The sequence below is a fragment of the Phoca vitulina genome, unplaced genomic scaffold (genome assembly GCF_004348235.1).
Source record: "Phoca vitulina isolate PV1807 unplaced genomic scaffold, GSC_HSeal_1.0 scaffold33, whole genome shotgun sequence".
NCBI classification, from domain to species: Eukaryota; Metazoa; Chordata; class Mammalia; order Carnivora; family Phocidae; genus Phoca; species Phoca vitulina.
In genome coordinates this window covers 19,554,758-19,626,846 of record NW_022589736.1, presented here as the reverse complement: position 1 = coordinate 19,626,846, position 72,089 = coordinate 19,554,758, and the positions used below count along the sequence as shown (strand labels likewise).

Genomic DNA, 72,089 nt, shown 5'->3' with positions numbered 1-72,089 from the left:
TGTGGGATAATAGGTTTATTAACTAGATGGGGAGGATCCTTTCACAACATGTATGTATATCAAATCACCACAATGTACACTTTAAACATCTTGCAACTTTGTGTGTTTATTATACCTCAGTAAAGCTGACATTTTTTTCTAGAAAACAGCCTGATTCATGGACCCATTCCCATTGAGATTTAGCAACCTCCTCAGTGATCATCTGCTTACTCTTCCACACCAATGACTGTGGCTTATAATGGTACCTCTTTTGTTGAGGATATCGAAAGTCATCTCAAAACAAAATAACAAAACTATCTCATTTTCTCCAAAATGAATGACTATTAAACAAGTTCATTTTGCTACGGAGAGTACTTTTGTTTGTTTGTTCAGACCCTACTGTAGAATAATGTGCATATGCCTCCTATACTCTCCTTTTTCTCCAGAAGGCTTATTAACAATGGGGAAAAATCTTTTGCTTAACTTTGGAGAATCACATCATTTTCCTTCAGAAAAGAAAAAAAGTGAGCACCCAACAAACCACAAAACCTTCCGATTGAATTATTTTACTAAAATGAGAAGTGAGTCTAAAAGAGAAACACGGGGCGCCTGGGTGGCTCAGTCGTTAAGCGTCTGCCTTCGGCTCAGGTCATGATCCCAGGGTCCTGGGATCGAGCCCCGCATCGGGCTCCCTGCTCTGCGGGAAGCCTGCTTCTCCCTCTCCCACTCCCCCGCTTGTGTTCCTGCTCTCGCTATTCTCTCTCTCTGTCAAATAAATAAATAAAATCTTTAAAAAATAAATAAATAAATAAATAAATAAATAAAAAATAAAAGAGAAACACGTACAGCCATGTACTCTGTGCTAATGAAGACTCCTAAGTTCAAGATCCCCCCCCAAAATTTCTTACTTCATAGTACTGGGACAGATAGATGTAGAAGGAGAAGCTGACACCAAGCTGAGGAAGGATTCTGCAGAGGAAATATAAAGGATGAGAAGGCTACGAGAAAACTGCTATTTACACCCCTAGAACAAAGCTATTTCTAAGTCCAGTGAAGCTAAGAACACACACAAAAATGAAATACCACCAATGCCCAGAATTTAGTCAAGTATATTTTATCGAGTTCTACTATTCAGTGTGAAATGAACTCACAGAGGAATTACAATCCAAGCTCAGATGCTTTAGATCACCAATTTCTCCAGTGCTGGGAAAAGACATATTCTTCATAATGTTTTACATTAGAGGATTTTACAAATGTGCAGTTTCCTAGGAAGCTTGGGCTTTCACATTTCTTCACTATTAACATACACATATGTCAAAAAGAGAAAAAATCATTAATAAGAAGCAGCATCTATCATTGAAAACACAAAACAAGTTGTTTCTGGATTTTGTACTGTCTAGAGAGATAAACATGTTATGTCAGTTAGAAGTGATGGATGGTCTTGGTTCCTTAGTACTCACTTGGTTGTAGCCTAGTTGTTCATCAGTCTTGTGCCTTAGCCATGGCAGAGGAGTGTGCACACGCACGCACACACACACACACACACACGTGCAACTTTGTATATCCAACATCCCATGCTAAATTTCAGAGCATTCTAGGACATCAAAAACAAGACCATCTTTGGGAAATTATTCAATTCAGATTTAGAAGGTTAATATAAACACAAATGGTTTGCTGTCAGGGAAGCCATCCTATTAAAGTATTATTTGCAAGGCCCACAGGTTTTTATTATCACTTCATTAAGGAGATGCTTGTAAGGGGCCAAGGCAGTGATAGATAGGCGCTGTGGCTGGAATGCTTTTCTCTAAGTATTAGTCATATTTGTATGTCTTATAGCCCCTTACAAAGTGAACATCATAGGTATTCAATACTTTTTAAATTTCAGGGAATAAAATCAATAATGACATAAATCATTTACAGATCATGATGTTCGTTTGCGAAAAGGCAAATAGGCCTGAGGAATCAAGGATCAAATTCAAAACCAAGCAATTTGTGAATATTTAATAATGTAAATGCTCATACCGTCTTTTGATCACAAAGTCCTATCTTCATGAGAAGATGGCTGAGATCCAGACTTTGAGAACTTGGCTATCATGGCCACGGACAGCATTGGAGACAGCTTTCACGTGGATGGAGGTGTAGAAAGCTTAGCTTCAGCCAAAATCAGTGTTTCTAGTGATCTCTATACTCCCAAGGGTTATCCACACTTGGGCAGACTTCTCACCCCTGCCACTGGGAGCCTGCAAGCAAGCAATTTAGATGAGATCTTTGTGACTGATTAGATTTGTGCATCTGAGCCCTTGTTGAGTCTCTTAGGTCAGGTTTTCATCATTTCTGTCTGGAGTATCAGAGCGGCCTCTCACCCACACCCCTGCCACTTGCCCTTCAGTCTCCCTACACACTGCACCAAGCTTATTTTTCACACATGCACACCTGGATTCATCATACTCCTCCTAGAGACTGCCAACCTCCTCATTGCCAACAGAGTAAAATCCAAATGTGTTAAAATACCAGACATTTTTGTACTAACCTAACATTTTAGCTTAATATCCCCCTTCTTAAATATATATACACACACATCCACCTCCAGATGCCTCCAAGTCCTCAGTTGTTACCCAAATGTCTTAATACTCCCACTGCCAAGCCTTTGTTTGTGCTAATTTTCTTCCTAGAATGCCCCTTAACACCTGGAAAATGCCTATTCATTCTTCAGTGCCCAGGTCTAACATTGCCCTCATTGTGAAATCTCGGGTTCCAGGCAGAACAAGTCGATCTTTTCTTTGTCTCTTTAACAATTGATATCTGTGCCTTGTAGTGAGATGTTACAGTTGTCTGTCTTCCTAGCTTGATTTAAGATCCTTGGGAATGGAGAATTCATTTACTCAAAAAATTACTATTATTATCATTGTCATTAATGTTGTATTTGCATATTTATGCTTATTATAATTATTATTCAGTATCTACCAAATGCCAGGTACCGCCTCTGGAGCCAAGGATACAGCAGTGAACACAACAAACAAGATCCCTCTCCTGTTGGAACTTACATTCTATTAGGAGAGAGACAATAAACAAAATAAATATATAGTAGAATACAAAGTGATAAGAACTATGAAAAAAAATTAGTCAGGGAAGCAGGATAAGGAGTACTGAGGTTGATGGTTGCCATTTCAATTTGGGTCAGCAGGAATGGACTCGCTGAGAAAGCAATATTTGAGCCAAGATACAAAGACGGTAAGGCAGAAAGCGATGCAGCTAGCTAGGAAGAAACATACAGCACACAGAAGAAACAGCAAGTGGAAAGGCCCTGAGATGGGGGCATGCCTGGTACATTCAAGGACCATCAAAGAAGTCAGTGTGGCTGGAGAGGAGCAAACAAGGGGAAGAGTAGTAGGAAATAAAGTGAAAAAGGTAATGGTAGCCAGTTCATGGAAGATCCCTTATCCATGGTACAGATTTAGCTTTTTCTTCTTTCTCCTCCTCCTCTTCTCCTTCTCCTTCTTCTTCTTCACCTCCTCCCCCTCCTCCTCCTCTTCCCCCTTCTTTTTCTCCTCCTCTCCCTTCTCTTCCTCCTCCTCCTCCTTCTTCTTCTCCTCCTCTTCCTCCTCCTCCTCCCTCTCCTCCTCCTCCTTCTTTTCTTCTTCTCCTCCTCCCCCTCCTCCTCCTCCTCCTCCCTCTCCTCCTCCCCCCTCTCCTCCTCCCCCTTCTTCTTCTTTTTCTTCTTCTCCTCTTCCCCCTCCTTCTCCTTCTTCTTCTTCTCCTCCTCTTCCTCCTCCTCCCCCTCCTCCTCCTCCTCCTTCTTCTTCTTCTTCTTTGAGTGAGAAGTTAGGCCATTGGAAAGTTTTGAGCAATAAAGCAATCTGATGCTTACATTTAATAGGATGGCCATGACAGCTAGGTGTTCACCAAATAATCTTATTCCCTCCCTCTATACACAGTGCAATGCAATTTCCTAGCTTCTCTTGAAGATGGCACCATGTGACTGATGTCCCAATGGGGAGCAATCAGAAGTGATGTACGCTGCATCCAGTCCTGGCCTGTAAGAAAACACACTGCCCACATTCTCTGCCACATGCAGAGAATCCAGTAGAGAACTCCACATTGTAGGGAAATAAGGATCCATTAGATAGAAGAATCCTGGGTCCCTAAATGACCGTGATCAGAGACCCTTCATTCACTTACTCTCATGTGAGCAAAGAACCAACATTTGTTGCACTAAGCCACTGAGGTTTTAGAGTTGTGTTATAGCAGTTGGTGTAACACAGGAAGCTTTGCAGTAATCCAAGTAAAACCTGACATGTGGCTTGGATCAGAGTGGTCACAATGGTAGAAGCAGTCAGAATCTTGACATAGCTTGAATATGAACCAACAGAATTTACTCATAGATTATATTTGGGATGAGAGATTCAGAGAGGAGTCAAAGGTAAGGGAAAGAGAGGAGTCCAATATATCTGACCTGAGCAACTGGAAGGATGGCATTGCATTCATCTGAGCCCGGAAGACTCTGAGAGAATCAGGTTCTGGGGAAAATCAGGAACTCAGTTTAAGAAATGTAAAGTTTGAGGGGTGCCTAGGTGGCTCAGTCATTAAGTGTCTGCCTTTGGCTCAGGTCATGATCCCAGGGTCCTGGGATCGAGCCCCGCATCGGGCTCCCTGCTCAGCGGGAAGCCTGCTTCTACCTCTCCCACTCCCCCTGCTTGTGTTCCCTCTCTCACTGTCTCTCTCTCTGTCAAATAAATAAAATCTTAAAAAAAAAAAAAAGAAATGTAAAGTTTGAGATCCAAATACTAATGCCATGGAGGCCATTAGACACATAAGACTGTAGTTTAGGGGCAAGGTCTGGGCTGCAAATATAAATTTTGTAGTTTTCAGCATAATATTTCAACCCCAAGACTGTATGAGATCTCCAAGGGAGATGTAGAGGAAAAGGACCAAGGACTGAGTTCAGGGACATTCTAATTCTTAATGGTCAAGGAGATAAGCAATACCAGGTAGGTACGTTGGAAAGGAAAGCCAGTGAGGGTGGAGCAAACCAAGACAGAACAGAAACCAAGTAAAGTGCTTCAAAGATGGAGGAGTAATTGACTTTACCAAGAGCTGATGACAAATCACTTAAGAATGTTATTACCACTCTCTTTTACTCTTAGCATGGTACCTGATGCACAATAAAAATAAATAAATACTAACTGCACAGCTCTTTGATGCTCCGACTTAGTTCACAGAAGAGAATGGGCTGCTTCAAACAATCCTCCATAGAAATCACTTATCTCAATGGGGCTTGGAAAAGTGCTAAAATAATACTAAAATACTAAAAAAAATAAGTTCCTGCTAACTGATTCTTTGCATGCTGCCTTCAGTTGAACGTCTGTCCTAACTCTCCTATCTATGATGGCCCTAGCTGGGCATCAGAAGCAGAGGTTTTCAAAATACAAAATACAAAAACAGAAGCAGCCATTCATTTAAAATTTTCTCCAGCAAAAGAGTGATAGAGGGCCTCCTCTCAGCAAAGGTGGTTCCTTTTCTCATTGTTCCTTTTCTCCTTTTTTTTTAGAGCTTTAAGCATAAGCTGCAGGCTCCTTTAGTCCTTGTCCCCCAAATAGACTTTGGATGACCCAAAATTAGAAAAGTTAATTTTTTGAGTTGCTATGTAACAGTGATCACACATATTCTACTTAATTGATACACATAACCCTGTTTGATGGGCAATATTCAACTCATTTTATTTATTTTTTATTGATATTCAACTCATTTTAGATTTGAGTGATTTAAAATTTATAGAAATACAATTTCTTCTGCTGCTGCTGCTACATATCAGTTAAACAGTAGAACTAGACTTAAACTTCCAAATCTATGTTCATTCTACAATTTCCAATATTGCTCTCTGTCTTCCTTATTACCTTCTGTTCAGAGATTTAAAGTATGCTTATCCAAACAACACAGGCTTTTTCAAAACTGGAGCCTGATGTAAGCCCATGCTCCTCTCTAATTTTCCGTTCAGAAATTTAAAGTAAGGCTTATTAAAACAATACCTTTTTTCAGAAATAGAGCTGGATATAAAATTACCATGCATCTAAAATATGAATGCACAACTAACAAACTTCGAAGTGCATTGCAAGACGTGACAATTTAGAAATGTTTTATTCAAAAAAAAGTAGAAATCTCATCCAGAATGGCCCATACTAAGATATAAATTCAAAATCTCCTTATTTATTAACAAACACTGAACAACAAATATATTTAGGACATTGATGGCAGTACCAAAAATAACAGACACATAAATTAGTTCATTATAAATGTTTATATAAATCTTTTGGAGCTAAGAGTAAACTGCTTATTTCATTGATGTATGTGTTTGTGTGTGTATAATCAATTTTATAAGCTAAGAGTACAGTTATTTACATGAGAGATGTGGAAAACAGCCAAAATTGGCATATATAAGCAGAAGATAGGACACTGGCCAATGCACATTAGGAAGGCTAGGGCTCAAACTTGGTCAACACCACCACATTATCTGAAATTCACAAAGGTTTCATAAAATAAAGTAAAATGATTATGAAGTCAAACTAGGTATCAAATTCCAAAATATTGAGAATAACTTGTCTATTGAATACGCTTAAAATTGGCATGAGTTGAATAATGATCAAGTTAAAAACTTTCTATCTGTAAGATCTGTCATTTCTGAAATATTATTTCACCAACCTAGAGAAAAGAAATGAATTGTTCCTTTTTCTTCTAATATCACAAGTGTCTCAAAAGATTTTCGTCACAGTTACCAAATTTTCTTCCCGTAATTTGAGATCATTCTGAAATAAAGATACGATTTCTAATGTGAACTGTTTTTTTTTGTTTGTTTGTTTGGTTTTTTTTTAGATTTTATTTATTTATTTGAGAGACAGAGAATGAGAGACAGAGAGCATGAGAGGGAGGAGGGTCAGAGGGAGAAGCAGACTCCCTGCTGAGCAGGGACCCCGATGCGGGACTCAATCCAGGGACTCCAGGATCATGACCTGAGCCAAAGGCAGTCGCTTAACCAACTGAGCCACCCAGGCGCCCCTCTAATGTGAACTGTTAAGAAATCGCGTACTCTTCGCAATATAATCTGCTGTTCAATGTAAAAGTCTTTGGCTTTGTTGCAATCTCGTTGCAACTAGACCTGAGATTATTTGATACCACCAAAACAAATTCTCTCCAGGATTTCCTAACATGTTTTGTGTTTATAAACTCTTTTTCAGCTCCCAAAAACAGAACCTGAGCTATGTAGTGGTTAAGGGATAATCGTTAAAGAAATAATTTAAATTGTAATAGATACATCATAATGCAATTATTTAAATGAGGTCATCTGTACCATGCAGTTCCATTTTCTGAAAGTACAGACTGGGTTCCATAACTGATCCTCCAGTGAAAAACAAATTAAAATGCTAAGTCAGATATATTTGTAAATCTTTTCAAATGCCTATATCCAGCAAGAAAGTAATACTCAGATGCCAAAATTTAAGTGAGGGCAGAAACCCAGCAAGGTAAACAGAGAATTTAAAATAGGTTATTCCTCGGAGAAAGCCAACTTCTGAGCTTAGGAATTTGAAGCTTTGACTTTCACGGCTTTAAAGGTGCAGGAGCAGAAAACAATGCCCAAGGCATGCACAAGTAAGAGTTTAATAGAAGGAGAGGGGAAAGAGAATGAATTATGGGAAATATTTGAATAAACAATGACTTAAAGTTTCTAAAACTTACAGAAGACCCCTCCCCATAGATTCAGAAAGTTTCACAAATATCAAGTAGAATAAAGAGAAATCCGTATCGCAATGAAACCATCAAAACCAAAGGAAAAGAAAAAGTCTAAATAGAACCAGAGGAAAAAAAAAGACGATTACTATAAAGGAATAATAATTACATTAACAGATGATTATCATTTTAACAGTGGAAACGGAAGATGGTGGAATTATATGCATGCTGAGAAAAATTAGCTACCCTCATACTAAGCCCAATTAAAAGTATGTAATACAAATTTATTGGTTTATAATACATTGAAAATGAACTGCAAGCATTTAATGTGTACAATTTCCTCAAACCCTTCTGCAGTGTATCCCATCCCTTACCACTGGCACCAGACAACCACAGATATATATTTTTGCCAGTATAGCATTTTTTATTCTTTTTTGCATGAATGGCATTATACAAAATGTATTTTTTGTGTGGATCCTTTCACTTAGCATAACGATTTTGAGGATGATTCATGTTGTATTATGAATCAGTATTTTATTGTTTTTTATTTCTGAATAACATTCAGTTGAATAGATATGGCACATTTTTAAAAATTCACTGACATTTAGGTGGTTTCCACTTTTTGGCTATTGTTAAACCTGTTACAATCATTCACTTTAGTGTGGATATTTTTATTTTTTTATTTTTTTATTTTTCATTTCATACCTAGAGTGAAATGCCTGGATCATAAGGTAGGTATTCATTTACTTATTAAAGTAAGTGTCAATTTTCCAAAGTACTTGTAAGCGTATGAGAGTTCCGGTTGCTTCACATTCTCATGAAAATGTGTATTCTTGGCAATTTTAATGTCAGTGTTCTTTTTTTTTTTTTTAAGATTTTTTTATTTATTTATATGACAGAGAGAGACACAGCGAGAGAGGGAACACAAGCAGGGGAAGTGGGAGAGGGAGAAGCAGTCTTCCCACGGAGCAGGGAGCCCGATGCGGGGCTCGATCCCAGGACTCTGGGATCATGACCTGAGCCGAAGGCAGACACTTAACAACTGAGTCACCCAGGCGCCCCCAGTGTTCTTTTTTTTTAAGATTTTATTTATTTGACAGAGAGAGAGAGAGCACAAGCAGGGAGAGTGGCAGGCAGAGGCAGAGGGGAAAGCAGGCTCCCCGCTTTTCAAGCAGGGAACCTGATGCAGGGGTTCCTGATGCAGGGCTTCATCCCAGGACCACGACCCGAGCCAAAGGCAGATGCCTAACCGACTGAGCCACCCAGGCACCTAATGTCAGTGTTCTACTGATAAGTAGTGACATCTCATGGTCTCAACTTGCATTCTCTTAATGATGTTGAACATCATTTTATGTCGTATTGACCACTTTTCTAAAGTATCTTTTGAAATTTTTTGCTCATTTTTAAATTGGGCAGTTCATGTTCTTATTTTTTAATTAAGAAAGTCTTGGCATGGCTGGGTGGCTCAGATGGTTGGGTGTCTGCCTTCGGCTTAACTCATGATCTCTAGGTCCTGGGATCAAGCCCCAAGTCAGGCTCCCAGCTCAGTGGGGAGTCTGCTTCTCCCTCTCCCTCTCCCTCTGCTTGTGCTCTCTCTGTCTCTCTCCCAAACAAATAAAATCTTAAAAAAAAGAAAGTCTTCTGCATGGAGCACTGGGTGTTACACGCAAACAATGAATCATGGAACACTACATCAAAAACTAATGATGTAATGTACAGTGATTAACATAACATAATAATAAAAATTAAATTAAATTAAATTAAAAAATAGCAAAAATAGTAAAAAAAAAGAAAGTCTTTATATATATTCTAGATATAAGTCTTTTGTCAGAAATATGTATTGCAAATAATTTATTCAATTCTGTGGCTTATCTTACATTTTCTTAGCAGTATCTTTTGAAGAGCAAAATCTGTCATCTTGATGAGGTCCAATATTTTTCTTTTGTAGTTTGTGCTTTTTGTGTGGTATCTAAGAAAAAGTTTCTACTCAAAGTTGCAAAAAATATTTCATCCTAGGTTTTCTTCTAGAAGTTTTTTACTTTTAACTTTTCCATTTAAGTCTATAATCCACTTCAAGTTAATTTTTGTATATAAGGTAAGGTAAGGATTGAGGTTTATTTTTTTATATGGATATCCATTTGTTCTAGCACTATTTGTTGAAAAGACTTTCCTTTAATAAGTTGCTTCATCACCATTGTTGAAAACAAGTTACATACATAGGTATGAGTCGATTTCTGGATTCCCAATTTTGTCCCATTGATCTACACATCTATCCTTTCACTAAAACCATTCTGTGGGTAAGATACCCTGAAATCACAAAATAAAATAAGAGAGATTATTCCAAATATGTTAATGATTTAAAATTATATGGACCAAATGTTTCAATTTAAGAAAAAGAAAATTATAAAATATTTCATTCAGCTATATCTTATTTATAGGAAATATATCAAAAACATAAAGATATAGAAAGTACAAAAGCATAAAAAATAGAAATTTATATGCTAAGCAAATACTAACCAAAGGAAAGCCTGCATAATTCCATTAATAAACACAACTCATTCATAAACTAAGAGCATTATTAGAAATAGGTCAATTCAGGGGCACCTGGGTGGCTCAGTCAGTTAAGTGTCTCCTTTCAGCTCAGGTTATGATCTCAGGGTCCTGGGATTGAGCCCCCTGCTCAGCGGGGAGCCTGCTTCTCCCTCTCCCCACTGCTCATACTCTCTCGCACTCTGTCTCTCAAATAAATAAATAAAATCTTTTTTAAAAAGTCTTAAAAAAAAGAAATAGGTCAATTCATAATGATACAATTTTCACAAAAAGGTTTCAATACACATGGAAGAATATCAGTTCTAAAATTATATGCAACTAATAAGTTCAATGAATACAAAGCAAAAAAATTATATAAACACAATGAGAAATAGAAATCTACCAACATAGTAGAATGTTTTTAATATATCCTCCCCATTAGTAAGTCAAATCAGGTACCATATAACAATATAGCCCAAATGAAAATGCAAAAAGTGTTCTTAAAACCCATAGGTCAAAAGAAACCCCCTCAAAACATTCCCACCAAAAATGCCATATCCAAAAATATCTGAAGCCCTCCACCCTCATGGACTCTCATTTTCCTCTTATCAAAAATTCCAAGCTTTTAATATGCCTGAATAGGCAAAGAAATATGATTGTTTTTGTTTGGATTAGGAGAAGCAACACAGAGTTCTACAACAAAGAAACCTAATAAATTCCAGTTCCTTTAACAAAATAAAAGTTTATTTTTTATTCCAATTACCCACCAGTTGAAGGTTTCCTTCCATATGGTGATTCAGGGACCCAGGTAGCTTCCACTTTGTGGTTCCATTTAAGTCCACAGCAACTTAAATCTATTGGTGGATCTTCTGCATCCACCCAGAATTTGTGGGAAAAGAAAGAATTGAGAGTTTTAAGTTTTTATGGGCAAAGCTTGGAAGCGGCATGAAAACGTCTACAGGATTTAGTCATATGGCCAGACATAATTGCAAGGGAGGCTGGAAATTATCATCTGAGAGTATGTCCAGGAGATAGATAAAATGGTTTTAAGAAACACATAGCAGTGTCTGTCACAATACCCCACCATCCTACTTAACCAGAGAGCAAACAGTTCTATCTCACTTTTTATAAATGTTTTCTATCTATAATATCATTTGTATGATATGATTATATAATTCCTTTCTTAACCTCTTGTACTCTTTTCCACTCTATGTCCTTGATGCTTTCAGAACTCCTTCACAGAGGAAGTGAGATGCAGTAAGGGAACAACTAAATAAAAACAATTACCTTTTTTTTTAATTAAGGCATGATCTCCATATAGTAAAACTCCATTTTAGTGAACAGCTCTATGAGTTTTCACTAGTACATAGAGCTGTTCAATCTGCACCACAATCAAGATATAGACTAATTTTATTAACCCTCCTCCCCCCAAAAAATTCCCCTTTGCCTTTGTAGTCAATTTTTACCCCTACCCCACCCCTGGTAACTACTGATATATTTTCTGTTAAAAACTAGCATACAAATTTATTTAGCAGCTTTATTCATAATTGCCAAAAACTAGAAATAACCCAAATGTCCTTCCACTGAGGAACAAACAAAACTATTATTTTTCAATGTTAAATTAGGTCATTTATGAGCATAGAACAAGGGTTCTAAAGTTTGTTATATGAGCAAGTTATCTCATATTAAACTGTAATCTTAGTTCTATACTATTATTTTAGAACTAACGTTTGCTATTTTGTTTTCAAAGACTATCAGTTCTCTTCAAGGAGACAATGGAAAGAGAAGAGAGCTGATGTCTGTTTGGCAAATGTGTAAGATTGAAATATCTATTAGGCCAAAAAAAGATTGTGAGATTACTCCAGATGAGACAGTCAGCCGTTGGCGCTAAGCAATTTCAGCTGTGTCCTAGATTCCAAAAGCAAAGTCAATACTGAGCATAGTGCTTCTTCAAAAGCTCACGAAGGTCTTATTGACGACTGGGCTCTCACAATGAATATCCATTTCCCCATCATTAGGCAAAAGTTGCATCCAATACATTCTTAGTAAAATAGGCCAGTTTTAAAGACAAAATTATGTGTGAACCATTCAGACTTTCAAGATGCCTAGGCATAAACCTAAAACTACTTGGTTTTAAAGAAGTGCTTGTTACAGTTATCTTTATCACCCTTATGTTTATTCTATTTTTTCATTAAGATATAATTGACATACATTATATTAGTTTCAGGTGTATAACATAATGATTCCATGTTTGTATATATTATAAAATGATCACCATAATAAGACTAGTTAACATCTGTCACCACACACAAGTACAATTTTTTTCTTGTGTAAGAACTTTTTAGGATTTACTCTCTTAACAATTTTCAAGTACACAACACAGTATTACTAACTATAGTCACTGTGCTGTATATCTCCAGGACTTAACTTATAACTGGAAGTTTATATGCCACCCTTAAATTTAAATGTTATATTTTGGTCTTTTTCCTAATCCTTAATTGTTTCATGTTTAATTCTTTCACAATTAACTTTTAATTTTTCTCTAATTGTTATAGAACGTTCCCAATTTAATTCTCCACAACATGTAGAAATCTACAACTTGTTACCCACGCGTTGTAAAAGCTTTGACAAGACCTATGTCTAATCTGTTGACAGAATCCCAGGGAGGTGACTGCCCAGAAATATAAGGGGGAAAAAAAGCACCAAAATCCAGAGAAGTGGGGCTGATGAACGTTGGCGGTTTCTCAACCATATTTGAGAACTGTCAGAATGGTTCAAAGACACGTGCTGGTGTGGGGCATCAGCTTTACATCCTAAAAGGAGTGTCCATAGCAGAAGGAGAGCGCGAAAAAGATAAAGGTCATCATCACCCACTGCAGGAGACTGAAGCCTCAGGCATCTACCCAGAGATATCTTGCCCAGGTATCAGCAGCTGGGTTATGCAGAAAGGCTTTGCCTGGCATCAGAGCGGAAGGATTCTTAAGGGGTCCTCTAGGCAAGCACTTCAGAAGTGTGATGACCCAGATATCAAGTGGAACAAAGAAGATACATGGCAAGTGTCACATCTCAAGGATCACCTATCCCACCCCCACACAGAGGAAGAGCTTTACAGAGGCTGAGTTCCAGGGACCCCTGGAGGAGGGTGAACTGAACTGCTGAGTTCCAGCATCAGCCATATTGGATTCTTAGTCTCAAAACCTTGTGGCCAGAGAAACGTGTTAGCACAGTAACATTTTATCGCTATTTAGAACTCAGCAAAAAGCAGACAGTTCGTGCATGTGTTTACTTTGACTAAACACATGGTAAAGAGCTCTCAGAAAATGTCTCCCAAAGCCACTCTGGGCTTTTCCTCACGACTAAAAGAAGTCCAAATTTTAGATGGGATAGCATCCAGTGTTAATTTTCCCCTGTCCACTTCTTATATTCTTATTTTCACTTCTATAATACACTGGAGACTAATGGCATTTTAATAGTAAAGAAATTGAGTCACAGGTAATCAGTTCTGTTTTGTCAGTTTGAAAACATATTTGTTGAGTGCACACGATGGACAGTAAAGGTTAACACACTATTTTGAACTCTTTTTGAAATCAACTGCAATGACTCAGGGTTTCTCCACAGATAAAACAGCAGATGTTTTTCTACCAAGGTTAACTTTCTTTTAGAATTTACTGGGTAAAATCACACAAGTAAATATAAGCAGAATTTTCTAGATGGACCAGTATTTCTGAGATAAAAATGCAATGTCTCATAGCATCAGAAGAATTTAAATTCACTCTAAATTGCAACCATGTTCTAAAAAGTAGTATTTGGAAATATGAATCAACTGAATGACTCCATTTTTTTATTGGCTAAAAGCTTCAGAAAAACAACATTTTGAGGAGGTAATACACCACAGTAGTTGATGACAGTCCTTTAAGGTCAGTAAATCTGAGTTGAAATCCCACCTCCAAATCCCACCTCAAACTAGGTATGTCTTCTTTAACAATCAGCTTCTTTTCTGTTTCACTTCCCGTCTATCAAGAAGACAACACCAATACCTCCCTCACACCTGAGCAGGTCCACTAATTTTTGTGGACTGCAGCTACTCTAGCTGTGAAAGTGAGCTGTTGATCCTGGTCTCACAGCCTTATTGTAAGAACAGACGAAACCTGCTAAAACTCATTAAGTGTGAGGAACTATATAAATATCCTGATTAAGTTGCTTTATATTACTCGTGGACCATGGTGGTGTATAAATTAGTAAGTAATTAAATACATATAATCATTAACATAATTTGTCAGTGGAATTATCTAGTCAATTGTCAAACAGAGTCTCGGGCTCTTAGGCAAATCAGAAAATCACATTTGGAAATGGCCTGATTTACACTCTCCTTGCCTTTGTGTCACTGAGCGGGTTCGTTATGGAGATAAATGGCCACCAGGCATGACCAGACAAACCCATTTTACCTCATGACCTGGTCAAATCTGAATGCAGGCGGGCATGTGAGATAAAAATGCAGCTGAACCTTGGCACCATTCTTACTTCATCAGTTTTCAGCTCGGGTTTCTTCCACAAGAGAGCTTATTTTTTATTGCTTCATCTCAGTCTCTCAAACCCTAGAGTATAACATTTCTAGAGATTTCTGCGCAGCGATGAGGATTTTTTTCCACACAAAAACAATGTCTCAGACTTTTGCTGTTGTTCTGACATATTCCTTATATCTTTTTCTCCTTCAGACCCCAATGCTAAACTCAAAGGTGACTTATTTAAACTTCTTTTTATATCACATAGTCATACAGGAAACTCTAATAGTGTTGTAATATCCCTGAAATCTCCTTTTTTTAATGTCCCCATGTGATAGCATTCACTATTATCACTTTTTTTTATAGTTGTTAAGGATGGGAAGTCATTCTTCCTTTTAAGATTTTATTTATTTATTTGAGAGAAGAAGAGAGAGAGCATGAGCAGGGGTAGGGAGGGGGAAGGGTAGCAGGCAGAGGTAGAAGCAGACTCCCTGCAAAGCAGGGAGCCTGACATGGGGCTTGATTCCAGGACCCTGGGGAGCATGACCTGAGCTGAAGGCAGATGCTTAATTGACTGAGCCACCCAGGCGCCCTGGGAAGTTATTCTTAAACAGAACTTTAAGGTAATAACCAGTCTTCTTACTATAGACCTCAGAATTCACTGCACTCAGGAGCTGGTTGCTTCCTGATATTTAAATATATCTAAGTGTCTCTGCCTGAGCATATTGTCAACTTTGGAATTTGTATAAGGCAGGTGTAATAACATATATAAAGACGGAATACTTTTAAATTTTTTTTTTCAAAAAGTTGATTTTATTAAAGCACAGGGATAGCCAGGAGTGCCTGAAGAATGTCACACATATCACATGGGGGGCGGGGCGGTGCAGGGTGCCAGCTTCTGAAACATTTAATACATACAAATAGTAGTATGCGGACTGGCTTCTTACACTTGGTGATACGAAATTAAGTTCCCTCCAAGTCCTTTCATGACATGATAGCTCATTTCTTCTTAGCACTGAACCATACTCCATTGTCTGGATTTACCAGTTTATTTATCCATTCACTTACTGAAGGGCATCTTGGTTCCTTCCAAGTTTTGGCAATTATGAAAAAAGCTTCTGTATACATTCATGCACAGGGATTTGTGTGGATATAAGTTTCTAACTCATTTAGGTAACTGCCAAAGAGCACAATTACTGGATCGTAGGGTAAGAGTATGTTTAGTTTTCCACCACCATTTGGTCTTGTTAGTGTTCTGGATTTGGGCCATTCTAGCAGGTGTATAGTGGTATCTTGTTGTTTTCATCTGTAATTCCCCAGTGATGTATGATGTTCAGCATCTTTTCATACGCTTAGTTATCTTCTGTACATCTTTTATTCTGGGGGTTGGGACAAATAGAGATGTACCATGGTTCAGTTTTGGCCTAAGTGGATAATAAGCTGTGGTATAGGAGCAGAGAGGCAAGAATGGAAGTAGGTATACCACCTAGGAAGAGTGTACAATAGTTCATGCAAGATGTTATGACGACCTGGACCAGGAAGTAGAAAAGATGGTGAAGCTGCCAGATTCAATACAAATTTTAAAGGTAGGGCTCATAAGATTTGCCGAAAGATTGTATCTGGAGAAAGAGCAATGAAAAAGTTAAGGAAGTCTCCTCCTCCCCATCATCATTATCATCATCATCACTATTATTATATTTATTATAGTTTTTATATATTTTAGTTATATATCTATATTTTTAGTTAGTTATATATTACAGTTATTATACAGTTACTATAGTTATATATTATAGCATATATAATATTATATATTATATTATATATATCAGCAGTATGCTAAGTTTTGTCCTTTACATGCATTTTCCCCTCCTGTTCCTCACAATAAACCCTTGAAATATTATTATGATATCTGTTTTACAGGTGAGGAAACAGGCTCAAAGAAGCTAAGTAGCCCAGCTAATTAGGAGAAAAGTCAAGGTTTAAATTCAATCCTGCCATTAAAACCCAAGTTCTTCCCACTGTGACCCTAATTCTCATCCTGTTACCATGTCTATTGTGTCATGTGCTTACCCCTCACTTGAGCAGTATGCGCTCAGCCTTCCCCGTTATGCTGAGTAATCACAAGAAATCACTGTGTTTCTTATTTCAGTTTTTAATAAGTCTTTATGCAAGAGTCTTGTGATATAGTTTAGCATCACAGTTTTCATTGCAACTTTTTTTTTCTCTATTTTTTTTTTTTGATGTAGTGTTCCATGATTCATTGTTTGCGTATAACACCTAGTGCTCTATTCAATACGTGCCCTCTTTAATACTCATCACCAGGCTAACCCATCCCCCCAGCCCCCTCCCCTCTAGAACCCTCAGTTCGTTTCTCAGAGTCCATAGTCTCTCATGGTTCGTCTCCCCCTCTGATTCCCCCCCCTTCATTTTTCCCTTCCTACTATCATCTTTTTTTTCTTTTTTAACATATAATGTATTATTTGTTTCAGAGGTACAGGTCTGTGATTCATCAGTCTTACACAATTCACAGCGATCACCATAGCACATACCCTCCCCAATGGTGGCTGGGTGATAGTCATTGCACCTTCTTATTTACCCATTTATCCTGCTTAGGAAGAGGTTTTATTCACACTTATTAGGTGCCAGCCTATTTGGAAAAGCTCCCTATGTTGCATTGGCCAAAACACCTAGTTTTAAATTGGTAAGGATAGCAATATGAACTGGTGTTGTATTTCAGTTTGTCCTCTTTTTTTTTTAATGATGCTGAGAAAGAGAAAAACAGTCCCTGGCATCTAGGAGTTGGCCTGGCCCGCCCAGGTAGGACTTGGTGTACTCCTGCTGAACATAAATAATTTTACAGAACATCAGCATCAGATAAGGATGTTCTATGGCCACGATGGATCAAGATAAAAACAACGAACATAGGCAAAACATGAACAGTGGCAAAGCCACATTAATGACCAAACATCCCTATCCTAGCTAGTATGAGTAAATGCCTTACCCTAGTCTGCACTTCTGGATAAGATTATTTAAGACATCTCTTATCAGCTGAACTGTGGCCCTTCAAGATTCATACGTTGAAGCCCTAAACCCCAGTACATCAGAAGTGACTATTTTTGGAGGTAAGATCTCTGAAGAGATAAGTTAAAACGAGGTCCCCAGAGAGGGTCCTAACTCAATATGATTAAGTCAATTAAGTTGTTATAAAAAGAGATTTAAATGCAGAGACAGAGGGAAGACCATATGAAGACAGAGAGAGAAGATGACCATCTACAAGGCAAGGAGAGAGGCCTCAGATGAAACCAACCCTAACAACCCCTTGCTCTTAGACTTCTAGCTTCTAGAATTGTGAAGATATAAATTCTGTTTTTTTAAGCCACCCAGTCTGTGGTCATTTGTTATAGCAGCCTGTGGTATAATAGGAAATATATTTGGTCTTCATCCTGGTTTCTGACACAGAACTAAAACTCTAGTGATTTCCTAAGTGGCAGGGGTGTCTTGCTATTCATAGCAATCCCTTTGGGTCACACCTGAGTTTATGCTAATGGGGTGACTTAGGGTGGGGTCCCTACATAGCCTTAGGATGGAGCTGGTCACTAGAAAGACCAAGTGATTACAGAGTTGGAATTTCAGCCCCAGCCACCAACCTCTATGAAGGGTAGGAGAGTGCTGGGCTGGAGATTAAAGCTAAAACTCTCCAAAACTCTTGAACAACAAGATTTGACGAGCTTCTGGGCTGGTGAATGAATGTCACATGCTTGGAGGGTGGTGCACCCCACTCCCATGGAGACAGAAGCTCCTGCTCTTGAGATCCTTCCAGAACTCTGTATACCTCTTCACCTGATGTTCATCTGTATTCTTTATGATAAGCTGATAATCAATGTAAGTAAATGTTCTCCTGAGCATTGTGAGCTATGATAGCAAATTAGCAAACTGTAGGAGGAAGTTGAGGGAAACCGATTTATAGCCAGTCAGAAATAGAGGTGACAACTTGAATCGGGATCTGAAGTGGAGGCAGCCTTGTGGGACTGAGCCCTTAACCTGAGGGATCTGATGCTGTTTTCACATAGACAGTGTGAGAATTAAGTTAAATTTGTAGGACATCCAGCTGGTGTCCACTTAGCATTGGAGAATTGCTTGGTGGTGTTGGCAAATGTTCCAGACAGCCCTAGCAGACTAATACAATACCTAGTCATAGATTTATCTACCTCTCTCCACCACCACCCCCTTCCTGACAGCAGCCAATCTAGAGGAAAGCTCTGCTTTCTTAAACCATCCCCCAAATCCCCAGCACAGGCCCAAATGCTGTAAGTCCTTCCTTACTACGTCTTACTGGAACGCTTCACTGTCCCCAAAGTGTGCATCCCTGGCTCCGTCTACAGGTGTGTTCTTGATGGGCTTTGGCTGAATGGCATTGACAGTGTCTTGAGCTCACTGAGAGGTTTCCTTTGTTACATACTCTTGAATATTTATAATCATCAGTTTTACTGAAGTATGAGATATTTTCCCTCCCAAGCGGTTCCAGTGCAAATCAAGGCAACTCACAGTTTAAAGGACCACCCCACTCTCTTACACCCCATCCCAGAAAAGACAGCCCCAGGGGGCTTGTGTCATGAAAAGACCCTCAACACTCTTGGGCCAGGACCCCTGCAATATTGAGCAAGATGCCAGGTGCTTTATAACTGGTTTCATTTAATAAATGCTTTCAGCCACCCTGTGAACAGATATTGGCTTCCTCAATCTTAAGTAAAGGCTACACCCACGAAATAAATGCTAAGGCAGAATTTCAGCTCAGTTCTAACTACATCTAACTCCAGGGATTTCTGTGAGACTCTGGTAACTTAAAACATCCATTCCAAAGGACACTTCCAAATCTCGGGAAGTCACCCACTTTTGGGGGATTGTTTCCATTCTCAAGTCGCTACAGACTGCACTGAAGAAATAGCAGGGAAATGGACAAGGGAATGGAAAAGACACTGTGCGTACCAACAAAAAGGCAGCAGTTCCTTTCCCCCTTGTTTGCCTGTGCATGGTTGTGTATACTTACTTACAAAGGCACTGTGTTGGGTGAAAGGAAATCGACATAATGCACTGACATGTAAACTGCTTTTACAGATTAGATATTTCATAGATTAGATGCACTATTAGAAGCTTCCATAAAATGAGAATACAGTAAAATTTTTTGAAAGAACGAATGAGTAAACAGTTTTACATTTTCTCACTCAATCCTCACAAAAATCCTCTGAAGTAAGGAAAGGAAAAGTGGCCCCAGGAGTGATTCTTCCTGATCAAGAGATGTTATCTTTTAATTTACTAAGAGTAAGGGAATCATTTCCAAAATGTTTGCTTCAAAGACAAAGGCATTTATTTTTTTCCATTTTACAACATAGCTTCTTTCATATCAAACAGACATAAAATTTATCATTATACAATGTAGTGCTCTTTTCTTTGATCAGCTTACTTCAGGGCTTCCCAGAAAGGAATAATAGAATGACACTTGGGGTATAATAAATGACATCAATTTTCTGATTAAAAAGACATGAATTTTCTATCAAAATGAATTTCAGTATGTGTGCTTATATATTTATGAAGTACAAAATCATAGTGGTTTAATAATACATCATTTAATAAGATTACTAAGTTTTTCATTTAAAAACCTTCAGAATTACAATGGTGGATAAATATTGGTCTGATTACTGTTCGCTAGTTCCTCAGAGTACATCCTATCTTGCAAATGACTGGAGAGTGGGTAAGCACTCTGACCAGATCACTCTCCCACGTGGTTTGCTCATGACTCAGGTCAACATTCTCATGCTGGAAGGAAAATCCATTTATTTTTGAGAATACCTGAATATTCTGTCTGCCTGATTCCAAACGTCACCATTAGAATTTCAGACTTGAGAGGAACAAAGAATAAGTCCAGGAAGTTCTCTCAGACATTTTTCAGGCACAACTTCAACAATGAGAGGGCTCCCTCACAGAGTAAGCAAATTTGACACACAGTGGTTTATCGAAAACTCACACTCTAGCAGCCTGACAGAGTCAATTCAGCTTCCAAATATGAGTAAATTACTCCAAGTCTTTTTTTTTTTTTTTTTTTTTAAAGATTTTATTTATTTATTTGAGACAGAGAGAATGAGAGAGAGAGAGAGAGCACATGAGATGGGGGAGGGTCAGAGGGAGAAGCAGGCTCCCTGCCGAGCAGGGAGCCCGATGCGGGACTCGATCCAGGGACTCCAGGATCATGACCTGAGCCGAAGGCAGTCGCCTAACCAACTGAGCCACCCAGGCGCCCCTACTCCAAGTCTTAATACGGAGAAAATTATAAGTGATAGAATTGCATATCCTGAGATCTTTTAAGTAAAGATTTTCTATTTTTATGTAGAGTTTTGATATTGCTGAATGGATTCTGAATCACTGTTATTTCTTTTCTTAAATTTGCTACTTGAAAATGGAGTCAGTTTTTAATAGACACCCGAGCCACTAGACAGCAGGTTTCTGTCCCACTTTATCCCATCTGTCTGCAGAGGTAAGCAGTTCCTATATAAAACTGTATATAAATCTAGTCACACTGAAACTAGTATTAGAAAAACCATCTCTGGGGATGCCTGGGTGGCTCAGTAGGTTAAGTGTCTGCCTATGGCTCAGGTCAAGATCCCAGGTTCCTGGGATAGAGTCTAGCATCAGGCTCCTTGCTCAGGAGGGAGTCTGCTTCTCCCTCTGTCTGCTGCTCGCCCCCCACCCCCCACATGTGCTCTCTCCCTCTCTCTCTCTCTCTCTGATAAATAAATAAAATCTTTAAAAAAAAGAAAAAGAAAAACCATCTCTGCTTTGACAAAGTTCCCCTAAATCTATTCAAAACATCATAATTAATAACATGATTTCATAGGATTATTGAATTTGTAGTGTATGAATAAATTAGTGCATGCTTTCTAAGATTAAAATATTCTAAAAAGGAATGTTGAAAAAGAAAACCGAAATTGGTGGCATCACAATTCTGGACATCAAGCTATATTACAAAGCTATAATCATCAAGACAGTATGGTACTGGCACAAAAACAGACACATAGGTCAATGGAACAAAATAGAGAACCCAGGGACACCTGTGTGGTTCAGTTGGTTAAGCATCTGCCTTCGGCTCAGGTCATGATCCTAGGGTCCTGGGATCGAGTCCCACATCTGGCTCCTTGCTCAGCAGGGAACCTGCTTCTCCCTCTGCTTGTGCTCTCTCTCTCTCTCACTGACAAATAAATAAATAAAATCTTAAAAAAAAAAAAAATAGAGAACCCAGAAATGGACCCTCAACTCTATGGTCAATTAATCTTAAACAAAGCGTGAAAGAATATCCAATGGAAAAAGACAGTCTCTTCAACAAAAGACTATCTTGGTGTTGGGAAAGTTGGACAGCCACATGCAGAAGAATGAAACTGGACCATTTTCTTACACCACACACAAAAACAGACTCAAAATGGATGAAAGACCTAAATATGAGACAGAAATCCATCAAAATCTTAGAGAAGAACACAGGCAGCAACCTCTTCGACCTCAGCCGCAGCAACTTCTTCCTAGAAACATTGTGAAAGGCAAGGGAAGCAAGGGCAAAAATGAACTATTGGGACTTCATCAAGATACAGAAACTTCGCACAGCAAAGGAAATAGTTGACAAAACCAAAAGGCAACCGACAGAATGGGAGAAGATATTTGCAAATGTCTTATCAGATAAAGGGCTAGTATCCAAAATCTATAAAGAACTTATCAAACTCAACACCCAAAGAACAAATAATCCAAAAAAGAAATGGGCAGAAGACATGAATAGACATTTCTCCAAAAAAGATATACAAATGGCCAACAGACGCATGAAAAAGTGCTCAACATCGCTCGGCATCAAGGAAATACAAATCAAAACCACCATGAGATACCACCACACAGCAGTCAGAATGGCTAAAAGTAACACAGGAAACAACAGATGTTGGCGAGGATGAGGAGAAAGGGGAACCCTCCTACACTGTTGGTGGGAATGCAAGCTGGTGCAGCCATTCTGGAAAACAGTATGGAGGTTCCTCAAAAATCTGAAAATAGAGCTACCCTACGACCCAGCAATTGCACTCCTGGGTATTTACCCCAAAGATACAAATGTAGTGATCTGAAGGGGCACCTGTACCCCAATGTTTATAGCAGCAATGTGCACAATAGCCAAACTATGGGAAGAGCCCAGATCTTCATCAACAGATGAATGGAAAAAGATGATGTGGTATATATATACAATAGAATTCTATTCAGCCATCAAAAAAAATTGAAATCTTGCCATTTGCAATGATGTGGATAGAACTAGAGGGTATTATGCTAAGTGAAATAAGTCAACCAGAGAAAGACAATTATCATATGATCTCATTCATATGTGGAATTTAAGAAACAAAACAGAGGATCATAGGGGAAAGGGAAGGAAAAATAAAACAAGATGAAATCAGAGAGGGAGACAAACCATAAGAGACTCTTAATCATAGGAAACAAACTGAACGTTGTTGGAGGGGTAGGGGTGGGGGATGGGGTAACCGGATGATGGGCATTAAGGAGGGCACATGATGTAATGAACACTGGGTATTATATAAAACTGATGAATCACTAAACTCTACCTCTGAAACGAATAATACACTATATGTTAATTAATTGAATTTAAATAAAATTTAAAAACAAAAAATCTTCTAAAAAGGTAAGACTATGATTAAGGAAATCATGTTTTAGACTGAAATTTTCATTTTAAAAAAGCATAAAGGAACTAGAGATTTCTGATATAATAATTTGGCATGTTGAAAATAGGCCTTTAGGGGCGCCTGGGTGGCTCAGTCATTAAGCGTCTGCCTTCGGCTCAGGTCATGATCCCAGGGTCCTGGGATCGAGCCCCGCATCGGGCTCCCTGCTCAGCGGGAAGCCTGCTTCTCCCTCTCCCACTCCCCCTGCTTGTGTTCCCTCTCTCGCTGTGTCTCTCTCTGTCAAATAAATAAATAAAATCTTTAAAAAAAAAAAAAGAAAATAGGCCTTTAAATTCTAAAATTCTGGGGTGGGGTAGGAAAAATGGGTAAAGGTGGTCAAAAGGTACAAACTTCTGGTTATAAATAGAGAAGTCCTAGAGATGTAATATATAGCATGGTGACTATAGTTAACAACACTGTGTTTGATATTTGAAAGTTGATAAGAGTAGATCTTAAAAGTTCTCATCACAAGAAAAAAAAATTGTAACTATGTGTGGTGATGGATGGTAACTAGACTTACTGTGGCAAACATTTCATGATATATACAAATACTGAATCATTATGTTGTACACTTGAAACTAATATAATGTTATATGTCAGTTATATCTCAATAAAAAAATGTAGAATTCTGGATACCAGTTTTTCATGGATGGCACATACACAAGGGTATGCACACACAGACATCTCTCCCCCCCCCCCCAGCTCCAAGAGAAAACAAGCAGAATTAATTAGCAATAGTTTCAATGTCTATCCAAATAATTTACAACTTGTTAGAAAGTGAGTAATGAGGATTATTCTCACATTAGCCATCTACGATCTGGAGAACAGCAAAAGTTCTCAAAGAAATGAATACTAGAAAGGAGGAAAGTGTAGTTCTTGGAAGTCAGATTATTCAGCTTTTTGAAGACCTTTCTAAACTTTTCACGTTCTGAACGGTCTCTGAGTTCTGGGAGGCATAAGTAGTTAGAGTGAAGTAGAGAATGACAAGGTGATGCGGACACTTGAGACTAAGAAGGTGACAAAATCTTAAATCCTCAAGATCCCAAAGCTAAGTGGCAACTGGGTCACAGAGCAAAGGAGAGCCTTGCTGTGGATCCACTGAGCCAGGGAGCCGAGGCATCCCCAGGGCAGTGGGGACAGACCTGCACTGTTAGGTCACTTTCAAGGATGACTGGCGTGGAGGGAGCTTAAGTGACAGTTGGCGTCTGGACGTGGGTCCTTTCTTATCAGATATTAGCGCAGAGTGAAGAGCCCAAGAGGTCTCCTGGAGAGAATCTGCGGTGCACATTTGAAGGGGCGTTCCAGCTGATACATGTCAGTCTCTCCGAAATGAGGAGTGTCAAGAAAATTAAAAGAGAAACTCTGAAGTGAGACAGTCAGTAGAGAATATCAGCATCAAGGATTTTTCAGCTTCTGCTGGCTCAGATGAATGGAACTGGTTCGTTTTTTTCTATTTTAAGTAGGTCATTTTGTTTGATATAAACTCTTTGCCATATATATCTTTAAAATTCCCACAAAGTACAAAAAGAAAAATTCTCTAAACATCCAAATGGACCCAAAGGTTACATAACTCTCAGAAAAGAAAAAGTGTGTGTTTCTTATCTATTATTGAATTGGGTGTGCTGTTTTGCCATCTTATCTTTCCGGGGTAAATAAAGGATAATATCAAGTTATATTCATGAAATCTGATTTTCCCGGTGTCAAGGCAATTCCCTGGGAGAAGAGGCATGGACCCTCTCAAGCCTTCATGGAAATACTTATTTAAGAGCCTCCCTAACTTTTGTTTTAAATTAATATATTATCTGCATATACCAAATACACTAACTGAATTAAAGGGGCCATAATAGTATCTTGGTACTAGAACAATTCATTCTAGCCAATAAATTAAAGATTTTGAGCCCAATGCTCCAGGACAATAAACATCTGATGTTTTGTAAGGAATTTCTAATAAACACTTGTGAGTTTTCACAAAATGTGTATTTCACACACACACAAAGATAGTTGTTTGGTTATTTGAAATTGCAACAATAATTGAAGTTACAGGGCCCCCTAAACCATTTATTGCCAAACCCTTGTGTGCCCACCATAAAATTCAGGTGGACAATGTTTTTTCACTTACAATGAATGCTGCAGTCACTGACTTTTAAATGAGAGTAAGAATAAAAATGTTTTTCCTGTGCTTACAATGGCATAAAAGAACACAGAGAAATAGCACATTTTTAAAAGCACTTCCCTCACACTTTTGACTTCTAATAGTAGCATCTGCCCCCAAAGATGACATTTTGTCTTTCTTTACTTTAAATTGTTTGTCATCACAATGTCAATCAAAAGCAAATTTACACCTGAGACAGATGCAAAGTATAGCTTTTCCCTAGTATTTCCAAAGGCAATGAGTCATTTGTCCATCTGCCAAAGTCTATATAGTTATATGCACAAAGCAACAGGAACTCTTTTTGGAGTCTCTGGATAGCCAGAGTTACTTTCAATGTAGCAGGATCATTCATAAATTTACCAAGCCATAGAAAGACTTTTAGTACCAATTTTGCCCCCTTGCTGAATCCTCTTAATTGTCACTACCTAAGGGCAAGTGGGGGATCTTTCTCATAAAAAGGGTAGCATCCGCAAAGCCATCCAGCAGAGTATCTTGCCCTTTTAAAGATCTCAGACCCCTTTAAGAATCCAAGAAAAAGTTATGAATAATTTCTCCAGAAATAAATACATGTGAGGATAATCACAAACATGTGTGTGGTTTTAGGCATTCCCACATTTCCAAAGTTCAGTCACGGAGACCCAGGTTTTAAAATTCCTGCCCATGGCTTTTGAAATGGGTTCAGTTGCCCAGGGAGGTTATTGTTTGGTAGTTCTGTGCTAACCGTATCTGCACCGTGGCTTAAAATGGTGACAGAAAACATTTGACTCTAGAGGTGCCTGGGAGGCTCAGTTGGTTAAGCACCAGCCTTCAGCTCAGGTCATGATCTCAGGGTCCTGGGATCGAGGCCCGCATCAGGCTCCCTGCTCAGCTGGGAGTCTGCTTCTCTCTCTGCCTCTCCCCTTCCTCCCCACCCCCCACCCTGCTCGTGCTCTCTCCCTCGCAAATAAATAAATAAATAAATAAGAAAAGAAAACATTTGACTCTATTAACTGCTGTCCAAAAATGGCTGGAGTTGTATTTCCCTACAATCAGCTCCCAACACTATACTCCATTTCTCCCCCTTCATTAAGGACAAAGCTTGAGATAGTCCCTTTCTCCCTCTAAACACAAGCTCTATTTTTAGAAATTTTTCTCCCTTACAGAAGACTCTTCATATCTGTTTTAGCCACATGTTACCCCCTAGGCTACGCACACAGAGACTCACTCTCCAGCACTCCATAGATGGCTCTATCACTGCATCCCCAACTCTTTCTTTTGTCAAAAATTTTTCCTTACTCAATGTTAAATGCTGGTTAAATACACAGATTGGCTTCCCCACCACATGCCTCACATTTCTTCGTTTTCCTGGCACATTTAGAAAGCATCGGAGAGTCACTGCCAGGCCTTCTGTCAGTGTCCTTTCAGGTTACAGACCTATCTCTTGGCATCGACAATGAGAATAAGAATTCTCTGGGCTAATCTATACATTACATCTACCTTCCAACCTCTGTTGAACTCCCTTCCCTTCCCTCTTTTAATTTGTATTGTATTTACTATATTAGTAATTTGCATTGTCTGATTGACTCATCTGAAGAGATCACATTCTTAATGAACCAGTAGCATTTTCTTTTTTGAGACCTTACTAGGTCAAAGCCCAGAGAAACCCAATCTCCTAGGAGTTGGTAACGGTAATTGCCAATCTCTCTGTGTATACAAACTAATTGGAATACATGTACTTTTCTACTGTGAAGTTTCTACGGATTGTCAACTGACCAACCAAGAAAGGAAATAATTTATTAATTTATTCATTCAAGAAATATTTACATAACTCCAGATTGTTATCAGTCCGGAAGTATGGAAGGAAACAATGGAGACAATGACTCTCCTCCATGGAGTTACATTCTTGTGAAGGGATGACAAAAAGTAAAAAGAGGATTGAACAAGATAATTTCAGATCATGAAAGACAGTATTAAAAAAAAAAAAAAAAAGCCAGGTGATGTGATGTTGACTGGGATCAAAGTTTGGAGGGAAAGGAAGACCTTACTTGGGAGGAAACACATTTGAGTGGAACCTAAGCAGCCAGTCATGCAAAAATTGGGGAGCAGAGCTTTCTAGGCAGTATGAACAGCAACTACAAAGGCGTAAGGTCAGAAGGAAGCAGGCAATTTATCTAGGAACAGAAAGACATCTGTGTGATTGGAACCAAGTAAGGAAATGGGAAGGTGTCATGAGATAAGGCTGGTGAGAAAGGGCTCATTCCTTCCAGCTTCATAGCTGGGGTAAGGGAGCTTAAATTTTAAATACAAAAAACCAATGGAAAGTTAAGCAGAGGGTGAAATAATCCTATTTACGTTTCTAGAAGATTACTCCAGTTGTTATCTGCAAATAAAACGTAAAGGGCTAAGAGTAGAAGGAGGAAATGATAGAAAACCGAATTATCGGTGCTCTGTACTAAGGAAAAATGACTATTCTTCACACAGTTTTTGGAAAAGTGACTTTTTTCGCCTCCTAACAATACAAATCCTTACAAGAGAAATCACAACGTAGTAGAACAGTCCCACCTTACCCACAGCTTCGCTTTCCGAAGTTTGTTACTTGAGGTCAACCGCAATGGGAAGCAGAGGATCCTCCTGACGCAGCCTGGTAGCCTCAGAGGGTCGGTAACAGCATAACGTTACGTCAGAATGCTGCGTCAGAATGCTGCGTCAGAATGCTGCGTCACCGCTCGCCTCACTCCCACGCAGGCGCTCTGTCACCTCAAAGCATTCCAAGATGGGTGAGTGCCCTGCCATGAGATATTTTGAGAGAGATCACATTCATATTTTATTACAGCATATTATTATAATTGTTCTATTTTACTCTTAGTTTGGGTATTCATCTCTTACTGTGCCTAATTTATAAATTAAATTTATCATAGGTATGTATATGTAGGAAAAAAAACAAAGTATATGTAGGGTTGGGTACTATCTGAGGTTTCAGGCATCCATGGGGTGGGGGGGGGGGGTGTCTTGGAACTTGCCCCGGGGATGAGGAGGAAGGACTGTAAAGATAAAAACTCAAGTTGGCAGGGCGCCTGGGTGGTTCGATCGTTAAGCGTCTGCCTTCGGCTCAGGCCATGATCCCAGGGTCCTGGGATCGAGCCCCGCATTGGGCTCCCTGTTCCGCGGCGGGAAGTCTGCTTTTCCCTCCCCCACTCCCCCTGCTTGTGCTCTTGCTCTTGCTATTTCTGTCTCTGTCAAATAAATAAAATCTTAAAAAAAAAACCAAAAAACTCAGGTTGGTGCCATTGTCTAATGGAATGTTTCTGAATGTCAAATCAAAACAGGGAACCTTTTGCATGACCTTGTCAGCAAATGTTCTTTGTAGTTCTTGGAGCATTGAACTCTCAGACACAGATGATTACCTAAAGTTAATGGCTGTTTCCGGTTTTATCAGTTGATTCCTTTGAAAGAAAACATACGTAATAGGATATTTTAGCTGTGTTTTGACTATGGCTTTGAAGTTTTTTAAATAACAGGATAGTGCTTACAATATTATAGAATTGGATACAATTCTTGGAATCGCCTGGAATTTGTGCAGAACAGGAATCTGTGTCTGGGTAAAATGGTTTCTCCTGCTATCACTATGCTTTCAATCATATTAATTGCATTTTATTTATTTATTTATTTATTTATTTATTTATTTATTTAGAGAGCATGTCCTAGCAGGGGAGTTGAGGGGAGTGGGCAGAGGAGAGGGAGAGAATCTTAAGCAGTCTCCACACCCAGCACAGAGCCCAATTAGGGGCTCGATCTCAGGACCCTGAGATCACAACCTGAGCCAAAATCAAGAGTTGGATGCTTAACCAACTGAGCCATGCAGGTGCCCCCTTTTTATTAAATTGCATTTTAAACAGAAGAGACACCAAGTATGGCAAGTGGTTAACAAAAAAATAAAAGAAAAATGCAAAAATGTGTTGATATGATCCAAAGACCTATTTTTCATTCATCACCCCCTGAATATCTGAATCTTCCAGAGCCACAGCATGTGCTCTTGCTCTGGAATGTTCAGCATATTTATTTTTGGCCCTCCTTCCACCTTCAGCAGAACTATTCCCATCTTTTTAATCACTGTCCACTACCCAGTGCACACGCATTCTATTTTAGTGGGTTTTTCTCACTGTGGGGAGGGAAGCAATTAATCTAGAGTATTGACAGCTATTAATGTTTAAGATATTTCTCTGTCCTGATAACAGGGGCAGTCAGAAATCCAAATGATGATGCAAAAATATAAATGTCATTCTAATGGGAGAAACTGCAGACATCGCTGAATGCTCTAGAAGCAGAGTGATGCAGGCAGGCTCTCAGGCTCTGCACAAATCCTATCACTAAAGCCCTATGTGAGTCCCACATGGAAACGTACCTTATGGATTGCCATTGCCATCACTATCATTCCCACACATGGAAAATGCTCAATATTTGAACATAGACCAGCTAGGAACAATCAACCCTATAACAAATACCACCAGATTTTTCTTCCCTAAAGTTCAATTTTCTGTAAAAGTGCTAAGGCTTTGTAACTTTAATGACTTCTTCCTCTTACCTAGGCCTTATCCACAGAGCCTCTTTCTAAAATCTCAACTCTTACTATGCCAAACAGCAAAAGGCACACATTCAGCACTGTGAATTTTTTAGCTAATTTGCTAGCTATTTTCAACATTCAGATTTGACAGGCCCAAATAAAAAAAAAAAAAAAATCAATTTCTGTCTCTGATGACAGATAAGAAAAGCCAAAGTATGGCAAAATGGTGTCTTTGTCAATGCTTAATGAATAAACCACATAAAAGGAATAGCCTGATATATTTTTTTTCTCAGAAATCAATAGGAACACTCTCCATTTTTATATTAATCCACTGTGCATTAAAACCTAGAATTGCAGATTAAGCTTTCATGTCTCTGTACTGCACTCCTTTCCCACCTGCCCTATCTGGTGATGTGTTTTTTCTAGGCATTGAGCAATTGTCAGTCACTCCTGCATTTCACCAACTCCCTGCAAAGAAGTTATTTGCTGACATGCTGATCTATTAAGCAACATACGAAGAAATCCACAAGCTTGTGTTTCATTGAGTCATAAAAAGCTTGAGAAAATTCAACAAAGGGTGGTGAGCAAAAGGAAACTTAATTAGTTTAAGTGAAACTGACTCAGGGGAATATGCTAATTTGCTGACTCCACCAGGATCTGGTTTTCTCTATGCTCAGTTTTAACTCTCAACCCACGTTTGTGACTGTCGACTGTCACAGGCCCAGCCTTTCGGAGCCAGGCTTGGCATTGGTTTTGTGGCAAAGAAGACCAGCCAGGCAGGGAAGCCAGGCCTGGCTCAACAGCGGCTATTCTCACAGTCAAGTCAAACAGGGCTCCTAGTAGGAGGGGGGAATGTTACCGGTCCCCCCAGGAGCAGCTGAGAAGACCGCGCAAACAGATGGCAGAGTTGGTCCTAATCAGGATGTCAAAGTGCAGGTCTGAGCTAGTTGGTGAAACAAAAAAGGGGGTCAATGTGGGGCAGGTTGTGTGCATTTTAGATGATGCTTGGAATAAAGGGTTTTCTTCCACCCACACAGAGGTGATGTCAGGTACCATTGGTCAAGTGAGAATTATATTTTGGTCTGGAGGAAATCCTTTCCCATACCTCTGAAGCTGTGCCTGCCTTAATAAGCAAAAGTGTCTTAGGGTGGGCTAATAAGAGAAATCCTGGGGTGCCCTGGTGGCCAGGTCGGTTAAGTGTCTGCTTTCGGCTCAGGTCATGATCTCAGGGTCCTGGGATTGAGCCCCGCATCGGGCTCCCTGCTCAGTGGGGAGCCTGCTTCTCCCTCTCCCTCTGCTGCTCCCCCTGCTTGTGCGTGCTCTCTCTCTCTCTCTCAAATAAATAAATAAAATCTTTTAAAAAAGAAAAAAATGAGAGAAATAGAAAATCATTAGAATTTTACAGTAGTTATTATTGCCACAGGGAAATTCCACTGATGGATGCTTAAATTAGTGGTCAGAACTTTAAAGAGAAATAGGATATTAGCATAGCCTCAAAGTATCACCCATAATATTTAGTAATTATTGTGGTGTCTATTAATTACTGTGGTTTTGGGAGGTGGAGCCTAATTATCCTTTTTTGAGTATGGTCTGGATTTAGTGACTGGCTTCTAATGAATAGAACATGGAATGGGAAAAATTATAACTTTACAGGAGAGAAACCTGGCAGATACCACCTTAGCCAAATGATCAAGGTTAACACCATCAGTGTGAGTCACGTTGATGTCATGTACCCATTAATATGTCAGGATGAGAAAGGCAAGTTACTTCTGTGGTATTCTTCCCAGAACTCCATAATTCCAGTCCAATTAATCATGAAATATCATCAGACAGACACAAATTGAAAGATACTCTACAAAATATTCACCTGGTACTCTTCAAAAGTGTTAGAGTCTTGAAAAACAAGGAGAGACAGAGAAACCACAAAAGAGTAAAGAAAACCTAGGAGACATGACAACTAAATACAACATGATACGCTGTGTTGGATCCTAGAATAGAAGAAGGACGTTAGTGGAAAGCTGATCAAATCCTAATAGCCTGTAGTTTAGCTAGGAGTGTTGTTCCCACATTAATTTCTTAGTTGTAATCGTGTACCATGGTTATGTAAGACATTAACATTAAGGGAAGCAAGGAGAACAGTAAAAAGAGAATTCCCTGTGCTAATTTTGCAATTCTGTGCATCTGAAATTATTTTAAAATGAAAATGTTCTTTAAAAGACTAGAAAAACAATCTAGCCACTTAGTATTTTACAGTGGGGGGGAAAAAAACCCACAATCTTTAGCTGCTCCAATGTTATTTCTCCTCACTCTGTTATAAGTTTCTAGTTAAGACATTGTTTTCTAATTCAAATTTTTTTAAAATTTGAATTATTGACCTAGGTCAAGAGAATGACAAGACAAGACACAGACTGAGAGAAATATTTGCAAGACATTTTTGATAAACGACTGCTATCCAAAATATACAAAGAACCCTTAAAACTCAACAATAAGAAAACAAACAAACCAATTTAAAAATGCGCAAAGGAACTCGACACCTTACCGAAGAAGATATGTAGATGGCAAATCATCATATGAAAAAATGCTCGACATCATACATCATTAGGAAATTTCAAATTAAGCAACAATGACACACAACTGTATACCTATTAGAATGACCAAAATCCAAAACACTGACAACACCAAAGGCTGACAAGGATGTGGAGCAACAGGAACTGTATTCGTTGCTAGTTTGAGTACAAAATGGTACACCCACTTTGGAAGACAATTTGACAGTTTCTAACAAAACTAAATATACTCTTTTTTTTTTAAAGATTTTATTTATTTGAGAGAGAGAATGAGATAGAGAGAGAGCATGAGAGGGGGGAGGGTCAGAGGGAGAAGCAGACTCCCTGCTGAGCAGGGAGCCCAATGCGGGACTCGATCCTGGGACTCCAGGATCATGACCTGAGCCGAAGGCAGTCGCTTAACCAACTGAGCCACCCAGGCGCCCAAAACTAAATATACTCTTACAATGTAATCCAAGAATTGTACCCCTTACTATTTACCCAAATGAATTAAAAGCTTATATCCACACAAAAGCCTGCACACGGATGTTTATAGCAGCTTTATTCATAATTGCCAAAAACTTGGAAGCAACCAAGATGTCCTTAATAAATGATTGAATTAATAAACTGTGGGACATCCATATAATTGAATTTATTATTCAGTACTAAAAAGAAATGAGGGGCACCTGGGTGGCTCAGTTGGCTAAGGGTCTGCCTTCAGCTCAGGTCTTTATCCAGCCCCGAGTCAGGCTCCCTGCTCAGCGGGGAGTCTGCTTCTCCCTCTCCCTCTCCTCCACTCGTGCTCTGGCTTTCTCTCTCAAATGAATAAATAAAATGTTTTAAAAATAAATAAAGAAAAGAAAAGAAAAAAGAAAAAGAAATGAGCTATCAATGGGGCACCTCGGTGGCTCAGTCGTTAAGCCTCTGCCTTCTGCTCAGGTCATGGTCCCAGGGTCCTGGGATCGAGCCCCGCATCGGGCTCCCTGCTCCGCGGGAAGCCTGCTTCTCCCTCTCCCACTCCCTCTGCTTGTGTTCCCTCTCTCGCTGTGTCTCCCTCTGTCAAATAAATAAATAAAATCTTAAAAAAAAAAAAAAGAAGAAATGAGCTATCAAGCCATGAAAAGATATGAAGGAACCAAAAATACATGTTACTGGGTAAAAGAAGGTAATCTGAAAATCATACAGATTGTATTATTCCAATCATATTGCCTGGAAAAAGCAAAACTATGGAGATAGTAAATAGATCAGTGATTGCCAGAGATTGAGGAGAAGGAAAAGATGAAAAGGTAGAGCTCAGAGGATTCTTTTTTAATTGACTTTATTTTTTTAGAGCACTTTTAGGTTCATAGCAAAATTGAGAGGAAAATACACAGATTTCCCATATACCCTTGCCCCTACATATGCACAACCTCCCCCACTGTTACCATCCCCCACCAGAGTGGCACATTTGTTACAACCGATAAACCTACATTAACACGTCACTATCACCCAAAGTGCGTAGTTTGCATTAGGGTTCATTCTTGGTGTTGTATATTCTAAGGGTTCAGACAAGTATATAATGATAGGTATCCATCATTATAGTATCATATAGAGTAGTTTCAATGCCCTAAAAATCCCATCATTGTGGGTTCATCAACTGTAGCAAATATATCACAATTGTGGTATATGCTGATAGTGGACGCGGCTGTGCATGTATGGGAAAGGGGCGTTGGGGACCCTCTCTATACTTCTGCTCACCTTTGCTATGAATCTAAAACTGCTCTAAGATAATAAAATTAAACTTAAGAAAAAAAATTAAAAGATTGTCCTGGCATAGTAAACGAAGAAAATTTACCAAGTAAAGGAAGCCTCTTCATCCTTATTGATAAAATAGTACGTTCACTGAAACATGGAACTTGCTACATGTCAAACATATTCAAACAGCTTTGTATACACAATTCAATAATCACAACATTTCTATGAGGTAATTACTTTTATAATTATTCCTTTACAGATGAGGAAACAGACTCAGAGAGGTTATGTAACTTGCTGTGGAGACAAAAACATGGCGCGGGGGAAAGCTGGTTCTTCCTTTCTGAGCTTACAAAACACAGAAACTGAGGTACCTTAAAATTTATAAGAGTTTATTTGAGCAAACATTCATTTAAATCAAGTAGCACCAAGCTGAAAGTGGTTAGGAACTCTCTGTGGACAGAAGCTAAGAAGAAGTCTTTTTTGGGGCAGATGCAGAAACAAAGCAAGAAATTATTTGATTAGCTATAGCTTCATTGGCTGCTTCATTGGGGAAAACCTAGTTGGCTGTCTGTGATTAGTTGTTCTTAAGTTTTGTTTTCTCAAATTCAAGTTCATTGACTCTGGCTTAGGTTTCAGTTTGCTTACACAGGCCTCCAAGGTGTCAGAGTCACCTCGGTCTAATGGTCTCCTTGTTTATTACTTTAACAGAATGTAGCTAAATTTGGGGGCATTAAGTAGAGTCCTACTCATAACATGCAACTCAAATTGTATATTTCTTACACGAAACTGTAATACTGACTGAAGAAGCAAATTTACATGGAAGTACAGTAGTCTCAACAGAAAATCACATTGTTCCGTGTTCAGAACACAGATTTTTTCCATACATTGCCTTAAAGTTGTGCTTATTACAGATTTATAATGCAAGTACTCAAAAAGGGAGCACCATTTCAAAAGAAAATGCCTATTTTAGGGTGCTATAAGTCAACATCCACTAATTACTTTGTGTTATTAATGTTTGACTCAAGGCAAATTTGATCTACAATGTTTTTATTCAAAACTAATCACTGAGGGGCCCTTGGGTGGCTCAGTTGGTGGGCGTTTGCCTTCGGCTCAGGTCATGATCTCAGGGTCCTGAGATCAAGGCCTGCGTCAGGCTCCCTGCTCAGCAGAGAGTCTGCTTCTCTCTCTCCCTCGAACCACCCCCCCCACGACTCCTTGCTCAAGCTCGCGCGCTCTCTCTCTCTCTCTCTCAAATTAATAAATAAAATCTTTAAAAAAAAAAGTAATCACTGATGAAGCTCAAGTCATTAGAATATATATTATAAAAAATGTTCTCTTTGCATCTGTCATTTAGAATATGTAAATGTAAGTTAAGATCCCAGAGGAGAAAAAATCACCTTAACAGAAGACACAGTACTCCTTCTCCAGAGGGATTCATAGCAGGTTTAACATGAGGCAAAGGGAAAGGCTAGGTAGGGTTGACCAATTGCTTTAATGAAAAGCAGTCCTTTAATCAGTAGCAAAGAGAAAGAAGGAACAGGAGAAGGAACAGAACAGAAAGAAAGAAGAAATAAGGACTGATTTTGGCCCTACTTATTTCTAACTTTCAAGCGCTTCTTACTACCAGTAAAACAAAATCCAGTCTTAGCATGTCCTGCTAGTTCTTTAGGAATCATGAATTCCTAGGCTGCAATTGCCCGGCATGATATCTAGGTTCCAGTTCCATAGACTTACTCAAGTTCTCCAGACTCATTCTTCGCTTTCCAGCCTCTGAGCCTTTGCTCACCTATTCCCACACCTTCAAAGGTCCTCATTCAAGATGAAATGCAGGGGCACCTGGATGGCTCAGTTATTGAGGGTCTGACTCTAGTTTCGGATCAGGTCATGATCTCAGGGTCATGATCTCAGGGTCGTGAGATGGAGCCCCGTGTTGAGCCCTGTGCCAGGGTCCCTGCTCAGCAGGGAGTCTGCTTGACATTCTCTCTACCCCTCTCCCACTTGCCCTCCTCCTGTTTGCATTCTCTCTCTAAAATAAATAAATAAAATCTCAAAAAAAGATCAAATGCGAAGGCCAAGATGGCTGAATATCTATCCCAAAGCATATTTCATTCTCCAACTGAAATTTTTCTTCCCTCCCTCTTCCTGTATCAAGGAATGCACTTGATACATATGTAAGAACATGTATCACATTCTGCCTACTGCGTGGATTATCTGAAACTGTCCTCTCTCCTCTGTAGGGCGGTAATCTGAGAGCAGAGACCACATCTCTTCATCTGTACTCCCCAGCACACCTATTGCAATGCCTGACATGTCAAAGAATCCTAGAATCTTAAACTCAGAGTTGGAAGGAATCGCAAAGCTGAAATAGGGAATGTCGTAAGGTGTCAGGAACATGTTTGACGTAAGAAATGATGGAGGAAAGATTGGGAGGAAAGGTTAAGAAAAGAAAATTGGAAAGGGCGAGAGTAATAATAAATATTTCTTAAGAATTTATTATGAGCCACACAATTCCAAGCCCGTTGTATATGTATTCTCTTATTTAATTTTCACAACAATTTGACAAGGAAAGTATCAGTATCATTCTCTTTCTATCAGAGAAGCAAACTGAGACACAGAGGTTAAACCCGTTGCCGAAGTTGAGCAGTTAAGGAATGATGGAGCCAGAACTCCAGCCCAGGCAGCTTGGTTCTAATATATACTTGTCAGTAAAATCAAGCTCAGTAAAGGGGCATTGCACACATACCACAAGGAGAAGGAACCTTCAGGAATGGGTGACTACAATGTACTTTCCATCCTGCTAACCTGGATGCCTATACTGAGTACACTGGGTGTAATTATCTTGAAGTTCAAAAACCTTACCCAAAATGGTCAGCATTCACAAAATATAAAACATTCATATAATATGACATTTTCAGGGAGCACCTTTCTGTGATTTTTTAATGCACAAATCCCCATGAAAGGAGCACATTTGGTCACCGGCCCAGGCATTGTAACCACAATAGAAGAAACTCAGTGAATTTAATCAAAAGCATGTACCTAGCCACCAGGGCCCCTTTGGGAATGCTTGTTAGAAAAACCACATGCAGCTTCCAGTTTCTATCCTAACACAGCCCTTATTTTTACTCCGTAGTAATAATTCAAAGCAGGTTGCCTATAGGAACAATTTTTAAAAGACTAATTTTTTATAACTTCAATATTAGGCAAATTTTTCAAAATTTCCCATTACAATCAAAGCTTAATGAAATATTTATGAACTACTGAGGTTGATGGTTTGTTAATTTTCATTTTTTAACCAGTATGGGATAACACCGAGTATTGATGTCCCATACATTCTCTGCAGTCGTGTGGACAAGTTGTTGAGTCTCTTGAACTTTAAGAAATAAATGGGTCAGTTCAGGTTGCAGAAACCTCCTTAAACTCAGCCCAGTGTAATAGAAGGGCACATTTTAAAGTTGACCAAGGAAATGCCTTGGAAACTGCTGTAAGAAGTATTTCACAAAGAAGCAAAATAGGTCCTCGGTTCATCTTCAGTTACACACACACACACACACACACACACACGCGTGCATGTGCCCACCACAGTGTTGGGTACTTCTGGGGACACCACTCACATTATAGTCTAAATAAATGCTCCAACCTTATGTGGTTTTGGAATATACATGAGGTTTGGTGGGGTGGGGTCCCAAGCCGACGGCCAAGAAAGAATTCTTGAGACATCTTTGGTGCAAAAAGGTGGTTTTATTAAAGCATGGGGACATGACCCATGGACAGAAAGAGCTGCTGCCCCGGGATTGTGAGGGGGGGCTGATTATATACTATGGGAGTTGGGGGAGGTAAGGAAAAGGGAGGTTTCAAAAGGATTTTCAAATGTTAAAGACTCACAGGATACTGGTGGACTTGCATTGTCAAGTTAAGGTTGTTTTTCACTCTAGAAAGGCATTAACATGAAGATAGTTGGGGGCTTCCTGGAGGAACGTCACACAGATCCCATCCAGGAGTGGGGGGGTGCAGGTTTGCAGGGTGTCAGCTTGTGGTTTATCCTCAGCTAGCCTTCTGGTCCCTCATCACCACCCTGTGTTCCCCCCTCTCTTTCTTGCTGTAGTCTCTTCCATTCGGTGGCCTCACAATGTGCCCATATCCTGGGAAGACCAGATTTCTTGCCTCTCATTCATATTATACAAATGCTACTACTTATTTAGAGCTTAAAGATCTAGCCTTCCTGCATTTTAACAGGAAAGGGGGGACATGCTCTGACAGGATTAGAGCCTAATGTTTCAGGCTTTGGAATTTCCGGCATCAGTTAGCAAATAGCAGAGAATATCTGGGGATAGCCAAGCAGCTCATCCTTGATACATCACATGGATGAACACCTTGACCTGTTATATTAAGCTAGCCCTTCTTCCTACTGTTCATGAAACTTTCAGGGTCCTTCATTCCCGGTGTTGCTGTTGGTGAGCTGGAAATGTGGTGTAGCACAGAGATGAGGGGGAGAAACTAGACACCAGGACTAACGGCCAGCATCATGCACCTCAGCAGGGCTGGCGTCAGGTCCATCCTTGGGCACTGTATGCGTGCTTGACTTCTGCAGTCCCTCCCTGTTTGTGGACCTCCAAAGGTAAAGGGACAATGATAATATCCCTCTCATAGGGCTGTGGTGAGCTTTGGGCGAGTTCACATACGTCAACATTGAGCCCAATCCTTGCGGCACTCAGTACATGCTAGCTAGTACGGTTAAGCAGCTCTAAAGTTACGTGGAACTCAATCCCTGAAGAAATCACCCCACAACTTGTTGTTTACAGAAGCTCGCATTTACTCTTCCCCGGAATTTCATTCCCGTCTCTCCCACCAAGATGACAGGACTCCAGATGTTGTTTCTCCTCTCTCAAATTACATAACACCTTTGATCCCTCACTTTCAATCAGGACTAATAGGCTCTAATTGCAGACATTATCAGTGCGAATGGTGCTGGTTGCTGATAAATGAGCTGCTGACACAGATGTTCTGCCACCACATGTAGATGAGGGGGTGGGGAGGGAGTGGTGTCATTTCACGAATCGCCCAGCACCTGGGACTCAGGCTGATGGCACTGGCAGTCTCCTTGTTTCGGGGCACACGGCCTTGCCCCCCACTGATGGTCATCAAACAATACACTCTAATATTATTCTATGGTTTGCTTTTAAAGAGATCCTTCCTAGACCAGGCCAACGATTCATTTCCAAGCCTCTGGCAAACATAATCACCTGGTGCAGACAGAATAATAGAACATCTTGGTAGCTCACATTTTCTGGGATACAATCAGGAAAAATCAAAGACCGTGTTTTGGCTAAAGTTTGAGCATGAGAGTTTCCAGGGTCGGAGGGTAGACGCCCACACAACTTTATAGCAGTATTTTTTTTTTACAAGGATTTTGGATGAATCCTTTGATTAACATTTGTACTGTAAATGTAACATCATCTTTACCACAGAATTTATTCTACAACCGGTTTAAAGCTTCAGCCTTTAACCTCTCAGCTTCCCCAATATGTTAATATGTCACAGATGATTCTGAAAAAATAAAATGGCCAGGAATGTACTTGGCTCGAACCAAGTACCCTAAGCTCAACCATCAGTGAAACTTGAAAAAAAAAAAATGAAAATAATGCATTCGGTCAAGTTCATTTTACAGAACATGGACAATATGGAAGAAAGAATCTGAAAGGAAAAAATTTTTCTTATTTTCCCTGTTGAATATGGAAATCTTTAGTTAGGGAATCCATCCTTCTGCAAAGTTTCTCTGACTATATGATGTGTTATCAAGGTTAGGCCCTGAAAGACCCACCTACCTCCAGCCACACTGGTCTGATTTCAGTTCCTACAACGAATTCATCCATTTTTTTTTTTTCCTCACCTCAGAGCCTTCACCTTGTCTGTTCCCTCCGTGCAGCACATTCTCCACACCCTTCCCCACCACCTCCCGCTTACCATTTGATTTCAACTTAAGCGTCACTCTAGGGATGCCTGGGTGGCTCAGTCAGTTAAGAGTCTGCCTTCGGTTCAGGTCATGATTCCAGGGTCCTAGGATCAGGCCCCGAATCGGGCTCCCAGCTCAGCGGGGAGTCTGCTTCTCCCTCTCCCTCTGCTGCTCCCCCTGCTTGTGCTCTCTCTCTCTCTCTCCCTCCCTCTTTCTCTCTGAGAAAATAAATAAATAAAATCTTTAAAAAGCAAAAAAACAAAAAAAGTCATTCTCTTGTGGTGATCATCCCAGACACTGTGTCCCCTTGACCCAGGTCTCCTTCCCTCACACCCCAAACTACCACCTATTGCCCCTCTGGCTCCTTTGTAATGCTCTTTACGTAATGATTCTTCACCATAGCTCTTTCCTGTGGCCTCTACTGTCCCTGATGACTGAGACCAGGTCTTCCTTATCTTTGTGTCCCTACCACTTACCATGAAGCCTATCACATTTTAGGCACTGGATACATATTTGTTGAATTAGTTGATTAACATATAAATGAATAAATTCAAGCATTCTGATGTACTTTTATAGGGTGGGCATGGATTGGCACCAGGAAACTGTTTCTTTTGGAAACATGATATCATAGGGCTTTCAGAGTCTCCATAGAGTATTCCACGTCTAGATACATGGTGTATAGATGGTGGCCTAAAAGATAAAAGTGAAACCAGAGGCCCGGGCTGTTTCCATACCAATCAAGGCTAAGAAATCATGGGGTGCCTGCTGGCTCAATCGGTAGAGCATGCGACTTTTGATCTCAGGGCCCTGAGTTGGAACCCCACACTGGGCATAGAGATTACTTTATCTTTTTTTGAAGATTTTTATTTATTTATTTGTCAGAGAGAGAGAGACAGAGAGAGAGCACAAGCAGGGGGAGTGGCAGGCAGAGGGGGAAGCAGACTCCCCGCTGAGCAAGGAGCCCGATGTGGGGCTCCATCCCAGGACCCTGGATCATGACCTGAGCTGAAGGCAGCCACTTAACCAACGGGGCCACCCAGGTGTCCCGAGATTACTTTAAAAAAAGGACTGAGAAATTGTTCTTTATTAAAACAGATAGTTCTTTATTGAAGCATATACTCTTGCCATTTGTCAGTTTCTAAAGAGCTGAAGGAATCCAAGAATGTATCTATATCCGAAAAGAAATGAAAAGAAAAAGAAAAACAAGCACACAAAATACTACCAGAAATATATAAGTTTCATATACCGGTAAATTGGTTATCAAGGTTAAATGGGACAGGAGTGGAATATGCAGGTGGCAGATTTCCAGGGCACAGACTGCAGCTAGGTCCCCTCTAGACTGTGTAACCAAACCACTGTGGTGGAGGAGAAAAGTGTTCTCCCTAGGGGGAACATGAAAATATACAAAGAACCTGCCCTACAAATTAGACAAGTGATATTGTCTCTCTATATATAGACCAGTCAGGATACTTAAAAACTGTTATTTCAATGGACATGCTGCCCTTTACATCATAACTATTACTGAATATAGTAGCCAGGATATGGCAGGCTACACCATGGTAACAAATAAAACCTGAAATCCTAGTGGCTTAATACCATTGAACTTATTTCTCTCTCTTGCCACATGCCCCTTCCATCTTGGGGTCTCACCATCCTCTGGTTTCAAGTTGAGCCAGGATATTAGGGGAAGAAATCAACCAGAAGTAAAACAGTTTACCTTTACATTCCACTGGACAGAACTAGCCACGTGGTGAATCTAACTGGAAGAGAAGCTGAGAAATGAAGAGTTGCACACGGATAAGGGTGAGTATAAACAAGGAATAGCTTGGTCTTAACAAGTAATTCTGCTTTTGACACATGGTCTTCATGATTTAGCTAAAAGGACTATTTCCTTTATGGCAACTGGATTCAGCCCAGACACGTTTAAAATACACTCTCAGAAGCCCATAGCTTTGCATTTATATTCTTTGGCATTGTGCTCCAGGATATACTTAAGGTATTGTATTATTTACTGCCATATAACAAATTACCTCAAAAGTTAGCAGCTTGAGACAGAAAACATTTATTATCTCAGCTTCTGGAATCAGGAATTTGGATGTGGCTGGCTGAAGGTCTTTCCTGACCTTGCAGTCACACTGTTGGCTGGGGTAAGGACACTTCTGTGATTATTGGCAGGATTCAGTTCCTCACAGGTTGCTGGACTGAGGGCCTCAAGTCCCTCACTGGCTCACTGGTTCCTCACTGGCTCAGTTCCTCACTGGCTGTGAGGAGGCCTTTCTCATTTCCTTACACAGGTACCTGTCCACAGGGCAGCTTACAACATGGCAGCTGGCTTCCCTTTGACCAAGTGAGCAAGAAAACAAGAGGGAGCAGCCAAAGATGGAAGCCAATCTTTTGTAACTTAATCCAGAAGTGGCAGTCATAGTTGTCATTTTCTATTCATTAGAAGCGAGTCTCCAAGTGCAGCCCACATTCAAGGGGAAGGGATCATGCAAGGACATGAATACTAGGAGGCTGGGATCATTGGGGGCCATCTTAGAGACTACTTACCACTGATGTTCTTCCAGGACACCTTATTTTTGGTCATCCTCTTTCAACTGTTTTGTTTCTTATTTTCTTCTCAAGTTTAGATCGATAGGGTTACTTTAGTGTTATAAATCAGATAAGATTTAGAACCCTGGCTTTGGTATACTTCTCAGGCCATGATGGTGAAGATGGCCTATAGATGATGGAAATTGTGAACAATCAATTTATGAAAATTATAGTAGATTCAAGTTGTACAACCATCTAAAAAGGACGAAGTCCTTTCCTCAGCTATCAAGTACTACTTTAGTTATGTTGGGTATACTTTCCTAGTTAATCCTTTATAGGACTAGCTAGTTTTTAAAATTCCATCTGATACTTCTCTGTCAATTAAAGTATCTTTGGAGAATTGAAATGGACTTACATGGCTTCCCATCCATGAGGAGTCAGGAAGTTCAATTTTTTCACATGCCTAGAGTGGGGGAAAACCAGAAATGTTTGCAAACAACACTAATCACCCTCCCGCCTTAACCTTCTCAAATATTCCTATGAGGAAATCTTTTCTTTATTTCCAGGTTGAAGGTCAAATAATCCTATTAATATATTCATATTTGGGTTTGTAATAATAATAATTATTATTCTTTCTTAATACTCTATATATTCTTGGAACTGCCATCCAAACTGCTTGGACCTTCAGATCCCCTAATATAGGTTTTGATGAAGCCTAGACATGTTTGTTTGTCACCAGTAATCTCAAACTGAGCATCATTGGTATTTGTGCAAAGTCTGGTAAACAGGGCCTGGATGTTTCTTATGTGTCTCTTAATATCTAAATTCAGAAATCACTGCTTTTTATATGTTTTCTAAATTCTAAGATGTTATATGATATATAGATATTTGAGCTATATTGTATTAAACAATACAAGGGCTAACTAGCTTAGAATTTCTTTTAAAATACATAAAGTTTTAATCTCTGAGAATTTTGATAATAATATATATAGTTGCATAGAAAGTATAACAACAAAATATATTGTTTTATAATAATCTTTATCACTCTTTACAATAGAGTTTTATTTTCTGGTCTTCATGCCTAATCTCGTTCTCTCCTTGGCCTACACTCTATCGGTGTGAATATTTTAACATGAATTGAGCTTGTAGCATTGCTCTGTTCACAACCCTCCAATGTCTCCCAAAAAGCTTGGAATAAAAGCTAAAGTCCTTACTATGGTGCTGTATCTGGCTACATCTCTAATTTGTTATCCCACCCCTTCCGTATTATCCCTTCCCACTGGTTGAATCCCATGGCCTCCTCAGTGGGCGATGTGCTCACCGGGTGTGAGCCTCATGACCTTTCCTCTGGTTGCCTCTTCTCTCTTCCCATGGGTCTTCACAAAGGTCTTCATTCATAGCTCTGCTTCAAGTTAAAAATATATATATATATATATATATATATATATACACACATAGAGAACTTCCCTGACCAGCCTTTCCCTTCCTATTAACCTTCTTCTGCTTTCCTTTATAACATGCTTCACTGACATTATACTGTATATTTAACTGAAAGTTTCATGAAAGTAGGAACTGTGCTTTAGTGTTTTAGTCACTGTTCCATCCACAACACCTAGGATACCAGATGGCACATTCTAGGAGTCAACTGGACTTAGAAGATCCTTCCAATAAAGTAATTTTAAAGGCACTCAACTCTAAAAGAACCCCCAGGATGGCGAGAACATTCTTCTCCCAGCACTGTAAACCCCGTCCATAACAAAGTGCCTGCCTCCTAATAGTCTTTACAGAAGTATCTGTAGTTGAAATGAATGAACAAATGCCTAAATTGAAAGGAATCGGTACTATTGCTTCTTAAAATGTGTGATAAACTAGTTTTTCTCAGCTAATAATGCCTTCCAACGCATGCCCAACCAAGAAAACAAAACACGAACAGAGATATGTAAGTGGAGAAAGTCTGGCAAAGCTTCCTGAAAGGCATCCCTGAAAAGCCCTCTTAGTGGAACTACTCTAATCCTATAGTACAAAAACCATATATCACTGAATTCCCTTGAAGAAATGATCCTGAGATCCCTCTGACATCACAGCCAGAACCCAGAGGAGAAGACAAATTCCTGGTGTGCTTGCCCCTCTTCCCTGTCCTTCCACCTGACAGAAAAGGCTCATCAATCACAGTGTCTTTCCTTCCGCATGCAGACTTGGCCTCAGAATCTTCAGCAAGTCTCTCTTAGAAGTCACAGCTGCCCATCCTCCAGACAATGGTTATTTGTCTTTGTTGCTTGGATTCATCAGTCATAGGCAAAATGATCAGAGACTGAGAAAGCACAGACTCTATCACTTTTGTCTGCTACCTGAAACAAAACATATAGACATTGGACCTCAATAGAAGCAAACCTAAAATCCAGGTATTGGTCTTTATTACTTTCTCCATATTAGTGGATAGGGTGGTCTTCATTTTGGAAACATGAAATCCAAGCTTTTTGTGGGAGAAACGTGATCCCTCTTCGAAAGATTAAACTTCAACTCTCGAGTACATCTCTTGAGATGTTTCATATCCAAGCTTTGAAGGTAACCTGTATTCAAGTCCATTCAAATTCATAAATATTTACTGAATGTCTGCTCTATGGAAAATGTATTCCCTGGTAGGAATCAGTTATTAACAGATGGAAGAAAGCTAATAGATCCCCCATGGCAATTGTATTCAGAGATGACATTTCATAATATCATAAACTCTTATAAATGATTGCTTATGGGGCTAATGTAAACCTCATCTTTCAGACGTGACCAATCCAAAATTCCTAAAAACTAAGGTAAGTCTATTCTAAAGTTTGTTGTTGAAATTTCTTTGGGAAAAAAATATGTTAGTAAGCAAATTGGTAGCATAAGGGCAAATGTAACAGCATTTTTAACCTACATAAGAGAATAGTTTTCAGGGACTCCAGCAACATTTATTAAGTAGCAACAATAAAGGTAAATTAACAACAAGTCTTATCTGTCCATTAAAGCTAGTCTAGCAGGATCTACATTTTGGCAAAATAATAAGGAATTTATTCAAAATAACTTAATAGCTTAAGAACAAACATTCTGGATTTAAAAAAAAAAAAATCACTGTTCAGATTTTCTACTAATGCACCTTGCTCCTTCTTCCTGTGACTTTGGATTGGTCAACTTGTTATCTGTACAAAAGACATTTTTAGACATATATTGAGTCTTTCAGTTACAAAATCACTAAGACCTTTTCTGCAATAGAAACCTTCAATTAAATGACCAAGAGGCGTCAACAGTGCAAAATGAAATCCTGTTCTGCCATCTAGAGGACACATACTAAATGCCTAGAAAATATTTTAAATCTTAATGGCTCCTGAAGTTTAAAATATACAGATACTCTGTTTAAAAGAAGGGTGGTGGGGGGCGAATTGTGAAAGAGATTGTTTCTTTTTCTCTACGACACTATCAGATTTCACCACACAGGAAAAAAAACTTGTTTTTAAAGAACTGTAGATTAGGGGGGCGCCTGGGTGGCTCAGTCAGTTAAGCGTCTGCCTTCGGCTCAGGTCATGATCCCAGGGTCCTGGGATAGAGTCCCGCATCGGGCTCCCTGCTCCGTGGGGAGCCTGCTTCTCCCTCTGCCTCTGCCACGCACCCCCCCACTCGTGTTCTTTCTCTCACTCTCTCTCTCTTTCTCAAATAAATAAAATCTTAAATTAAAAAAAAAAAAAACTGTGAATTAGGTATGTATCAAATTGAGATGTACACCTTGCCAAATTCGCTTGGCCCCAGCTGGCCTCCAAGGCCTTGGCCACCTGCAAATGCAGAGCCCCACCTTGGGTACGTCTCTAAGAACATGGTCCTGGCCTGTTGATGTGTCAGCTTAAACTGAAGCTTTTTTGTGATGGTTTCCACTGAAATTTTCCGTCCCACATTTTAAAATTTTCTAAATTACCCGTCCTAATATATATACCCAGCATTAAGCAGTATTATAAATTGCAATGTGGCATTTTACAGGTACAAAGTATTTGCTTTTCAGAGTATACTACAACCTAATATATACTTCTTTAAAAAATCGGGAACAGATGGCCATCCATATAATCAAAGAGCTTCACAACTAAAGAGGACAGTAAGATAATCTTCAATCTCTTCATCTCCAGTGGAAGAAACTGAGGTCAACAAAGATTCTATACTCTGTTCAACATCACACATTGGTTATTGGTGCTTTCACTAACACCCACGTTGCCCAATCTAAGTCCAGTTTTGTGGGGTTTTTTTCAGTTCATTTATCTATTCATTCAACAAGTATTTAATACATGCCTACTATGGGCTAAGCATTGTGATAGGCACTGAGGGGGAATGCCACATGAAAGAGACACAGTCCCTGCTCTCTACGAGCTAATAGTCTGCTGGGGATGAAACATTAATCAATCATATAAAATTATAAAAATACAGGGGACTAAGAAAGAGTTTACTGGAAGCGGGACTTGGTCTACTCAAGAGATCAGGTATGACTTCTCTAAAGAAGTTATTTTTAAACAGAGATCCAAAGGATAAGCAAAGCAGAAAGAAAGAGCATTCCCAGGAGGGTAAACAGCCCAGGCAAAGGCTCCGGAATGGGAGGAGGCCCGATGCTCTTGTGGAACTAAAAGATTAGTGGGAAAAGGGTATGGCTGAGCGTGCAGGTGCTGCTTGGGGTCTCGTCATCTGGAGACAGATGACAGACAATGAGCAAGCTACTAAGAGTTTCAAGAAGGGAGAATTAATCTGATTTGTGCTTTTGAAAGATTGCTCTGGATCCATGAGTGACAGAGAGAAAGGAGCCAAGAATGGACTGAGCACAAGACCAATTAAGAGACCACCTGTGACAATAGCTTGTTGTACAGCAGTGTCATGGCAGAAGACCAGTCCCACGGGACTGTGGTCTGTGTCGGCAGTGTCTCCTGGAGTTGGGCAGTACACTGCCCATGCTACCATACGTCAGTCCTAGAAGAGAGAAAACAGATAGTGATACAGACTCTGCTCCCCCCCCCAAATCATACGCAATGGTATAAGGAGGTGGGGTCTTTGGGAGGTGATTAGGTCATGAAGGTGGAGCCCTCAGGAATGGGATTTATGCCCATTATGAACCCCAGAGAGCTCCTGCACCCCTTCTACCACGTAAGGACACAGGGAGAACATGCCGTCTCTGAACTAGGAAGCGGGTCCTCAATAGATACCAAATCTGCCAGGGCCTTAGTCCTGGACTTCCTGCCTCTACAACTGTGAGAATTAAATATCTGTGGTTCAGGTGACCCAGTCTATGGCATTTCTTTATAGCAGCCTGAACGGAAGAGGAGGGATGAATAGGTGGAGCAGGGAGGATTTTTAGGCTAGGGAAACTCTCCTGTAGGATACTATACTGGTGGGTACATGTCATTATATTTTTGTCAAAACTCTTAGAATGTACAACAACCGAGAGTGAACCCTAAAATAAACCATGGACTTTGAATGATAATGATATATCAATATAAGTTCATTAACTGTAGAGAATGTACCACTCTAGTGCAGGCTACTGATGGTGGGGAAGGCTGTGCATATGTACGGGGCAAGGGGCGTATGGGAAATCTCTGTACCTTCTACTCCATTTTGCTGTGAACCTAAAACTACTCTTTAAAAAAAATCTACTACAGCTTTTTTTTATCAGGGAACTGCCAACGTGGGCCGCACTCGCACCAAAACTATGAAGGCGGTAGCCTGGGTCATCATGGAGAAGTACTACGTGCGCCTGGACAACAGCTTCCACACCAACAAGCACATGTGTGAGGAGATCACCATTATTCCCAGCAAGAAGCTCCGCCACCGGACAGCAGGCTATGCCACACATCTGATGGAGCAGATTCAGAGATACCTATGAGAGGTAGCTCCAACCAGCTGCAGGACGAGGAGAGAGAATTATGGTCCTAGGGTCTAAGCCCTGGATCAGGAGATCACTGCAATAGATGGTGACCCTAAGGAACTGCTGAAGCTCTTGGGCTTCGGCAGTGGATCCAACCTGCAGGTCACTCAGCCTACAGTTGGGATGAATTTTAAAAGACCACATGGAGTTGTTTGAATATTTCTGCTGTGCTTGTAATATTTTCAATAAACCTCAGACAATGACAAATCTACTAAAGAAAAAAAGAAAAGGGTGGGGTGCCTGGGTGACTCAGTTGGTTAAGCATGGGACTCTTGATTTTTGGCTCAGGTCATGATCTCGGATGTGAGATCCAGCCCCAAGTTGGGCTCCGTGCTGGGGGCAGAGCCTCCTTAAGATTCTTTCTCTCATTCTCCCTTCCGACCCCCTCAAACTCGAGAGCATGCACCCTCTCTTTCTCTCTCTTTAAAAAAAAAAGGAAGGAAGGAAGGAAGAAAAGAAAAGGGCTACTTCTGGCAATGGTTAGATTCGCCTTCCATCATACCTGCTTGCTGGGAATACACAAGGCTTTCACCCACTCTCGGGGTATTCACAGTCTCAGGGTATTTTACCGACTCTCAGGGTATACCCTGGTTTACGTCTCGTTCACACTCACCACTAGCCTGGAGATACAGAGTCGCCTCAAAGCCTAGACATTGTACTTTTCCAGGCTCTTAGATGGGAGTCGGCCAACCTAACTCTCTTTCCTGTAGTGACTCTAGCAAGCTTGTATTGTGGTGGCTAATCTCATGTTTTCAACAGGAATTCCCAATCAATGTTAAGCCAAAGCAACCCTTCTTTTCCCTTTCCGGGGTTCACTTCCATCCATGGTAAGATGAGCCCCACCCTTTCCCCTCCATCTACTCTCTCAGCCTTTCCTACAGAAATAGTAACAGTCTCACTTTGATGAAGGAAGAGGTCATCAGTCTGAAACAGATCTTTCTTTCAAAGCAAGGAAGAATCTGACTTATAAGCCAGTGGTTTTCTTAACATGCCTTAGCATCACCTGAAGAGCTTATTGACACACAGATTACTGGGCCCCAATCTCCAAAGTTTCTAATTTGATGGGTCTGTGTTCCTAACAGGTTCCTAGGTGATGCCGACACTATGCACTGGGAACCACTATGCTAAGCATTAGTCTCTATGAACAAAGCACAAGGTGATCTTATATACAGTCTGGATGGAATTCAGAGATTGGGAGAATTTCAGACTCTTTATCAAATTCCCCCAACGTGGAAGCATGTTATTGATTGGCTGCTTATTGATTGGCTGACTTTCCAAAGCACTGAGCCATCACTAACTGACTGTCAAAGTCATATGTACCGATGTGAGGCTATCAATGATTGACTAGGGTTGGTTTGAGTTTCGTGCTGACCTGTGGGATTACAGCAAAAGGACAGTCTCTTTTTCTTGAATCTGGAGCATAAAACCTTTTTATTCTCACCTTCATCAGCATATAGATTGCTCTTCCCCCTTAAAAAGCAGGGGTATCCAGTTTCTCCAGCAAGAAAGTGCATCAAAATCTGTCTCTTAGTGGAAGAGATCACCAAGGGAGACTCACTAGAAATTCAGGGCTCTATCCACAGAGGGGGAATCCACTGGTGTCCCTGGAAATTATGTGTCATTGGCATTAATATCCACAGCTGCTGAGGATTTCATTAAAGTAAAATTTCATTCAGTAAAATTTATCAGTGCTGTGTTCTGATTCTCTCTGTTTTTCCTTATTAGCTTATATCGGAACAATCTCTATACCACAGGATCCAGGAAATAAAAGACACAGATGAGAGACGAAAGCTTTTTCCCCAACAGATTTCTCCTTATCGCAATAATGTGTAAACCCTTCTCTGAGGAGCTCTGTGGGTTCTTTTGGGGAGAATCAGTCACAGCCCCAGGCCCACCGTTTGGAGGCAGAAGATGGTCTTGAATACGTTCAATGAGAGTGGTGGCCATAACCCAATGAAGGTGGCCATTTTCAGGGAGGAACACTGCAGAGACTGAGAAGACAATGACCAGTAGTGGGGACGTATGTTCACCTTATTTATTAAGTTGTACCATCATTTTATGGACTTTATGTAAGTTGCAAATTCACAAAAACAAGGAAATTATAATGCCAATGAAGAAGGAAGGAACAGAAAAGAACAGGTTTCAAAAAAGAACCACTGTTTTTCTTTACTTTTACTTGTTTCGTTTCTAAGCAGAGGGATTTAGAGAGTCTTTATTTCGTTCCATCAGGCATATAGTTAAGATTACCCCGAGAATGAGAATCCTTCTCCCAGCCCTGTCTGCCTCTTCTGAGCACAGGATCTCTGTTCAGAATCCAAACTCTAGCCAAGGGACTTCCATTATGCCTGGGCTTCCTTAGCGGGCAAAGCGTACTTGTAGGGAACTTTTCCATGTCCCTTTCATTCTGTTATTAGGAGAAAAGGAAGCCAGTATGAAAAGCTTCTAGAACTTTCTCCATGATAGTTAACAACTTTAGAATGAAGGGCGCCTGGGTGGCTCAGATGGTTAAGCGTCTGCCTTCGGCTCGGGTCATGATCCCAGGGTCCTGGGATCGAGCCCCGCGTCGGGCTCCTGGCTCAGCCGGGGAGCCTGCTTCTCCCTCTCCCTCTGCCTCTCTCCCTGCTCATGCTTTCTCTCTCTCTCTGTATCTCTGTGTCTCAAATGAATGGAAAAAACTTAAAAAACAACAACAACAACAACAACTTTAAAATGACAGACACCTGTTTTGAATCCTGGCTTACTAACCTTGTGACTTTGGGCAGATCACTTTACCTCCCAGAGTCCGCTTCCTAACTGTGCAATAGGAATAAATACTTTTGCCTTCATAAGGTGGTTGTAGCAAAATGAGCTAATACAGCGGTTAGCAAAGGGCGTGGCATGTGGAATGCTCAAAATGGTATATGTTATTTTAACTCATGACAATTAGTTATCTGATCCTCTCAAGCACATTCTTAAAAACTGTGGCTACATCTCATCTATCTACCAATTCCCCAGTAACTGTCTATTGGCTTCCCATTTCTCGTCGGCTCAGCAACTGGATCCAGTGCCAGAAGTAATCCTGTTTCTTTTTAAATGGGCAGAATTCAATCAGCTGTAATTTAAATAGAACACGAAAATAATTCAGAATAGAATCAAGCAATAAATAGACTAGACAATTGCTATCAAGTATAAAGTTTCCTGACTTCAAGTTATATACTTCAAGTCATCTACCAAAAAAGTAAGGTGATGAAGGAGAAAGAAAGAACAGAATAACCAACCTCATTCGGAAGGCATGGATTCTCTATCACAGAATTCATGTTATATTTGTTTCTGCGCCAGAAGAATCCTCTTCGGTAACTACGGCACCAAGTCACAAAATCTCCTTAAAAATCTCAGCCCCTAACATGAGAAGTCAACTTTGCTTAGGACTATACAATTGTTTTCTCAGCGGGAAGGGTCCTTTTTAAATAAAGAAGGGTCTTTTAAACCAAGAATCAATATACGGAGGTTAAGTCAAACCCATAGTATAACGCTTTTGTGTGAGGTTTAAGAATATCCTGTGCCTACTTAGTATGTAGAATATGTGTAATATTTAAGATTTGTCATATTAAAGAATCTAACACGCTAACTTATGATTCTAACTTAAAATACATGAATGGATAAACGATTTTAGATTTGTTGGTTTTAAGTTAAAAAGTTATAGGAAAATTTGCTAAGGATGAATATTTAAGAAAGCAAGGATCTGTTACATTTAATACATTTGTTAGATTTACTAGAATTAACTAAGTACATGGGAAGGTTTAGTCAGATCTGAAGTATTTAAAATTTTCAAATGTATCTTTAGATACACTTTAAAATTGTTTAAGATGATTTAATTATTTTTTAAGATTTTTTTAAAGATTTTATTTATATTTACTTGAGAGAGCATGAGCGGGGGTGGGAGGGGTGGGAGGAGGGACAGAGGGAGAGGGACAAGCAGACTCCCCGCTGAGCACGGAGCCCAACTGAGAAGCAGAGGCTCAATCCCACCTTGAAAGCATGACCTGAGAGGAAGTCAGACACTTAACTGACAGCCACCCAGGCACCCCTAATTAACTATGTTCAATAATGGACTAAATAATAGTTTCCTTGAAACCAACTCTTAGAACTACGAACATTTTAATAGTTATTTATAAGTTGAATTTGAGATTATAAATTGAACCTCTGAAGGTAGTTCAAAAGGTACAAACTTCCAGTTAAAAGATAAATCAGGGCTGGGGATGGAATGGACAGCATGATTCCTATAGTTAACACTGCTGAAGAGTATATTTGAAAGCTGCTAAGACAGTAAATCCTAAAAGTTCTTATCATAAGAAAAAACCTTTTTTCCATCTTTTTTGTATCGGTATGAGATGACAGATGCTAACTAAACTTATCATGATAGTCATTTCACAGTGTATGTAAGTCGGGTCCCATGCTCTATACCTTAAACTTATACAGTGCTGTATGTCAATTACGTCTCAGCAAAATTGAAACAAAAAAAGTTGAACTTAAAAATGTAAGGAAAAATGAGGTTTTAAAATTTATAAAGCTTGATTCATTTAATACCTAACTAGTTTTTTTTTTTCTGTCCGGAAGAGCCATGAAAACCACACATTGACTGCTTCTCCCAAGTAAAATCTCTGCTAGATTTTCTCTAGTTCACTGATCTTTATTTATTTATTTATTTTAGATTTTATTTTTATTTTTCGACAGAGAGAGAGAGAGAGAGAGAGAACGCAAGCAGAGGGAGTGGGAGAAGCAGGCTCCCCGCCGAGCCGGGATCCCGATGTGGGACCCGATCCCAGGACCCTGGGATCATGACCTGAGCTGAAGGCAGATGCTTAACGACTGAGCCACCCAGGCGCCCTAGTTCACTGATCTTTAATAGTTTGGGAAAACACATATGGTCCTGTAATCATTTCCTACTGCTGCTGTAACAAATTATCACGGATTTAACGGCTTAAAAGAACAAAAATGTATTCCAGAACTATAGTTTAAAATCCAGTTGCCAGCAGGGCTGCATTCTTTGTGAAGGCTTCCAGGGACAAGTTTTTTCTCTGCCTTTCTCAGCTTCCTGAGCTAAAGGTGTCCTGAACTGAAACAGTCTCTCATGTGACACATGGTCGCTTCCTGAATCAACTGTAATATAGGGCAAGTTCTGCGAAGCTACCAAATCACTGCCCAGAGAGCGTTCTAGTTTGGTTTCCCAGTAGCTCTTGGTTGCACGAGATGGTCTGCATTATTATTCTGGTTTGAACCATCCTGGGTTTTGAGATGGCGAGTCAGAGAACCTGTTTTGCACTAGTTGGATATTTATGCTAGATTTCACCCTTTTTCACCAAAAAAGTCCTGTCACTTGGTTGGCTGATTCCCTTCCCTGCAGCCCACTTTGTGTTCCATATTTCGATAGGCCAGGGTTTTAATAAAATAAAAAAAGAAATTCTTTTAAAAATGTATCCAAAACTTGGAAATAAGACGGAAAGATTACTATGCTCTTTCAAAGTCTTACTAGGGCATCGTCTACCAAGTCTGCTGAAGAACCATCTGACTTTCTACAAGATGATGCAGCTCTGTTTGAGCTACTATTTACTATCAGTTAGGACCCAGACTCTATATAAAGTTAGTTGGAAACATGAAGACAATGTAAGTTTTTCTGATGTGTACTCCTTTGAATCAGCTTTATAGCCTGCTGTTTCTTTAATTACCAACTTAAGTAAATCTTTGACAAGTGCTCACTATATAGTTAAGTGGGAGTTTTATACTTTAAAAAATATACTTTGACATCAGACTTTTTGGTTTAGAAAACAAAAAACTCCACTCCCATGAAGCATGTTTCAAGCAAGCTTAGGCTAGGGATAAGAAAATGACAGGGATATTAAGAGAACTACATATAGCTGCTATTTTAGCGTTTGTCAGAAGCGTCTGCACCTCGAGGAAGAGCCCTTGCTTGATTTCCGTGCGGGCTGTGTCGAGATGGTGAAGCTGTTCATCGGAAACCTGCCCCGGGAGGCCACAGAGCAGGAGATCTGCTCACTGTTCGAGCAGTATGGGAAGGTGCTGGAATGTGACATCATTAAGAACTACGGCTTTGTGCACACAGAGGACAAGAAGGTGGCCAAGGCTATTGTGGACATTGCTGCTATAAACATCGAGGTGCATGTACTCCTTTGGATCCCTACATTTGTATCTTTGGGGTAAATACCCAGTAGTGTAATTGCTGGATCGTATGAAAGAGCCAAGATGTCCATCGACAGATGACTGGATAAAGAAGAGGTGGTATATATATTTATAATGGAATATTATGCAGCCATCAAAAGGAATGAGATCTTGCCATTTGCAACGACGTGGATGGAACTGGAGGGTGTTATGCTGGGCGAAATAAGTCAATCAGAGAAAGACATGTATCATATGACCTCACTGGTATGAGGAATTCTTGATCTCAGGAAACAAACTGAGGGTTGCTGGAGTGGGGGGTGGGGTGGGAGGGATGGGGCGGCTGGGTGATAGACATTGGGGAGTGTATGTGCTATGGTGAGCACTGTGAATTGTGCAAGACTGTTGAATCACAGATCTGTACCTCTGAAACAAATAATGCAATATATGTTAAGAAAAAAAAAAGAAGAAGATAGCAGGAGGGGAAGAATGAAGGGGGGGAAATCGGAGGGGGAGATGAACCATGAGAGACGATGGACTCTGAAAAACAAACTGAGGGTTCTAGAGGGGAGGGGGGTGGGGGGATGGGTTAGCCTGGTGATGGGTATTAAAAAGGGCACGTTCTGCATGGAGCACTGGGTGGTATGCACAAACAATGAATCATGGAACACTACATCAAAAACTAATGATGTAATGTATGGGGATTAACATAACAATAAAAAATTAAAATAAAAAAATAAAAAAATAAAAAGAAGGCGGCCGAGGATGCCATACTCAACCTGCACCACTACAAGCTGCACGGGGTGAACATCAACATGGAAGCCAGCAAGAATAAGAGCAAAGCCTCCACAAAGTTGCATGTGGGCAACATCGGTCCCACTTGTGCCAACAAAGAGCTTCGGGCCAAGTTTGAGGAGTACGGTCCAGTCATCGAATGTGACATCGTGAAAGATTATGCCTTCGTACACATGGAGCGGGCAGAGGATGCAGTGGAGGCCCTCAGGGGCCTTGACAACAGAGAGTTTCAAGGTGAACCACCCTCTTTGGGAGGAGGGCTGAACACAGGCTGTATACAGAAAATAGGTTGGATAAGTAAAGGGAGGGGTTTGGGGTAGAGATACAGCTGTTGGTGTTGATGTGAAGCATTGTGGGTGATGGACTTAAAATGGAGAATGCATGGGCTTTAGAGGCTTTACCTTAGTTAGGTCAGTGTCTACCGCATGGCTTTAGTTTGGAACTCCTAAGACTTTTATGCCTGTGAGCACAGAAATCCTTTCCTTTGATTTCCCCAATTATCTTGTCTTTTTAATTTTTTTCCCTTTTCTTGGTAGAGCACATTTCATTGGTTCACTCTGAATTTATTACTTCAGCCCAGTATCAGCATTATACCTCATTATATAAAGAACCTGGCAAGAGCATCCTAAGCAATACTTCTGGGAGCAGAATCCCTGTTAACCACCCCCCCCAACTCATAATTTCCCAGTAAAGATAAATAGTCATTAAATAACTAGTTTTTAGATAACTGGTGTCTTTAAAGGGCTATAGCTCTTATTGGTTTTCTATTATGCATTTACCAAGAGGTTCTGTTTGGAGGATGAGGCCACTCCAGAATAAAAGTCTGATTTTAGGAGTTTCTGAGGAGGAGATATTGGGGTTTGGGGGTCAATAATGGCAATGTTTTTTCACTGTTCTAGAGGGTGGACTCTTAACATCCTTGGTGAATAGAGCATTTAGATGGGTGTTAACCTTAGAGCCTCAGCTAGATTGTTAGTGTGTCTGGAGGGCAGCATGAGTAATGGTATGGATTGTCCTTTATATGAGGTTTTATCTTTTCTTGGTTTAAGATCTGAGCTCCTATGGCAAGAGTGGCAATAGGAAAGGGTGAGTGTGGTAACCATGGTGAGTTGCTGACTCTTCTCCCACTCCTCCACCCCTCCCTTTTGTGTCCCCAGTATCAAAAAAAAAAAAGTCTTTTCCCTTTGGTTTTAACTACTTCCAAGTTATGGGATACTCCCACAACCCCTTGCACATTTTTAAAGTATATTCCAACCTTTTTAGCCCAGACAAGGTAGTTACTGCTTCCTTTCCTGAGTACTCCTCTTGTTAAGAGTCATTGCTGCTGTTTTGGGTGTTTATTTCCCTTAAATTGGATCTTTCTTAGAGCTGGAGTTCCGATCATCAGTCCAAGTAATGGGTGCACTGTGTCATGGGTATTGCTGTGCATTATTAAAGAAAAGTGTCACTAATAAAAAAAAAAAAAAGCGAGAACTACATATAAATTGTATGTGGAAGCTACAGAGCATTGTTAAGTCAGTTTAACCATGTGATTAATGAGGACTCCCTTATCAATGCCCCTGTATTTGGCCATCTATAAATGAGTAATAGTTGGGTGCCTGGGTGGCTCAGTCGGTTAAGCATCTGCCTTTGGCTCATCTTAAAAAATAAAAATTAAAAAAAATTAAAAATAAATTTTAAAAAGTTGAGCTATAATCTAATATTGGACAAGATCATAAATTTCGTTATATTCATAAATTTTCATTATATTCATTATTTCATTTTTCATATGGATGTGTTCATTGACCCAGAAGCTTATTAGTCTTGTCCAAGAGTTCTCAGAGGGGTGCCTAGCTAGCTCAGTCAGTGAAGCATGTGACACTCGATCTCGGGGTTGTGAGTTTGAGCCCCATGTTGGGTGTAGAGATTACTTAAAAAAATAAAATCTTAAAAAAAGAGCTTTCACAGAGCTTCATCAGCAGCACCCCTCCTCCATCTTCCCCTTCCAGAGGCCAGTAGGCGGAGCTGAAAGCTCCAACCTTCTAATCATTTGGTATTCCTTGTGACCAGCTCCACTCTGAGCCTATCTAGGGGCCCACCCTGAGTCACCTCATTTACATGAGCTCAAAAGAGCCTTCTTATGAATGACAAAACACACTACAATCATTCAGGAAATTCCAAGAGTTTGAGGAGCTTTGTCTCAGGACCAGGGTTCAAAGACCAAATTTTTTCCTTTTATACCACACACACCCCTCTTGGATTGCCTGCCTACAGCCCAGGGATTCCCCTTCTCTGGTACGTGTACCTTCCGCCAGGCCACAGTTGTTCAGACCAGAAAGAGAAACTGATTCACTGAAGGGAAATGAACAATGTCCCTGGGGAGTATGAAACTGTAACTGAAACCGACTAAAAGCAAAAAGCTGAACAAAAATCAAAATGGCCATATTAAGGCCATGGCAAGGCTCGATTTTAAACTAAGTAACCTTTTTCCTCTCTTCCGCACACCTCCCCTCCTCCCTTCTTGGTCTTTTGTCTCAGGAACCCTGAACCACCCTGAAAACATGACCAACAAGGCTGGGAGCAGGTACAAACTCATGTAGAAACTGGCTAGATCCTCTATTTCCCTTATCCCCCAACCCAGCCCCTTCCTCCCAGTGGGCTGCATGCAGTTTTTGAATGTCAGGCTGCTGCAGCCTCCTTTACCCAGCAAAGCAATAAAGCTATTTGATGTGGGAAACAAAGCAGAAGAAAAATTACTAAATTCCCTTACTCCTTACAGACCATTGACAAGTCCTTGAAAAAGGCAGAGCGACATTCCTCTAAGGAACTCAGCTGCCTCGATGTTAATACTTTGCTAAGGATAAGAGGCAATCTTAGCCCGACCCCTAGAATCCTGTAAGTCTACTTTAACATATATAAAAATTCCTTTGGAAACCTCCTTTATCTCTACTCCCCAAGATACATGTTGGCCACCATCCCCCAAGCCTATGACCCACCGATATACATCTGAAGGGTCTCATGACTGAGTTTTTACTAAACAGTAATAAAGGACCTTTTCCTAATGATAGCTAGTTCCCTCAGGGCCCTGGAAACCTTGTTTCCAAAATACCTGCAAGACTTAACGCTATCCCTAACCACCTCCCAACTCGAAAGTACATAATGGGCCACCCCTCACAACCCCGGTGCAGCAGCTCTTTCTGCCCACGGGTCCTGTCCATGTGCTTTAATAAAACCACCTTTTTGCACCAAAGATGTCTCAAGAATTCTTTCTTGGCCGTCAGCTTCGAACCCTAACATCTCTTCCTACATCATTATTGTTCCTCTTTATCCCAAACTCGGTCTTCGTGTTCTATTTTGACTCCAAAGTACGGAGGTTGGTTTTCAACAACATAACTAAGACCCTAATGATGATCTGATTTCTTACTTGTACAAAGATAAAACTCTGGGAACTATTTGGTTTGGACATTATCTGCCATGTGGACTTCCTAGGAAACAAGTGAAAAGGAGATGGGTAAGAGAAAGAGCTTTCTGGTTTCTCCTCAGTATCCCTGAGTCTGGGTCTCTGGTCCTAGCCCATTCCAAAAACCCAGTTGTACCCTTGACTTCCTTGAATTCCGTAAGCACCCACAACAGGACCTCACTCTCATAATAAATTCCCATCGCTTTGTTAGCTTAGGTAGTTTTCTATCACTTAGGTAGTTTTCTATCACTTGCAACAAACAGATTGTTAAAACAGATTTTTACCTTTAAAGGAAACCACTGGGTTCGTGTCATATTGGAAAAGTAATTATTTATTATGACAAAAATAAAACTGCTGACTGAAAACAAATGAATGTTACACTGTATTGCACCATGATTGCAAATGAGCCAAAACCTGTCTAAAAGATGAACATTCCAGAGCAAACAGCATCCTTTTTACTTGGGTGAGTAGGCATGCAAGCAACTCATTATAACATAATTGCAGAAATAAAAAAATTCTTGAGTACCAGCAACCTAAACTTAACATATAAAAGCATTTTATGACAGTAACGAAGCTATTAAAAAATTTAAAACAGGTCTTTAAACAGCCCCACCATTAGTAGAACATGCTTTGAACCATTTTCAAGAAGTGATGATGTAAATGCATCAAGTAATTGGTTTGCTCTTAATTTTATTAATGCTATATACTAGACCAATAGCACACATTTCAGTTGCTTGGTTGGGGTTAAGAAGCACAGTTGGTGGTGTGAAAGACATTCTTTTTTCCCTTCTATGCAATACCAAGGGACCCACAGAGAGATCCAATGCCTAATTTTGCCCATATTAATACCATCTATTTTGACCAAGCTAATTAGCTAAGATATTGTTACAGCTTTTGTAGAAACAACAGTTCGTATTTAAACCTTAAGAAATGAACATAAATATAAATACACTTTAAAGTAGTTTTACATTCTGAAGCAAGAAGTATATTTTACAGGGCCTGCTGTTTCCTCTTTAATGCTCTAAAGCACCAATTTATATGAAGATGGCAATGTGTGATTATAACCATTATATTCTGATTAGGAGAAATCCAGGGACTAGGCGGTAATTGCTTTTAGTTTTTGTTTCTTTTCTTTTTAAAAACCATGCTCTGTGCAACAGATAAATAGGGTAAAACTTAAAACTGTTACATAATTGGAAAAAAATCATAACCATCATTTTATGATCCACACTTTTAACGAAATAGCAGCTAAACTTTTTTTAATCGAAATTAAAAATTTCATAACTACACTGAACAGTTTACTCCAAGAGAATAAAAGAGGGGCTTGTCAAGTCCCTGAACTTCCTGAGGGAAAATGTAAAAGGATTAAAATAATCATCTCTTATGAATAGGGACAAAATATGCAAATACATTATGCACAACCAAGATCAAATGACAGTCATTTGGTATCTTCCAAACACGGAACGAAATACAGTCACAGTATAATATAATCGATCAAATTTTAGGGTTCTTCCTTGCCCTTATTTGATTTTTAATGAAACGAATTAAGTATTGGCTGAGCACTTGCCTGTGTGCTTTAATGAAGACAGTAAGTGAATCTGCTATACCACGTTACCCTGCTGGCAGCAAACAAGAATAAAACGAAACAGAATCTCCAAGGAATGCTACCCCTTAGCTGTGAATTTTGCATATTTCAAACACAGTTTGGGTGAAGGGGGTATTTATGGGTGTAACATCCCACAAGCTTGAGCAAAGCACCTTATGGATTGAAAAATGAGGTAACTTTTTAATTAAAATTTTACAAGTTTGTGCAAGAGAACATTTCCATTCTTCTAGAACTCTGTTATCTATTCCAAAAGATATGTACGGCACATTTTATTATTTCTCCATTTCTAGGAGACAATGTAGGTTACCAGTTTAAAAAAAAAGTAAAAAGGATGTGACTGAGAACACTAACAAATTCTAAAAACCTGATCAGTCTTTGGTCCTTTGGCCACTTTAAAAGTAAGATATCTAGCTCTACAGTAAAAGACTGTACTTTCTAGTAATTTTTAAGTGCCTTAAATGAGGGAAATTCACTGTCTTCATTCACATTTTCTATTACTTAATATCCTTTTGAAGATTTTTCTACCTCATGTTTATCTTTACTATCAACTGTTTTGACATTTGTTTCTAGGTATGACTCTATACCCCCAAGTCAACCTTTCCAAACATTTTACCAAATCATATACATTTAAAACTGATTTTGGATCTGTTGAACACAGTATTTTTTCTACTTTAAAATGGAGAAAAAATTTTTTTTGATCGACCTTCTCTATTTATTTTTGGCCACCTGGAACTCTTAAAAAAATACTTTTTGGGAGCCTTGGATTTCAGGCTTCACAGTAATGCTAAATGAGTAAGGATGAGACATTACGGAAGGAACCAACCTTGAATGTAAACTCCTCTCAGATTTACACGGACGTCTGCAAAAATACTGACAGCCTGGCTGCACTATTGTTTCAATACTAAGAAGTCAAACAGCATTGGGAGCTTGGGGTAGCATCTAAAGCCAACACACTCTGAACAAACCGACCACTTCTAATTAGTAAAAGCCAGGAAAATAAGCAGGATATACTCTAGAAGAGAGTATTTTAAACACAACACTGGTGTTTTATCAGCAGCTTAAAAGCATTTTCTTAGCAATATGGCTTATTTTCTCTTCTGCATTGTCATTAGCTCTTAGCTCAACTGAAGCTAAGTAGCTGTTACTAGTTGATACTTTGTTTTCTTATTTGATTGTATTCATAAACTGAACAAAATGATAATGAGGTGGGAATCAAAGAACAGATAAAAGTGAATTTAATTTCCTATTACGTGTCCTTTCCTAGTATTTTTAGTTTTTTGACTTTAATGTAGTGTATAAGGATTCAGGATTTTAAAACCAAAAGATAAGGAGTTCTAGTTGGCTTAAGTTCCTCAGTATGGGGGAAAAAACAGAAAGGCCATGAACAGTAACCGCCTAAGTTCAACTAGACAAGTAATGGTCAAATTAAGATTCAAATACACTTCTTTAGACAGCCGGCACAATATTCTACTACATACAAGTTACCAGACTGCATCTTGAAGTGACTTTATCCCAACAAAATATAAAAGATCCTTTAGAATTGAACTGGATATAAAATATTTTGGATCCAAAGCCACAGATGAAAAGATTAGACTCATGAAGTTGGTCTTCAAATATAAATGTCAATGGAATTTACCCATCCATAGGCATAATACCACTACATTTTTCTACTGATATAGTTTTACATAGCTAAGAATTAAATGAGTGCTAGTCACAAACAATTCTATTTCTAATTTGTCCTAAGATACTACACCAAAGATTTTTAAAAATATAAAGATTTGTTTTAAAATTTTCTTTGCTTTGTTGACTCCCCATAGCTCTTCAGAGAATATTGTTTACAGCACTGCCTGTATCACTCACTGTTTCCATAGGAAAATAATTATTTTCTCTTTATGCTATAGAAAATAAAAGTTAATTTATGCTTAAACAAAATGACTTTGGCTATAAGGGTAAGTGCCCATTTAAAAATTATTCTTAACAATAAAACTTGAATTTATTATCTTTCTTCTAATGAATACAGAATAAAATTATACCTTTAAGCACACCTAACACAGAACCTAAAAGCAAAAATTATGTATTTAACCACGAGTTTTCCAATAGATTATATATATATATTATTTCAGATTTTAAGGAATTAAATTACACTAACAATACAAATTATGTAGTATATTCCCATATAAAAGGGCCTGTTAATTCTAAGAGTTCCCAAATGCGCTGCAGTAAGAACACTGGGCTTAAATATGAAGAAAGTGTTCAAAATGAAGAAAAATGCCATATTTGGGTGGCAGTTACATTTCAGTTCTAATAAAATATTGAAAAGATTTGTTAAACTTTCATTTCTTCATCCTCAAAATAAAAATAAAATCTAGAAAAATCTCCCAAAAGGAATGTGGGTGGGTCCCTTGCTTTCCACTAGGTACTAGAAACTTTGCTAGGCAACTGAAGGGTTGGCGGGTAGGGTGAATCTCGAATTAGTTCATTGTCAAGTTAATCAGCTGTTAATCTGACTTCTAAAGAACAGGTATAGTACAAAATTGAGAACTCATCTCGAAATGTGAATAAAGGCACTAATTACAAATTTACATTTTTCATCAGATAGTATCTTATAGTTAATTGACAATGCATGTCAGAATCAATGCTTTAGTATTAGATACCCGCTTGGGTCAAACAAAACATTCTCTTGGAGTAAAGGATAATCAGTTTTCATATCACTGTAACAGGAAATCTCTAATGAGAACCTATAAAACACCTTTAAAAAGTTTTACATGAATTTCCTATTTGAACTTTTCCCAATCATTACCACAAAAACTAGTGGGATGTCGATTTCATTTTTAACACAGCTAACATAAACCATTTCTAATCCCAAACTAACAAAATGCTTTTTTAAAAAATTTAGAAAATAAATTGTATTTTAAAAAATTAAACAGCAAACTTGAATCTATACTAGTAGTTGTTTGACAAAATACAATCAACTATTAAAAACACTTTCAGTATAATGCTGATGTGGTAATATAAAAAAATAACCGTATAATTTGATAGAAGAAAACTGAACCAGCCAATCTTACTAGATATAAGATAAATTTCATAATAAGAATGGATACAGGGGTATTAAATATGTTTTCTCAGGATGGAGCTAAGAGAATTATCTTCAGTATTTATGGCTAAACTCTGTAACCAAGATAGAAACTCTGGCAAAGTGTGCTTTAGGTAAATGGTATCTTCATAATTCCTCCTGCCCCCTGCCCCAAACACATACCACAAAGCATCCATATTGATTTATGTTTGCTTTGCTCTCATGTTCTAGATTATGGATTTTATTAAAAACAAAATTTACTCTCTACCTGGTATAGAATCACTAAGAAAAAGGTTCAAGACAAGGTTAATAAACCGCTATTTCCCAAAGTCCAGAAAGCCTTCCTCTGGTCATTTTTCAGTTCTAGGGGGTGTGCTACCACTAAATAGAAAGAAAATGTTACCACATTCAACTAAATTAGACTAAATATAATAAATCAAGTATACCTGAAAACAGAGCAAAAGTAAAACCAATTTACAATAAAAAATATTAAAATTAAAATACCACTTTTGAACAGGTATTCTGATACTCTTATGAACACTGAATCCTATTTTTGACCCAAATGAAAAAAAAATACTGCAAAAATGAAGTATTATTCTCTAAGTATGCATTTTATCCCTTTCATTATAGCAAAATCACACATTTGAAATAGAGGATCAAAATTACTTGTCCTCACACTATTTATATTACTGCTTATATTAAGACAACTGCCTTGAAAACTTTTGAATGATATGTAATAGACTTTTGATAGATTATGACTTTTTCTTCCTATTTTTTAATTTATAAGATGTTAGAGTTAACTTTCAATCTCCTAGTAATACTTTAAAAGCTAGGATTAAATTCAGCAGTTTCCTGTAACCCAGGAAAAGACTTCAGAACATCATGTTCTATAAAGATGGCAACTGTTTTAAGCCTATTACACTATAACCTAAGATAGATTTATGGAAAAGTCATATGGTTTTCTAAGTAACATACTGCTGGTGGTAGAAACACTATTCAAATTCACACAATTTCAAATTTTTAAGAAACGAAATGTTTGTACTTCTGCTTTAGCTATTGCCCAAAGCAGATGTGCTCTCCCTTGCAAATGGAATAGTTGAACTTTTTGCTGATAATAAAGTTGCTTATAATTGATAGTAAAATATATTCCAAGTGTCTTGTTTTGATAGTAGTGCTGGTATCCTTTAATAATTTCCGATAGTTAATGTATGTGTTGAATAATGTGACATTTTTAAAATTATCAGATTTATCCAAAATATTTACCATCAAAGTTGGGCTTTCAAATATTTTTCCTTGATTAGTTTTTAGCCAAAACTAATCCTGTGTTGGAGGCAGAAAAGTGAATTTAATTCTTTTAGATAAACAGCCTACTTAATTTCCATGCTAATAGTAACTTAAAATTATTTCATGACTTGTAATAATGTGGGAGAAATTAACTTAAAAGCAGGTCTCATGATGGTCAGTCTTCCGTGTATATATATACACACACACACACACACACACGCACACATATCTAACTTCTAGCCAGATTTCTTTCTCTATAATAAGTTCTGTCCAAAAGATCAGTGGTTTGAAGAGGGAGCAAAAGTTAGTGCTGGTTAAGTTTGCAAGCAGTACCTGATGATTTCCACTACTACTTTGTCAAACCAGTAATTATCTGGTAGGGAAAGGGGGTGGTCAAGAAATTGGTCATTAAAGTTATTACAATACTTCAGAAAACATTAAACATATGACAAACATTTCTTACAAGGCAGTCATTGAATAATTAGAATCAGCAGTCAGAAGAATTATGTTGCTGAAAACATAGTTATACATTATGTTCGTCCAACTGAAGATTAGTGCATTAAAAAAAAGTTAAGAAAAAATCTTTTTATGTTCCAGTTCAGCTGCACTTGATTCAAGTGTTGCTCATAGAGGTTTGTGTTGTTATAAATTAAACATGCTGCTGCCTTAGCAGCCAAAGGTACTAGGAAAATGTTCATGTCACAGAATAAATAGAGCAGTCTCTTTCCAAGCAAAAAGTTATCTCACACCGATCCGGGAGGTCATCCACTCTAGACCTTGGCATAACCTGAAACAAAAGATAGAAGTATTTTCAAAATGGAATTATTTATAATTGAAAGCATACTTAGTATTTTTAAATCTTACCCAAATGTTGATACTGCAATAATGATTTATACAGGTAAGTGAAATATGTAAGTATCACCATAAGAAGTGCAATTTTTAAGCGGAAGATTCACTTAGACAAAATGATGGTAATCAGATTAGTTGAGTAATTGGGAAATGGTTTCAGTCTCATCTTGAAGATAACCGCTTGGGCAGTTTTACCATCAAGATTGCAAATACTCCTCTCGTCCTTTTAAGATTAAAACTGAAACCACCAGGGCGCCTCGGTGGCTCAGTCATTAAGCGTCTGCCTTCGGCTCGGGTCATGATCCCAGGGTTCTGGGATCGAGCCCCACATCGGGTTCCCTGCTCCGCGGGAAGCCTGCTTCTCCCTCTCCCGCTCCCCCTGCTTGTGTTCCTGCTCTCGCTCTCTGTCAAATAAATAAATAAAATCTTTAAAAAAAAAAAAAAAACTGAAGCCACTATAGAAAGACAACAGGAACTCTGCCCTACCCTCCTAAATTCTAAAGAATGGAATGCTTATGGCCCAGTCGCAGAAGCATAAGTCAAAAAAGTCTACATCTACTATTATATTACAAGCTATTTCTAATATGAGCATAACTAAGAAGGACAGGTTGATTAGAGGATAAATAAACTCCTGGAAATCAACTGGATAAGTCATGTCTAACATGCTGGGTTCTCTTTGGCCTACTCTATCCAAACTCAAGTTCTTAGGAAAGAAAAATATACTCTAAGAAGCATTTATCTCCAATGTTTCCTCTTTCGAAGTAAGCCCCCCTGAAAGAACTCCTAATTAGAAAGGAGATGTACTCTTGTGGAAAGCTGAGAGCTCATGCTTAATTAAGCCTTTATAGAAAATGTGAAATTTCTTTGAAGCTTCCTCTTTAATTCAGGCAACATTCCGGTTGCTCCCCCCTCACCCCCAGCTAGTCAATGATATAAGCAAGAAATGAACAGCAACTAAAAATCTGGATTGGGACAACTTAATTCAAATGTTTGTTATTGACTTTTTCTGGTAAAACATTTTGTTTATAATAAAAGTTACAAAAATGTGTCAATAACTCTGCGAAACTGTAACTTAACAACAGTAACAGACTAAAATAATTTCCACCCTATAAAATTGAAATACAATATAAAAACTATCTTTAAGAACAAAAAAGGGAACAGGATCAAAGAAGAAAAGTTGATAGAAATTTGAAAGAAGTCATACCTCCCCTCCTATCGTTTAGCACTTACCCTTCTCCTGTTAAAGCACAGCAGGACTGAATGTGCCATGGATGATCCTTAATTGAACTAAGGGTGAGGTATTTAGAGATTTCAGCTGCTGTCATGCACCCTTTCATATCCTGTTTATTTGCAAAGATAAGGACTGCAGCCTTCCGTAGATCCTGCAATCAATATGAAATATTTCTAATACATGAAATACCACGATTCAAATTAAACTAATACATCAGAAAGGTCAGATATGCCCAACTGGACAGTTATAATGAAATCCTTCTACTCTGAGTAATCCTTCTACTTTCAATGATTAGGCAGTAATATTTAATTTAAAAATTTTATTGAGAGCTGCCTGGCTGGCTCAGTCAGTAGAACACACAACTCCTGATCTCGGGGTTGTGAGTTCAAGCCCCATGCTGGGCCTAGAGCTTACTTAAAAAATAAAAACTCAAAAAAATAAATAAAAGTTGTATTGAAATGAAAATTTTCTCAAATAACAGAGATTTAATGATTGACTCTAACAGAGATAGGCTTATTAACATAAGCCAGATAATCAAAAGTTATTTTATATTGTTGGGCCAAAGGGGTCAAACTAAAAGTAAAATAAACATGCATCTTAAACACGGATTTAAAACTCTATGAGCAATACTCTACTGGGCAAATATGGTAATATGTTACCAAATACTACAGAATTTCTCCAAATTTAAAGAAGAGGACTGACGGTAAGGGCTGGGTAATACTTATTTTACTTATTAGTATTGGTATAGACTAACTGCATTCATTAATATTCACTGTAGAATTGTTCATACTATCAAAATTTAGAAATAACCTAAATGTTCATTAATAGAAGATCAAAAAAAAAAAAAAGAATAGATCAATTGTAGTTTAATCATACACTACAACATATCAAAAACAATGAACTAAAGCTCTATGTACTGACATGGATAATCACAATATTGTGCAAAAAAACCCCAAAACTGAGTTACAGGGGAAAAAAAATCTTTATCATTATATAAGAGTTTATGAACAATGAAATATAAATCAACTGACAAATAAAAATGTAGGTAAAGTATAAACATATACATGGGATTGATAATCACTACTTTTAGGATAATGTAATTCTTTCAGAATTGAGAGAAAGGAAGAAAATGAGATTGGTGGTCACATAAGATATTTCGTATCTTATACTGAATGGATGGTGGACAAATGTGTTTTATTATCTAAGTCTTTTGTATATCTGAAATAGAATTAAGTGATCTCATACTATTCACTAAAGAATTTTCAGTTATTATAAACTCTTGGGAAAAAAACCACTTAAATTTTCCTCTTTCTTGCTTTAATTTATCAGACTCTTTAAGGCTTGAATAAGTGGTTTAAACTTTGAAAAATCTTGTCAATAACAGTAATACTCTACAAATTAACGTGTTGAGCTTTTTCAAGTTTGAAAATGTAATGAAACTTTCTGACTCTAAGACTTTCATCAAGGGGCGCCTGGGTGGCTCAGTCTTTAAGCGTCTGCCTTCAGCTCAGGTCATGATTCCAGGGTCCTGGGATCGAGCCCCGCATTGGGCTCCCTGCTCAACAGGAAGCCTGCTTCTCCCTCTCCCACTCCCCCTGCTTGTGTTCCCTCTCTCGTTGTGTCTCTCTCTGTCAAATAAATAAAATCCTAAAAAAAAAAAAAAAAAACTTTAATCAAAGTATAAAATTCTGTTAATGATGAAATAACCAACAGCAAAGCCCATAATCTTTGTAAAAAAGCACCAGTATACAGATACCTTACTCCATGGTTTAAGTTTGCTTTCAAAATTTACCTCATGAGCCAACATTCTGTACAATTCTTCTTTTGTAATGGCTAGTCGTTCCCTGTCAATGCTGTCAACAACAAGAATGATGAACTAGAAGACAATCAAAAAGAAAGAAAATTGAATGAAATCTTCAAGTTTTCTGCAAAACTCTCAAGTGAGAGTACTTTCTTCACATGACATCATCATTACCATAAACTGGTCTACTGCTTTTTCATCATAAAGAGTTTATATTATACTGTAAAATCCAAATGTTAATAAGAAAATAACTCATAATTTCAACAAATAAAAACTATGCCCAAAGTTTATTTTAAAAAGGTGATGTCTTAATACATAATACTCTGTAACACTAAGATTTATTTTTAAATGCAGGTAATAAAAAATAATTTTCAAAGAAAAAGTCATGGTAATTTAAATAACTTTTACTAAAACTTGAAAGTACTCTATAATTGCTCATTTAAGCAATCAGTAATTATTTTGGTTTCAGACAGCCTCCTGCCTATTAGAAAGGAGCACACAGCTTGAAAGAAAAAGAGAAACAAATTAAAAAAAAACAACTAATGAACAAGACATTTTATCATAACAAGATCAACAATAAAAGCCCCAGAAAAAATGTGCTAACTAGAAACATACCTACTTAGGGGTTAATATGCTAGAAGGGATGCAGGCGAAATGAAAGAGGAGCAAGCTAAGAGGACTGGAGAAAGCTGCTGGTAAAGGTGTGTATGAAAAAAGGTGGGTCTTATACATTAAAAATAAAAGGATCTTTGGTAAGAAAAATAAGAAGATATAGTGCAAAGGGCCCCTAATTGAATATCTTAGAAGAAAAAGTTAAGAAGTGAGATTAAAGCGATGCTAAAGGTCGTAATAAAGGAATGACACAGACTAAATGGAGAGAGAGAGGGTGACACCAGATTGTTCAGAAGACCTTAAAATTCGGCAGAGACAACTAGAGTGATCTGCATATAAAATGTGAATGGCTTCAAAGGGGATAAAAGGGAAGAGACTAGAAGGAAGAAAGGTAAGAAACATGGCAAAGTGAATATGGGGAAGTGACTCTACTGAGAGGGGTGTGTCAGGCATCTGCCAACAGCTGAACTCCTTGCAATGTGACAGAGACCTTCCGCTTTTGGCTTTTGGCGGACTCATCAAGGTAAGGAATTTAAGAAGCTGATGCCGGTGAACAAAGCCATGAGGGAAACACCACATAGACAGGATCCCTACCCGGCATCTAAGATTGCAAAGGCTAGGTGCTATGCTGGGGTGCTGCAGTAAAGGCCAAAGGGTCTTTGTGTAGCAATTCTGAAATTCTTATAGAAAGAGTTTATTAAAAAAACATTTCATGCAAATGGTGTCATTAATAACGTATTTCTTTCTTTCTGGACCCATGCTAAGTCTTCTAGAGTTTCTACAACTTCAGAAACTACCCTTTTGTAATGCTATAAATATACATGGATCAGCTAGAACCAACTCTAACCTACTCATCAGAACCGATGGTTCTTCTCTCTCACACCTGCAGTTACTTGTGAGCTTTGCACAGGCACCAACAGCTATGCTGCTTAAATACAGGTGAACAGCATGGGTCTGAACTGAGCAGATCCCCTTAAACGTGATTTTTTAACTGTGTAGTCAGTGCTGTAAATGCATTTTCTCTTAATGATTTTCTTAATAACATTCTTTTCTCTAGCTTACTTTATTGTCAGAATACAGTATATAATCCGTACAACATAAGAAACACGTGTTAATCCACTCTTATCGGTAAGGCTTCTGGTCAACAGTAGGCTATCAGTCAAGTTTTTGGGGAGTCAAGTTATACGTGGATTTTGGACTGTGTAAGTGGGTCAGTGTCCCTAACCCTTGCATCGTTCAAGGGGCAACTGCAATCATGCTAAAAGGTTGTTGTTCTCTTACTTTCTAATATGTTTTAGTTTTGGAATGTTATTTTATGATAGAAGTATGTATTAAGCTAACCTATAACCATATTTGCTTACCATCCTATCTTCCCCTGCAAATAAAAAGAATTAAGTGCTAGCACCACTGCTAAAGATCTATGATACGCCATTTGGTTTTGACAGTCACAAACTGCAGTGGAATATATCCACACAGATACTCACGCGACTGCAATATAATCATAAAAGAAACTTATTCACCAAAACTTTGCAACTCCCCACCTCCTCTGCACACTCCCTTCAAAACACCCACTCAATTTTTAATAGGCTTCATTTTAGAAAAAAATAATTGGTTAGATGTACCTGTTTGTAAAGAGAAATTATGGATGCAATTGTACATTAGTATACTCAAAGATAAATCTCTCAATAGCACTGCATTTGTTTAAAAAAAATCTGCCTCTAACAAGAAATAAAAACAGAAATAGAAGCTAGTCCAGATTGTTTCCCAGGTTCGCTCTGAAGTAGTAAAGTAATGAAATAACTGACAGAGAATTTGGCGGGTGGGGGGAGGGGGGTCGGCAGGGGCTGCAGTAAATCCATTTTTTTTAACTAAAATATAATCTCACCAAAAATTTGAATTTTGAAAATCTTGTATTAAATGATGCTTAAAATATTTTATTCCTCCCCTAACCAGAGCCTCATAAAGCTGTGAGATCTTGGGACAGGTTATCTGATTGATCCCAGTCTCCACTTTCTCCAACAGTAATGTTAATAGGATTACTGGGAGGATGAGCTCAGAGTCTGCACTACGGTAAACCCACAACAAACAGTGCACATTACTCTTTCTACTGGCCTTTTCTCTTCTATTTGAAAACCTCACATTCCATACAGAACACGATGTTACTGAGAAGCAACTGTCAATATGCCTTCATGTACAGCCTATCTATTTTCTGGGTTTACTCTTTGGTTCTCTGTATTAAAATTCAGAAGGCAGCTTAGATACCTCTGTGTTTGAGTAATACGTGTTCCAGGATGAGCGCAGTGATTCTTGACCACCAATATCCCACATAAGAAAATGAGTGTTCTTCACAACTATCTCTTCAACGTTGCTTCCTATGGTTGGAGATGTATGAA

At 38.9% G+C, this 72,089-nt stretch overlaps 2 protein-coding genes and 1 pseudogene across 2 annotated transcripts in view; 2 read left to right on the top strand and 1 right to left on the bottom strand.

Moving 5' to 3' along the window:
• Window positions 1-28,295: 28,295 nt before the first annotated feature.
• Window positions 28,296-49,009, top strand: LOC116645408 (annotated as a pseudogene).
• Window positions 49,010-54,767: 5,758 nt separating this feature from the next.
• LOC116645407 (RNA-binding protein 4B-like) lies at window positions 54,768-56,121 on the top strand. Its single transcript, XM_032425533.1, has 2 exons — window positions 54,768-54,964; window positions 55,762-56,121. The coding sequence occupies exons 1-2, from the start codon at window positions 54,827-54,829 to the stop codon at window positions 56,119-56,121; spliced, it is 498 nt and encodes a 165-aa protein (XP_032281424.1). The 5' UTR covers window positions 54,768-54,826.
• A 3,352-nt stretch (window positions 56,122-59,473) lies between these two features.
• ARL5B (ADP ribosylation factor like GTPase 5B) overlaps window positions 59,474-72,089 on the bottom strand; it is a 27,774-nt gene continuing 15,158 nt past the window's right edge. The window contains exons 3-6 of the mRNA XM_032425776.1: window positions 71,959-72,089; window positions 69,076-69,159; window positions 67,283-67,434; window positions 59,474-65,990 (exon numbers count right to left, since the gene is read on the bottom strand). The exon at window positions 71,959-72,089 is cut by the window's right edge and continues 17 nt beyond it. Coding sequence (XP_032281667.1) covers window positions 65,942-65,990; window positions 67,283-67,434; window positions 69,076-69,159; window positions 71,959-72,089 — 416 coding nt within the window. The 3' untranslated portion in view covers window positions 59,474-65,941. The remainder of the gene's footprint in view (window positions 65,991-67,282; window positions 67,435-69,075; window positions 69,160-71,958) is intronic.

Excerpts from the sequence above, each read along its gene's own strand:
- LOC116645407 (XM_032425533.1), top strand. The coding sequence starts at position 54,827 with ATGGTGAAGCTGTTCATCGGAAACCTGCCCCGGGAGGCCACAGAGCAG. Across the intron at positions 54,965-55,761 it reads TGCACACAGAGGACAAGAAG|GCGGCCGAGGATGCCATACT; the intron begins GTGGCCAAGGCT and ends AATAAAAAGAAG.